This window comes from Equus caballus, chromosome 19, assembly GCF_041296265.1.
Source record: "Equus caballus isolate H_3958 breed thoroughbred chromosome 19, TB-T2T, whole genome shotgun sequence".
In the NCBI taxonomy this organism is placed as follows: domain Eukaryota; kingdom Metazoa; phylum Chordata; class Mammalia; order Perissodactyla; family Equidae; genus Equus; species Equus caballus.
In genome coordinates, this window is record NC_091702.1 from 6334375 (window position 1) to 6398254 (window position 63880).

Genomic DNA, 63880 nt, shown 5'->3' on the forward strand with positions numbered 1-63880 from the left:
ATCACTGTGGACTACTGGGAATTAAATAAAGTGACTCCTCCATTACATGCTGCTGTGCCCTCAATGCATGACCTCATGGATCAGCTGACAGTCCGATTGGGACAGTACCACTATGCTGTAGACCTTACTAATGCCTTCTTTTCCATTGATGTTGCCACTGAGAGTCAAAATCAGTTTGCCTTCACCTGGGATGGCAGGCAGTGGACTTTTCATGTTTTTCCACAAGGATACTTGCACAGCCCCACTATTTGTCATAGATTTATCACCCAGGACTTGGCTGCCTGAGTTCATAGTGATACAGTGCTTGTATTTCACTACATTGATGTTGTGTTAAACTCTGACTGTCTTACAGATCTCAAACAGGCTACCAACTCCCTGCAGAGACATCTGGCAACATGTGGTTGGGCTGTGAATGACGCCAAAGTCCAGAGACCAGGACTTGTTGGGATATTAGCAAGTGTTTATCTCTCTTTTAGTCCAGGTGGTGAGACCCCGGTATGCTATGGAGAAAAAGCGGGCCCCTTGAGACTGGACACGCACTGCGAACCAAGCATTTAAGGTCACCAAGCATGCAGTGCAGCAGGTACAGGCTCTGCAAGTGGCTGATCCAGGACGGCCATATAAAGTGGGTGTCTGTGTTACCCAAGAGGGTTTTGGCTGAGGCTTATGGTAGTGACAGGACAGGATATGAGCTCCTGCTGGGTTTTGGTCCCAACTTTAGAAAAGGGCAAAAATGTGATATTCTCTACTAAAGAAACAGTTGACAGCTGCCTATGCTGCCCTGGTAGCATGTGAGGCCATCACACGAATGGCCCCTGTAAAGCTCAGAACTACATACCCTGTACAGGGATGGCTCAAACAAAGGAGTTCAGTGAGCTCCAGCCCCCTGAATATAGAGTTATAACAAGTGTTGGGGCCAGCTGAGTTCCTCGCTGTGGAAGAAAAGGCCCCAAAGTCTCCTCTAGAAATAGAGCCCACACCCTATGCTAAAGAAAAGTCCCTGTCCTAGAGAATGCTTGGTATACTGAAGGTACTAGTAGAGGGCATGCGCCCTTGGTCCGATGGCAAGTGGACTACATCGGACCATTACCAAAGACCAAAGGCACTGTGTACGCCTTTATGGCTGTTGATACGGCCACTGCTTTACTCTTTACATGGCCCTGTACGGCCACAGATCAGAGACAGACAATTCAGGCCCTACAGGTACTCTTTATGGTCTTTTTGGTTGACCCTTGGTTGTAAAAAACGACAAGGGGACACATTTTACAGGACAAGAAGTCCAACAGTGGGCCGGCCCCAATGTGCCTCAACATGAGACAAGTACAAGAATAAAAATGGTCATAAAATATGAAAGCCCCCACTGTAGATGGTTGGTGCTTTTAGCTCCATGGGGACTTGAAAAGCAGCGAGACTTACATATCACCCCGTGGGTGACTAGCAGTTGGCCCCCTTGGGTAACTGTCAGGCTGCCACAGACCAGTGCTGGTTCTATCCTAAAGGAAATGCATGTGATTTCTTTGTGGCCGATAATGAGTTCCCCTCTACTCCTCCATGTGGAGCCCACGCTTGCGGCATCTCTATGGACACGAAAAGTGTAATATCAATGGCCGGGAAGGCCCCTGTTGGTCGCCACCCTCTTGCCCCAAGATAAGGGACTAGCATGCATTTCGCTTAAAGAACGTGATTTATCTTTGTTGGCTCCTATCACTACCTTGTCCTTTTGCCCATAGATAAAGTACAGCGAACAGTATTGTAGAAGGGGCATACACCTGTACTAAGCTTGCCAATGTGTCTAACTGTTGGGTGTACACGGAACTGCCCACCGGAGCAGTAGAAGGCTTGCCATGGCGCATCCACCCCGCTTCGGAAAGAAACGAGACCTGGCTGTATTCCTAGAGACCATCTCATGCTCAGAGGTGCCAGGTGGCTCAACAGATACGCTGACAATGTGGACATAAGCAGCCCTGGCCAACCCCAAGCCTCTGAGACGGCTATGGGTGCTTACCCGGGGAGGCTGTTGTGCTCCACACACCTGTGCCCTTGTACATAGGACAACAAAAGGGAGAATACGACAACAAGGTGGATACCCCAGGGGCTCTGTCAAAAGGTTACACGAATGACCTGGCCCAAATATTGGTGAAACGTCCCTCCCTGTGTGGGGGTGGCCCCCACAGATATAGTACCCTTGGGCAGCTTCTGGGTCTATGGTAGTCATGAATGGCCTTATCTCCTGACTAACTTGATAGGACAATATACTTGAGGGTGGCCCTAAGCTGTCCTCCCTGCGGCAGTGGGTTCTCGCCACGCTGGTGGGTGTAGCTTGTCTCTTGGTGGCTACTTACTGATCATTGTATTGTTGTTGTAAAATGTAGCTTTAAGACGTCGTGCTGTGTGCACGTGCACACACCTCCTACAAGCCCGCGACTGCTGCACTCTAATGGGTGTAGAGTGAAAGAAAAATATGGAGGCGCTGTGGACAATTAGATGGGAGCAGCTTCCGGGCAGATGTGACTCAGCATGTTACTGCAGGCAGCGTATGCGCCACCATGTATATGAACACCTTATGGAACCTTCATAATGTCAACATCTGCTGGCTGTATGCCACTTTTGTCTAGGGTCATATAAAAACGGCCACAAGGAAAACAGCTGCACTCCCACCGTATGTAGGCCAAAGTAAGTAAAGAGTATGTCTACCTTGCCATCGGCGGCTCACCTCGTTTTTTCAACTCCCTGAGCCCTGTAGTCCTGTCCTCGGCTGTTTCTCTCCTACTTACAATGGGGCAGGACAAATATTTCTGTAATTAACCTGAAGTAGAGGCTCCAGAACCTGCTGGTCTGGGAGGAACAATAAAACCAGAGTATAACCTTGAATTTAAATGTTGACTCCTTCATATTAAAAGACCCTAGCAGCCCTTTATTAACAGGTTCTAATCGTGTCTTCACATAAAGGAATCCACACTCTAGATTGTAACGCTGTCCCTTCCAGCATGCAGCTGATGAAAGAGATATTTCTAGAGTGTCAAGTATTCGTTGATTCTAGAAGTCTTGAAAACGGTAGGTTTTATGTAATGTCAAAGCCTGTGTTTACTCCAGTGACCACTCAGATTATAGCTACAGTGTGTTTAGGAAAATGAACAGAATCTTTAGACTATATTTGCATATGTAGATGCAGCATGCATAATGGTTTCAACAAATATTTTTAAACCACTCTTCAAATCAGGATGAAAAATTGATCTTAAAATGGTTGACATTTTAATGATACAACACTAATCAAATATATTTAGAATTTTATTTCAGATTACATAATTTCATGATGGCTTTTAAAACTTGGCTGAGAATCACTGCATGGAAATAAATGAAAACTGGTAAGTATAGCTATGTACTGTGGTGTAATCCCTGATTTTCATCACAGGAATTTAGTCGTTGGTATTTTCTTTGTAGCATTAAATTGTTTTGTTTAAAAAGCTTTGTATAATTTGTGTTTTTAATTTTGTAAACAGCATCTATGTTGTAATGAGAGGTACTTAGAAAAATCATTAAAAAATTGTTTATTAACTTGCCTTGCCTTTTTGAAAATGCCTCAATATTCTGCACGTTATGAGTGCTCAGAACTATTGGCCAGCTGCAAGCATTCTGTTGAAATATTAGAGGACTTGTCCTGAATATCTTAAAGGAGACCTACTAATTAATTTAATCGTGATTTTTATTTTCAAATTAAAACAGCTGTGCTTTACCAAAGCTTATAACTGAAAATTTTTGTTTCCCAATTTCGATATACATTTGTAATTACACAGTACCTGATACGTCCCGAAACTGATAGGAACAAAAACATGGTGCTCCCCATTCATTAACTCAACTGTTTGGATTCAGGTAGTTGTAGGGGTGAGTAACATGTGAGGACACAGATATTAATTAAAAAACCTCACAAGTAAATGCAAAATCTTAACTGGGACAAACACCCTGAAATATAAGCACACAATATCATGAAACCATGTTTTAGGAGATAGGACTTAGGGAATTTCTGAAAGGACTCCCTAAAGAAATAGAAATTGGTCATAGAAAAGTAAAATGAATAAAGCCGGGATTAAAAAGATCTCCAAACAGAGGATACAGGGTTGCAAAGCTCTCTGGCAGCACGAGCGTATGCAGCGCTGAAAGGAGGTCAGCATGTCTTGAGTTCATAGAGTGAGGGGGGAGATGGTACAAGACGAGACAGGAGGGCCAGGGAGCAGTCAGAACAGCAACATTTTGAAGGCCATGATTAATTTTTTAAAATTGTGTGAACAAGTATCTAAAACACAGAATTCTTTTTTAAAGCTGGGAGAAGATAATTCTTGCCTTATTACTCCAGAAAAACTATGGCATAGGAATTTACAAGTTCTGAAATATATGTAAGAAAAACAAATTTAAAAATGCTTCCTATTTCATCAATCTCAGCTATTACTGAAGAGCAGTTTTCTTACTAATTTTACCATCCCTAACATCTTTAGGAGACATTAAAATGTCAGAATAATTATTTTAACACTATTTTTGCATTGAAGCAAGATAAACCAAACAGATTATGCTTCTAGTCTAGGAAATTAGTCAAGAGCTAAAATTATATGCCTTATTATTTCACAGAAAGTCAAATGAGAGATGTGTTTCTGTTTCAATAAAATAGAGGTTGGCTTTGAGAGATTGGAATACCTAAATTTTCAAACAAAAATTATAGCATCGTTATAGATGTGACAATGTCCAATGAATAAACCATTTTTCAAGCAAGCTGGAGTGTGTGGGGACAGGGTGAAGAAAGATGTGATTTCTACAGTGATGTGTCCCTGGTAACCATGCCCGAACGGAAGAGGAAGATTGCATTCTTTGTGTACAGATTCCCCTAGTCAGGATGGCAACACTCACTGGGGAGAGGGAGAGACTCCTTCCAGACCACGAAGATAGAAACTATCTGGTGTCTATCTCTGATGTATTATATAAACATAAATACTCTTTTGTTTATAAGAGTGGTCTTTGTAGAGGGTAAATTTATCTAACTGGTCTAAAAAGGAGGAAGTACTCCTGTGGCAAACAGGTAACAGTATGGTGGAAAAAAAGCAGTGATATACCTAATAATTTTCTGTTGCATATTACAGATCATTTGCTTATACATTATTTTAGTTGACTCTCAAAACAAGCATGTAGAGAATGACTTGTCCTGCCTCTATCAATTAACTCATTGCCAGTTCTTACTTTTATAACGTGCATTCTGATAATAAATGCATGTCTTTATCAAGATAGCTCCCTAAAATAAGTGTTGTGCTATATAAGAAGAGATCACCAAGAAAGAATACTGGACTGCTCTTTTGGGGGGAAAGCACATTTTCCCTAGATAAGTTGTCAAATATAAGAATCTCCTTGATGTCTGGAAATGTGTTTCTTAATTAAGCATAAAGCTAGGTTTTAAAACCTGTTCTAATTATAATTTATCAAACAAATGTTTTAAAAGTTCTCAAATGTTTCTCCACTGGGAACCATTTAATAATTATATTGTAGATATAATTAATTAATTTAGGTCAATAAATGCATCTCATTTTCAAATTTTGGAGGTGTTATAAAATCCAGATTCTTTATCTGTGGTTTTCACCAGCAGCCGGAGTGATTTCTTTTCAACACTATTACTTCTTTTTCAGTGATGTTGTACCATCAATCATCTCTCCTCTTCCTATCGATGTCAATGTTTTCCTTTCCATGGCTTCTTCCCCTCAGCAGATGAGCAAAGTCAACATCAACTTATGCTAAAATAGCTTCCTCATTTTCTCATTTAATATTATATCCTTTAAAATCCTTTTCAAGTTATGTTTCTTCCACCTTCCCTCATATGTGCCACATTGGTCAACTGGCTAGTCTTTCAATGGATTCTGAAATCTTACTCTGTCCCTACAATCCTGTTGTTCTTTCCTTGGGGCACATGCTTCCTTTCCCTTTCTGCCTCCCTTGGTCCATTATAAATTCATTTATTCGTAAAATCCCAATTAAAATAAGACATCATCAATTAAAGATAACCACATATTCTCCACTAGAATCAGTATCTTGAACTCCCTAATCTCATCATATTTTGTTTCTCCACTGAGCAGCATGACCCTCATGGCCTGATTAGGGTTGCAGGCATGTACGTTTGATACACTAGAGGGCGGGGATTCTGTTTTGTTTATATTTCCTTGGGCATCACTCCAGCAGCAGTCTTGCTCAAAATTGCTACCAAGCAAGAATCTGACATGTGGAATATCAGTCTCATTCCAGCTTTGAGAGTGAACATTCAAGGAGGGTTCTTATATGCCTTTGTATTCGGTAGCCAACTGTTCTTGGGTTCTGGTCTGGAGTCAAATATTCTTAGATTCTAATGTTTAAATGATACCAAGAGTTTTCTTCTCAATCTGAGAAACCAAGAAACTGTGGCCTTCCAATGTCAAAGTGTTTTGCTGGGTCAAATACCTTAAAATCTGTACAAACCAGTTAATTGAGCACAGCTCAAGAATACTTATGATTTTCTATCTACAGAGGCATTGCTACTTTGATATATGTTCTCAAATAAAAATGCCTCATGTGGCAGCTCAGTGTGTTATTTTTATACTTGTGTTTCTAATGTTTTGAATTTTTTAAATGTCTCTATGTGTGGTGTCTAAAATAAAACTTTACTTGAATTGCTGTGTAAAAATCTAGATCGCACTTGTAAAAATGGTCAAGAAGTGTGTTCCTCGATTTAAAAAAAGCTCATACATTAAATTTATTTTTCAAGAACATTTCAAATCTCCACTTGATCATGCCTTATATGGACTTATGTTTTCTCCTCACTATTTTTCTTAAATTTTTGTACATTTGATTTATGTGGTTTTAAGATAATTTACTTTGAATTTTAATTTTTATTCAAATTCTAGAATATGGGTACCATAGGATCTCATATTTGTAAATCCAAGCAAACACCATGTGTCAAGATATCCTAATTTGAACAGAACACTTTGTTTTTAATTGTACAAGTTGTTTTTCATTAGTAATGAATACAGAAAACTTGACATGGCAGATGGTGGGTGGGTGGACCCCCTGTAGGCACAAACTATCTTGGAAAACTAGAAGCCCTGGAGAAGGATTCTGGATAAATTGGCATTTGAGAGGATGATCTGTAGACAAAGAGGTCGGTAGGGGCTGGGGGGCGCTCCAGGGCTGAGCAGCGGGCGGGCTGCCACTTTTTCCCACTCTCGCGGTGGGCCATCAGAGTGGGTGGGGAGGGCCCCCAGGGCTGAGCAGCGCGGCGGCTGCCACTTTGACCCACTCTGGCGGTCGGCCTCCTGAGTGGGTGGGGAGGGCCCCCAGGGCTCAGCAGTGCAGCGCGCTGCCAATTTGACCCACTCTGGCGGTCGGCCGCCTTAGTGGGGGGAGGGCCCCTGAGCTCAGCAGTGCGGCGCGCTGCCACTTGGACCCACTCTGGGGGTCGGCCGGCTGAGTGGGGGGAGGGCCCCCGGGCTGAGCAGCGTGGCGGGCTGCCACTTTGACCCACTCTGGCGGTCGGCCGGCTGAGTGGGGGGAGGGCCCCCAGGGCTGAGCAGCACTGCGGGCTGCCACTTTGACCCACACTGGCGGTCGGCCACCTGAGTGGGGGGAGGGCCCACAGGGCTAAGCAGGGCAGTGGTCTGACACTTTGACCCACTCTGGGGGTCGGCCGCCTGAGTGGGGAAAGGGCCCCCAGGGCTGAGCAGTGCAGCGTGTTGCCACTTTGACCCACTCTGGCGGTCGGCCGCCTGAGTGGGGAAAGGGCCCCCAGGGCTGAGCAGCGCCGCGGGCTGCCACTTTTTCCCACTCTGTCGGTGGGCCGCCTAAGTGTGGGTGGGGCCCCCAGGGCTGAGCACGGCGGCGGGCTGCCACGTTGACCCACTCTGTCGGTCGGCCCTGTGAGTGGTGGGAGGCCCCCAGGGCTGAGCAGCGCGGCGGGCTACGACTTTGAACCGGTGTGGCTGTCGGCCTCCTGAGTGGGGGGGTGGGGGGCCCGCCCATGCTCAGCACCTCGGAGGGCTGCCACTTTGACCCACTCTGGCGGTCGGCCGCCTGAGTGGGGGTGGGAGCGCCAGGACTGAGCAGCGCGGCGGGCTGCCACTTTGACCCACTCTGGCGGTGGGCCCCCTGAGTGTGGGGGTGGCCCCCGGGGCTGAGCTGCGCGGCGGGCTGCCACTTTGACCCACTCTGGCTGTCTGCCGCCTGAGTGGGCTGAGGGACCCCAGGGCTGAGCAGCGCGGCGGGCTGCCAGTTTGACCCACACAGGTTGTGGGCTGCCTGAGTGGGGGATGGCCGCCAGGGCTGACAAGCGTGGCGGACTCCCACTTTGACCTACTCTGGCGGTCGTCCGCCTGAGTAGAGGGGGGCCCGCCCGGGCTGAGCAGCGCGGCGGGCTGCCACTTTCAGCCAGTCTGGCTGTTGGCCTCCTGAGTGGAGCGGGGCCCGCCCATGCTCAGCACCTCGGAGGGCTGCCACGTTGACCCACTCAGGCGGTCTGCCGTCTGAGTCAGGGTGCGGCCCCCACGGCTGAGCTGCGCCGGGTTGCCACTTTGACACACTCTGGCTGTCGGCCGCCTGAGTGGGGCTGGGGCCCCCAGGACTGAGCAGCGTGGCGGGCTGCCACTTTGACCCACTCTGGCGGTCGGCCGCCTGAGTCGGGGTAGGGCCGCCCGGGCTGAGCAGCGCGGCGGACTTCCTCTTTGACCCACTCTGGCCGTCCGTTGCCTGAGTGGGTGGGGAGTTCTCCCAGGGCTGAGCAGCGTGGCGGGCTGCCACTTTGACCCAGCCTGATGGTCGGCCGCCTGAGTCGGGGGGGCGCCTCCAGGGCTGAGCAGCGCGGCGGGCTGCCACTTTGACCCACTCTGGTGGTCGGCCGCCTGAGTGGGGAAAGGGCCCCCAGGGCTGAGCAGCGCGGCGGGCTGCCACTTTGACCCACTCTGGCTGTCCGGCGCCTGAGTCGGCATGGGGCACACAGTGCAGAGCTGCGCCGCGGGCTGCCACTTTCACCCACTCTGGCGGTCGGCCGTCTGAGTGCTTGGGGAGGGCCCCCAGGGCTGAGCAGCGCGGCGGGCTGCCACTTTGACCCACTCTGGCCGTCCGTCGCCTGAGTGGGTGGCGAGACCCCCAGGGCTGAGCAGCGCGGCGGGCTGCCACTTTGACCCAGCCTGGTGGTCCCCCGCCTGAGTGGGCTGGGGCTGCCAGGGCTGAGCAGCGCGGCGTGCTGCCACTTTGACCCACACTGGCGGTCGGCCACCTGAGTGGGGTGTGGCCGCCAGGGCTGAGCAGCGTGGCGGGCTGCCACTTTGACCCACACTGGCGGTCAGCCGCCTGAGTGGAGGGAGGGCCCCCAGGGCTGAGCAGCGCGGCGGGCTGCCACTATGACCCACTCTGGCGGTCGCCCGCCTGAGTCGGGGGTGGCCGACAGGGCTGAGCAGCGCAGTGGGCTTCGACTTTTTCCCACTCTGGCGGTGGGCCGCCTGAGTTGGGGTGGGGCCCCCAGGGCTGAGCAGTGCAGCGTGTTGCCACTTTGACCCACTCTGGCGGTCGGCCGCCTGAGTGGGGAAAGGGCCCCCAGGGCTGAGCAGCGCCGCGGGCTGCCACTTTTTCCCACTCTGTCGGTGGGCCGCCTAAGTGTGGGTGGGGCCCCCAGGGCTGAGCACGGCGGCGGGCTGCCACGTTGACCCACTCTGTCGGTCGGCCCTGTGAGTGGTGGGAGGCCCCCAGGGCTGAGCAGCGCGGCGGGCTACGACTTTGAACCGGTGTGGCTGTCGGCCTCCTGAGTGGGGGGGTGGGGGGCCCGCCCATGCTCAGCACCTCGGAGGGCTGCCACTTTGACCCACTCTGGCGGTGGGCCGCCTGAGTTGGGGTGGGGCTCCCAGGGCTGAACTGCGCGGCGGGCTGCCACTTAGACCCACTCTGGCGGTCGGTCGCCTGAGTGGCGGGGGGGGGGGGGGGCCTCCAGGGCTGAGCAGCGCGGCGGGCTGCCACTTTTTCCCACTCTGGCGGTCTGTCGCCTGAGTAGGGGTGGGGCCCCCAGGGCTGAGCAGCGCGGCGGGCTGCCACTTTGACCCACTCTGGTGGTCGGCCGCCTGAGTGGGGAAAGGGCCCCCAGGGCTGAGCAGCGCGGCGGAATTCCACTTTGACCCACTCCGGTGGTCGGCCGCCTGAGTCGGCGTGGGGCACACAGTGCAGAGCTGCGCCGCGGGCTGCCACTCTTCACCCACTCTGGCGGTCGGCCGTCTGAGTGCTTGGGGAGGGCCCCCAGGGCTGAGCAGCGCGGCGGGCTGCCACTTTGAACCAATCTGGCGGTCGGTCGCCTGATTGGGGGCGTGGCCTGCAGGGCTGAGCAGCGAGGCGGGCTGCCACTTTGACCCACTCAGGCGGTCTGCCGCCTGAGTCAGGGTGGGGCCCCCAGGGCTGAGCTGCGCCAGGTTGCCACTTTGACACACTCTGGCTCTCGGCCGCCTGAGTGGGGCTGGGGCCTCCAGGAGTGAGCAGTGTGGGAGGCTGACACTTTGACCCACTCTGGCGGTCGGCCGCCTGAGTGGGGCTGGGGCCCCCAGGACTGAGCAGCGTGGCGTGCTGCCACTTGGACATTCTCTGGCGGTCGGGCAACTGAGTGGGGTGAGGGACCCCAGGGCTGAGCACGGCGGCGGGCTGCCACGTTGACCCACTCTGTCGGTCGGCCCGGTGAGTGGTGTGAGGCCCCCAGGGCTGAGCAGCGCGGTGGGCTACGACTTTGAACCGGTGTGGCTGTCGGCCTCCTGAGTCGGGGGGTGGGGGGCCCGCCCATGCTCAGCACCTCGGAGGGCTGCCACTTTGACCCACTCTGGCGGTCGGCCGCCTGAGTGGGGCTGAGGGACCCCAGGGCTGAGCAGCGCGGCGGGCTGCCAGTTTGACCCACACAGGTTGTGGGCTGCCTGAGTGGGGGATGGCCGCCAGGGCTGACAAGCGTGGCGGACTCCCACTTTGACCTACTCTGGCGGTCGTCCGCCTGAGTAGAGGGGGGCCCGCCCGGGCTGAGCAGCGCGGCGGGCTGCCACTTTCAGCCAGTCTGGCTGTTGGCCTCCTGAGTGGAGCGGGGCCCGCCCATGCTCAGCACCTCGGAGGGCTGCCACGTTGACCCACTCAGGCGGGCGGTCGCCTGAGTGGGGGTCGGGGGGGCTTCCAGGGCTGAGAAGCGCGGTGGGCTGCCACTTTTTCCCACTCTGGCGGTCTGTCGCCTGAGTGGGGTTGGGGCCCCCAGGTCTGAGCAGCGCGGCGGGCTGCCACTTTGACCCACTCTGGCGGTCGGCCGCCTGAGTGGGGAAAGGGCCCCCAGGGCTGAGCAGCGCGGCGGGCTGCCACTTTGAACCACTCTGGCCGTCCGTCGCCTGAGTGGGTGGCGAGGCCCCCCAGGTCTGAGCAGCGCGGCGGGCTGCCACTTTGACCCACACTGGCCGTCGGCCACCTGAGTGGGGTGTGGCCGCCAGGGCTGAGCAGGGTGGCGGGCTGCCACTTTGACCCACTCTGGCGGTTGCCAACCTGAGGGGCGAGTGGCCGCCAGGGCTAAGCAGCGCGGTGGGCTGCCACTTTGACCCACTCCGGCGATCGGCCGCCTGAGTGGAGGGTGGGCCCCCAGGGCTGAGCAGCACAGCGTGCTGCCACGTTGACCCACTCTGGCGGGCGGGCTCTGAGTGGTGGGAGGGCCCCCAGGGCTGAGCTTCGCGGCGGGCTGCCACTTTGACCTACTCTGGCCGTCGGCCGCCTGAGTGGGGCCGGGGCCCCAGGACTGAGCAGCGTGGCGAGCTGCCACTTTGACACACTCTGGCGGTCAGGCGCCTGAGGGGTGTGAGGGACCCCAGGGCTGAGCAGCACGGCAGGCTGCCACTTTGACCCACTCTGGCGGTCGGCCGCCTGATTGAGGGTGGCCGCCAGGGCTGAGCAGTGCCGCGGGCTGCCACTTTTTCCCACTCTGGCGGTGGGCAGCCTGAGTGGGGTTGGGGCCCCCAGGGCTGAGCAGCGCGGCGGGCTGCCACTTTGACCCAGTCTGGCTGTCAACAGCCTGAGTGGGGGTCGGCTCGCCCGGGCTGATCAGCGCGGAGGGCTGCCACTTTGACCCACTCTGGCAGTCTGCCGCCTGAGTCGTGGTGGGGCCCCCAAGGCTGAGCTGCAGTGCGAGTTGCCACTTTGACCCTGTCTGGGGGTCGGCCGCCTGAGTGGGTGGGGAGGGCCCCCAGGGCTGAGTAGCGCAGCGGACTCCCACTTTGACCCACTCTGGTGGTCGGCGGCCTGAGTCGGAGTGGGGCCCCCAGGGCTGAGCAGCGAGGCGGGCTGCCACTTTGACCCACTCAGGCGATCTGCCGTCAGAGTCAGGGTGCGGCCCCAAGGGCTGAGCTGCGCCGGGCTGCCACTTTGACCCACTCTGGCGGTCGGCCGCCTGAGTGGGGCTGGGGCCCCCAGGACTGAGCAGCGTGGCGTGCTGCCACTTTGACACACACTGGCGGTCGGGCGCCTGAGTGGGGTGAGGGACCCCAGGGCTGGACAGCAAGGCGGGCTGCCACTTTGACCCACTCTGGCGGTCGCCCGCCTGAGTCAGGGGTGGCCGACAGGGCTGAGCAGCGCAGTGGGCTTCGACTTTTTCCCACTCTGGGCGTCGGCCGCCTGAGTGGGGGTGGGGTCCCCAGGGCTGAGCAGCAGGGCGGGCTGACACTTTGACCCATCTGGCGGTCGGTCGCCTGAGTGGTGGCGGGGGGGGGGTCCTCCAGGGCTGAGAAGCGCAGCGGGCTGCCCCTTTTTCCCACTCTGGCGGTCTGTCGCCTGAGTGGGGGTGGGGCCCCCAGGGCTGAGCAGCGCGGCGGGCCGACACTTTGACCCACTCTGTCGGTCGGCCGCCTGAGTGGGGCTGGGGCCCCCAGGACTGAGCAGCGTGTCGTGCTGCCACTTTGACACACTCTGTCGGTCGGGCGCCTGAGTGGGGTGAGGGACCCCAGGGCTGAGCAGCAAGGCGGGCTGACACTTCGACCCACTCTGGCGGTCTGCCACCTGAGTCAGGTTGGGGCCCCCAGGGCTGAGCTGCACGGCGGGTTGCCACTTTGACCCACTCTGGCGGTCGGCCGTCTGAGTGGAGGAAGGGCCCCCAGGGCTGAGCAGCGCGGCGGGCTGCCACTCTTTCCCACTCTGGCGGAGTGGACTAAAAATAAAACGGATTCTTACAAAAAAGAAAGGTGTAATTCTTAAATTTCATTTAAAGCTGAATGTGAAAAGCATTGAGAATCAAGATGATTCCGTGATTAAGACTTTCAGGAGAATGTATGAGTCATTACCATCACTGTGTAGCTCAGTCATCTGAAAGAGCAGTATTTTTCAAGAAGAAGCAATATGAGAGTGTAGGATCCTAACAAATACACATTTAAATGATAGTCTAGATGGTGATGTATCGTCAAATCAAATCAAGGTGTGTTAAATAGCTACGTGTGGGTGTATTTAGGTTTGTCTTAATATGTAAATAGAAAAGACTTTGCATTGAAGGAATTTAAGCTTTATTAAGCAATAAGCTGTTATGTAGGCTCTTCCAGAGTTGGTTTTATATGATGAGATGCACAGTAGAAAATGATCCCGGTTTTTCGAAGAAGGAAAATTGAATTTATTAGGGGACATGGTATCATTTGACCTTGTAGTATAAAATGGGTTTTCATAGGTATAGAAAGTGTGGAAGTATGTATTCGAAGAAACAGCAATTCAAAAAACCACAAAGCTGAGGCCATGAAATAATGCACTTGGTGATCAATGTGCAGTTCAAGTGAACTGACGCTCTTTCTTCTTTTCCTCCCCTCCCCCTCCCCTACCCTCCCCCTCCCCCTCCCCTCCCCCTCCTCCCCCTCCTCCTCCTCCTCCTCCTTCTTATTATTAGACAGAAGGGGCAGAAAAAGCCAGAATGGACATTTAGGTTGAAAATACGAGAAGATATACAGATGGCCCACAGACACGTGAAACAATGTTCAACATCTCTAATTACTAGGGAAATGCAAATCAAAACTATGAGACATCACCTTACATCAGTCAGAATGCCTATAGTTACCAAGACAAAAAACAACAAATGTTGAAGAGGTTGTGGAGAAAAGGGAATTCTCCTACACTGCTGGTGGGAATGTAAACTGGTGCAGCCACTATGGAAAACTGTATGGAGATTTCTAAAAAAATTAAAAATAGAAATACAATACCATCCAGCTATCCCACTACGGGGTATTTATCCAAAGAATCTGAAGTCAGTGATCCAAAGAGATTTATGAACCCCTATGTTCATTGCAAGTTTGTTAACAGTAGCCAAGATGTGGAAGCAACCCAAGTGCCCTTCTACAGATGAATGGATGAAGAGGATGTAGTGTATATATATATATATATATATATATATATATATATATACACACACACACAATAGTATACTATGCAGCCATAAAAAAGGCAAAATTGTCCCATTTCCAACAACAGGGATGGACCTTGAGGGTATGATGTTAAGTGGAATAAGCCAGACAGAGAAAGACAAATACTGAATAATTTGACTCATATGTGGAAGATAACAAACACGTGGATAAAGAGAACAGATTAGTGGTTACCAGAGGGGAAGGAGGTTGCTGGGTGGGCGAAAGGGACAGAGGGGTACATATGTATGGCGATGGATAAAAATTAGACCGCTGAGAATGAGCACGATGAAGTGTATTCAGAAATTGATAAATAATATTGTACACCCTAAATTACACAATGTTATAAACCATTGTGATCTCAGTAAGATTACTGGGAAAACAAAACAAAATAAAAAACCAACAAACGCATAGAGACAGAGATTGGATTGGTGGTCAGCAGAGGGCAGGGGGACAGGGAGGAGGTGAAAGTAGTGATTTGCACATGTGTGTGGTGATGGATTGTAATTAGTCTTTGGGTGATGAGCATGATGCGATCTACACAGAAATCAGAAGACAGTGATGTACACCTGAAATGTATATAATTTTATAAAACAGTGTTACCACAATAAAAAAAGATACAAGTTGAAATTAAAAGAATGGAAAATGAAAAAAAAGAAGATATTTTCAGCCATAAAAAAAGAACTAATGGAAGGAGCTTCAATTTTAATCTTAAAACTATACTGAGCCTCTGAGAATTTTCAGCTGGAGCTGACATTAACAAAGGTATTCATAAATGAATCTAGTGCACTGGGCACAATAAATTGAAAATGTGGAAACTATTCTGCTAGCTGCTAAATTAGGATAGTCACGTTAAAAGTAGAAGCATTGGTAATTCAAACAAAACATGTTTTTTAGTGACCAAATGTAGAAAACATTGACAGCATCTGTCATTGAATCAAGATGGAGAAATCAAAAGTCACTTGAATAAATAGAATGTGACATTTTTACAGCACGTAATCTTAAAATGTAAAAAAAATCAATTAAATGTGAAAATATCAAATTTATAATATCACTGGATATTATTTGAATCATTAACAAAGGTATCACCTATATTTATGTTTTAATATAAAATACTTACAGAGCCATATTTTGTAAGCAATTTATATGGATGCTGATATTCTGCAAATAAGCATGTGCTTATTAAAAATGTTGAGATAAATTTAGCAAGCCTCTAATATAGGAAGTGGCCAAATAAATTTTAGAAATGTGACATATGTATAAAAAGGTACCCAACCTATTAGTGAGCAAATTACTATAGACAGTACATATGTTTTCAAGTAAACGCCAAATGTTGGAAATTTAAATTCTGAAACGTCTTAAACATGAATAACGTAAAAATAGATCACTGAAGACACTGAGTGTGTCTGAAAAATAAATCTAGTTTTCCTAATCCACGCCAATCTTTATTATACATTGAAAATATGGAATATAAAATCTCAAAACATTTTTATTTAACGTTTTAGCAGAATATTTCACATTCTTTATCTTTTTATTCTTCACAACAATCTTTCTGAAAAGGTACCATAGATAAATACCCCATGCCCTATTTATGGAATATTAATGAAAAGAGAAGCTAGAAAGAAGGTTGTCTCTTCATGGGATGAAGGAAAAAGAATGCCTCTTCATGGAGAAGAGGGTGTGATGAGCTTTGTATTGAACTGTTTTGATGAGAATGTGACTTCAGTACATTAGGTGGAAATGTCATCCAATGAAGGACATTATGACTGGAGAATGGAAGGAGGTGAAGGCGAGTGGGGAAGGTGTGTTCGTTACACACTCACAGATTACGGTTGAAGCTATGGGATTTGATGAGATGTTCAGAGTTTCTGGATATAGGATAAAAAGTGACAGACTAAAAGGAGAAAAGACAATGCGAAACCCAATATCTATTGTTAGATACAAATTTATGTCTGAAAAAATATCTAAAAGAATAGTCTGTTTTGTAAAAAGTACAAGGAATTTCCTTGAATAGCTTTCAGCAAAAAAAAAGTTAGATAATTTATCTATATTTGATCATTTTAGTATATGTTTACAAAATTTCACTTTTATTTGAAAAATAATGTTGTAGTATGCATCGTTACACACGATTTCCTAGTACTACAAAGGCTAGTGTGAATATATAATCCTGAAATAACAGGAGCTTCTTAGGAGCTACAAAAGATGGGATAACTAACATTAGGTGTTTCAGCTTTTTTTTTTTTTTTTTCAATAATATGGATTCTATTCCTTCAGTTCCTTATTGGAAATGCTATGGTTTTGCTGGATGGCCTCCATTTGCCCATCCAGATATATGTCCCCATTTTCTGCCTGGCTCTGTGCCCAGTGAGGCTGACCTGCTTGGACTGCACTGGTGGGAACTCTTGCTTCACAGTTTCTGGTTAAGTTTTGCAAGCGTCAGCCACCTGCAGGAAGAAGAGGGCCCTCAGGATATTTATTCCCTCTGGTCCCTGGGCTGGGCAGTGCAGATAGGGTGCTTCCCTGGACTGAGGGCCCCAGGCAGCCCTCACCAGATGACTTTCTCTCCAAGTCCGGAGACTGCTCCCTCCTTTGTTCTTTCAGGCCTAGAGGCAGTAATGGATCTCTTCATTGCTAAATCTTGTTTGACCTAAACCCTGCCCATCATTTTGGAAAGAACCTTAATGCTCCCTAGTTCCAGTTTGTCTATGACATGTTTTCTCATGGCAGGACACCACAGGTTACAATCGTATATATTACCTTTGCCTTCTCTTGACAACAGAAACTGGGGAGGAAGGTGCAAAGAAGACACACCAAGAAAGAAAATAGGCAGAAATGTGCATTATTCTTTGCTTGTAAAAAATTATCTGTAATTTACCTAAAGTGAAATTCACTCTCTTGAGAGGCACAGTCCTGTGAGAATTGACAAATGCATATGATTGTGTAAACTACCACCACACTCAAGATACAGAACAGTTTGTCGTCTTCCAGAATATCACTGAGCTGCTCTTTATAGTCAAATGCCTTCCCCATCTCTAACCCCGAAGTTAGTCTCTTCTCCATCCTGTAGTTTTGCCTTCTCTGTTTCCACATAAACGGATTCACATGGTGTGCAGCTTTCTGAGTCTGGCTTCTTTCACTTTGCTTATTACCTTTGAGATTCATCCAAGTATTTGTGAGCATTAACAGTTGGTTCCTTCTTAATGTTGCATGGTATCCAATGGTACGACTGCACCATCGTTTCTTTATCTACTTACTGGTTGAAGGACATTTGGGTTGTTTCCAGTTTGGGGCAACTGTGAGAAAACACTGGTATAAACATTTGCGAACAGATTTTGTGTGGACGTAGGTTTTCATTTCACTAGGTTAAATACCTAGAGTGGGATTGTGGGGTCATCTGGTGTTTGTTTAACATTATAAAAACTGCCAGATATTTGATATTAACAGTCATTTTCATTTTATCATACAAATCTTAGTATCTTTGTAGAATGCCAATTTATCACGTAAGAGGGGATGTATTTCCAGACTTTCTAGCTTGTTCAACTCCTTTATCCACGAATCCATATGCCAGCAGCACACTGTTTTGTTCCATATAGCTTAATAGTAAATATTAAACACGGGAAATATATGTCCTCAAGTATTTTCCTTTAATCAAATCATTTTGTATATTCTAGGACCTCTGACTTAGCAAATATGTTTTAGATTCAGTTTCTTATATATTTTAAAAATCCTGCTAGAATTTCCATTTCAATTAGGCTTACCTTTAATCTATAGATGAACTCAGGGAAGAATTGCCATCTTTATGTCAAGCATTCCAGTTGATAGAATTGTATATTTATTTCTTTACTCTATCTTTAATTTCTCTGAGTCTTTTACTTTTAACTTCCAGTGGACACATCTTATAAATTGCCAATTAAATTACTCCTAGAATTTTAATTTTATGCTTTTGTAAATGATGTTACTTTTTATTTTATTTTCTACCTGCCCATTGAGAGGTATAGCAGTAAATTTGACTTTTGTGTATTAACTTTGTGTCTTGCTACTTAATAAAATTACTTATTGTTTCTAGTATTCATTTTTTGGGGGTTCCTTTGAATTATCTACATAGATGATCACATCATCTCTAGAAAATAGAGTTCGACTTGTTCCTTTCGAATTTTATGTTCCGTTTCTTCTTTCTCATCTTTTTACACTGATATCTGGTCAAAGTTGAAAAGGAATGGTGACAAGTATATACTTGCATTGTTTAAGATTTTAGGTAGAAATCATTATTTTTATTTTTTCAACACTGAGCATTTGTCTTTCTATTCTTAGTTTGCTGAGAGGTTTTCCATGAATTTTTAAAAGTTTTTTCACATGGTTTCTTTGCCTCTATTAAAATGATCATGTCTTTTCTTATGTATTATTTTAATATAGTGAAGTGCATTAATTTTCATATATTAAACAAACCTTGCGTTCCTGTAATAACACACAATTTTTTCAAGCTGTACTACTCTGTTTTAACCAGGCTAAAACAAAGTTTATCAACGACTGATTTGACCTGATATTGCGTAAAGGAGGTCAAGACAGTTCTTTTCCTCCATATTAACTTGGTCAGTTACTTTTGTAAAGATTTAAAATGAGAGTGGATGGTGCAGAGAGTCCCTGTGTACTTCCTTCCCAAACTCACAGTTTCCCGTGTGATTAACATTTTCTTTCAGTATGGTGCATTTGTGACAAGTGAAGAACAACCAATATTGACACTTTATCAGCAACTAAAATTAATTTTGTTAGGATTCATGCTTTGTGCTGTACGGTTGTATGGATTTTGACAAATGCATAATATTGTGTATCCACGATTACAATAGTGTGCAGAGTAATTTTTCTGCCCTAAAAGTCCTTGTTTTCCACATATTCATCCCTCCTCCCCTCTCCCCAAAACCACTGGCAACCACGGATCTTTTTAATGTCTCTGTAGTTTTGCCTTTTCCAAAATGCCATTTAAGTGGAGTGATATAATATGTAGACTTTTCAGTCCGACTGCTTACCCTGGGAAATATAAATTTAAAGTTCCTCCATGGTTTTTTTTGTGGCTTGATAGCTCATTTATTTTTTTCTATGAAAATATCCCAGTGTGTGCATGTACCACAGTTTTTTCATCCGTTCGTCTATTGAAAGACCCATTTTCTGACTCACAGCATTTTCCTTCTTTCTGAAGAACTTCTTAACGTTTCTAACAAGGCAAGTTTATTTTCTGAGTCTGTTTAAGAATTATATTTGTCTTTCTTCAGACGTTAGAAGTTTCTTTGTGGGAAGTTGCTTACTCAACAAAAAATTTTTCATTATTTTTCATGCATATAGAGATATTCAGATTTTCTATTTCTTCATGGGTCATTTGTATCTTTCAAATAGTTTGCATATTTCATCCAAATAGTCAAATTTTCTGGCATAAAATTTAATACCGTCTCTTTATTATCTTTTTAATGTCTTAATAACTATGGAAGTTCCCCCCTCCATTCTCCATACTATTAATTTTTGCCTTTGCTGTTATTTGTATTAGCCTAATTAGAAGTTCATCCCTCTTATTGATATTTTTAAATAATCAGTTTTTCATTTTATTAATTTTCTTCATTGTTTTTCTATTTTCTATTCCATTGATTCCTGTTCTTTATTAGTTTCTTTTATTTGTTTACCTTTTGTATAATTTCCCCCCCTTTTTAAAGTATTTTAACCAGGAATGTCAGACCATTGATTTTATGACATTTGTCTTCTCCAATATTATCATATATGGCTTTATTTTACCTTGTAAACACTACTGTATCTGGATTTAAACCATTTTGAATGTTGTATTTTTACCATTACGCGTGTTGAAATATTAAGAAAATATTGTGAGAAACTTTCACAATATTTTCTTAATATTGTGCTCAAGCTGAGGGGACACTTCTCTACAAAATGAATATGTAAGCCCTCGGAACAAACCAATGTAGAGATGCCAGTGTGGAATGTCACTGAGAAGTTCAAACAAGGACCATGAGAAATGGAAAATCTCTTACAGGCTGCATGAGACCTGGAGACAGAACACAATGTGAGTTGACCTTGGAAGATATGACAAATATCTGCATGACTAAGCTCTGAGCTTGGCACAAGGAAAATGGATGACGCCAATAGAAAAGATCACAGGCCTTTCCTTAATATTTCTGACGTGGTAAGCATCAAGGCCTTGATCATCATCTGGGAGGGGAAGGGAAAGGAACATTACTGTAACTAAATGTTTTCCTATTCCAGGTTGGGTCAATTTGAGTGCAATTACTTCCACTTAGGACAGTAAACTTTGTGGCGTTGCCTGCTTCTGAGTCTTGAGGAGCAATTTTCACTGGTTAAATTTTGCAAACAAAACCAGCAATGTATAAAATAACCATACTGAAAATCTCTTAACAAAGCATTAATATCAATCTCTGCGTGTGGACTCAACTGATTTATGACAAACAAGTTCTAACTGTTTGAGCAAACTGACCTAGAGACAAGCAACTCCAGTCACTGTTGATTTGGGGCATGCTGCTGGTTCATGAAGAATGAGAAATGATCCTGCAGAATACTTTATAGTGCTGGGGCAGATAAAATGCAGGCAGTTTTTTGCGCGGAAAAAAAAGGGGCAATAAAAGAAGCTTTATTAGAGGTTGTCAATAAAATAATCATTTTTTTCTCTAATTCCAAGGATAATGCTGAGAAAAGGAAGTTCAAAGACAATGATATTAAGGCCCTGTATTTCAGATTCTAGATTCATTTTACAAAGTGGACAATTTTACGGAAAGAAGATTCACAAAGAATTAAAGTTTGGACAAAATCCAGCATTGCAATTTTCCACAAAATCTTGAGCAAAACAATAAGCACTGTGCTTTTTCTTAGACCCATGCGGCATGATGCAATCTGTACAATGCATTAGCTTTGTAATAAGAAGTTTCAGATCCACGAGTCAGTGGTTAGCACTCTTGACCTATGATGTGGTAGGTACCTAAACCCATCCCAGTATAGCGATTTAGACGGTGTTGTGGCACAGAGCTGGCTGTGGGCATGGCCTTCAGAAGAGAACATCGTGACAGTGCCTTTGGCACTTTATTCCTAAGTAATCTGTTAACCTATCAACACATTTCACTATATGACCTTTGGAATAATGAAACTTTAATTATTCAGATATGTTCAAAAATTGGAACCTCACACACTTCATGCATTTTAGATATGTGATGAATGTTTGCCAGACTGAGAATTAGTAGCCTTGAGTACTCGTAAACTGGGGATGCACTGGGGCATTTTCATTGGCCCACTAAGGCGAAAAGAGGAGAGGGCTGCTCTACTTCCTCACACATCGTACAGTGAACAAGAGAAAGCATGCTTCTCCACCTGAGTAAATTAACCTAAGCCTGATCTTGCTTAGTTTACAAGAGAAAATTTTCCAACAATTGTTAAGAGTAGAGGAGAATGTCGTGCCAGTTATAAAGTTTCCCCAAATCATATAGCCAACAATGCTTTACCACAGGTTTTCAAAAGATCTTTTCCCTTCTCAACACTTTGCCACTTGTTCATTTCCAAAAACAGTTCTGCTGCTGCTGGCAAATTCTCTGTGCTCCTGTAAAAGGCCTAGTCTCCTGAGCCACAGAAACACGCGCTGTAAAATGGGAGAACATTTGCTTTCACTTCTCTAAGAAACATCCATGTACTATAAGGATTAAATCCATATCCATTTGTTTAAAAGTTCTCTTATCTCCCAAAGCCAAATGGTTACAATCTAAGATGGGCACCTAAGTTAGTCAGGGTGGACCACTAAGACATCTCCCTAGGGACTGTCGTTTCAAGGAGAAATAAGACCCAAGGGTTAGAGACACCTCTAGTTGGTAAAAGCCAAAACCATGAGGCTGTCTGACTCCCAGAGAGATTATTTACATGCCAAAGGGTTCAGTTAGGATTCAGGCCCATTATATTTCAGGAGGGAACAACTGGCCCCTTCCCCTTTATAAGCAGAAGTGTGTCATTTTCCCCCATATCTTGCCTATGAAGTGTCCAGCCACTCATTAGGACAACTGACCTGGCTCTCATCAGGCTGCTCTAGGGGTAAGGACTAGGGCAACGGGCACCAACAGACATATTACTTACTGGGAGGCATTTCATGAGAAATCTGTCTCTTATCTAGAATACCCTATGTACACATTCAGGATTAAATTAATAAAAATGAATGTTAAAAGCCGGTGGGAGCTATCTTTCACCATTGCCTTTATTTCCTCCTCTTCTCCTTTTCTGGTTTAAATTGCCCCAGAAAAATATTTTCTATTTAGAGACAAATTGTACATTTTAATATGATATTTAAATTATGTAAGCCTATTTACATTTTTACATTTGATATAGTTTTTTTTAACAACAAAAGGAATATCATGGGAATATTTCTTCCATGGGATCGTGGAAACCTGTGCTTTAGTATCTCATCCACAACAATTAATCCTGGCTCTACATCTCAAGGATTGTGTGACACAAGAAAAGAGTTAGTTCCTCCTCTGAGGGAGTGATAGCAATTTTAATTGCCTTTAGATTGGTATAACGATAAAAATAAAAATTTAGCCATAAATTCACCAAAGAATTCATAGCACATATTCAGAATTTAATAAATGGAAGAACCCTTTGTTTGCTAATAGAAATTGTTAGTACTTTAAATTAAGTTAGAATTAAAACTTGGAAGTGAAGGAATACTTCACTTGCTGGTGAGTAGATACACATAAAGACACTTCTCTGAACATCAGCACTCTTGTTTCTTTTCAATTATTTTATTGAGGTCATAGTGGGGGTTATAACATTGTGTAATTTCATGGTACATTATTGCTTATCAGTTTCTGTATAGACTGCATCATGCTCACCACTAATAGTCTAGTTTTTATCTGTCACTATACATATGTGCCTGTTTACCCGTTTTTTCCAGCCCTCCAACCCTTCTCCTCTGGTAACCACTGATGTGTTCTCTTTGTCCATATGTTTGTTTGTCTTCCACATGCGAGTGAAATCATGCAGTATTGGTTTTTCTCTGTCTGGCTTGCTTCCATGTCTTGGCTATTGTGAATAATGCTGCAGTGAACATAGGGATTTATAAACCTCTTTGAATTGTTGACTTCAAGTTCTTTGGATAAACATCCTGTAGCGGGATAGGTAGGTTGTTTGGTATTCTATTTTTAACTTTTTGAGAATTCTTCATACTGTTTTCCATAGTGGCTACACCAGTTTGCATTCCGACCAGGAGTGTATGAGTATTCCTTTTGCTCCGCATCCTCTCCAAGATTTTTTACATTTTGTCCTGGTAATTATAGCCGTTCTGATCAGCGTAAGGTGATATCTCATAGTTTTGATTTTCATTTCCCCAATAATTAGTGATGTTCAACATTTTTTCATGTGTCTGTTGGTCATCTGGATATCTTCTTTGGAAAAATGTCTGTTCATATCCTTTGGAGCAGAAATAAAGAAATGGAAAGATATTCAATGTTATGGATTGGAAGAATACACATAGTTTCAATGCTCAGGGGCTGGCCAGGGGGTGCAGTGGTTAAGTGCACATGTTCTGCTTTGGCGGCCCAGGGTTTGCCGGTTGGGATCCCGGGTATGGACATGGCACTACTTGGCCATACTGTGTTAGGCATCTCACATATAAAGTCGAGGAAGGTGGGCACGGATCTTAGCTCAGGGCTGGTCTTCCTCAGCAAAAAGAGGAGGATTGGCAGCAGACATTAGCCCAGAGCTAATCTTACTCCAAAAAAAAAAGTCCATATTAGTGAAAGCAATCTACAGATTCAATGCAATCACAGTCAGAATCCCAATGACATTCTTCACAGAAATAGAACAAAGAATCCTAAAATTTATATGGAACAATAAAAGACCCCAAATAGCCAAAGCAATACTGAGAAAAAGGAACAAAAGTGGAGGCATCACAATCCCTGACTTCAAAGAATACTGCAAAGCTATAGTAATCAAAACAGCATGGTGCTGGCAAAAAAACAGACACATAGATCAATAGAATAGATGTGAAAGCCCAGAAATAAAACCACACATCTATGGGCAGCTAATCTTTGACAAAGGAGCTGAGAACATACAATAGAGAAAGGAAAGTCTCTTCAATAAATGGTGTGGGAAAACTGGACAGTCACATGCAAAAGAATGAAAGTAGACCATTATCTTACACCATACACAAAAATTAACTCAAAATGGATTAAAGACTTCAATGTAAGATCTGAAACCATAAAACTCCTAGAAGAAAATATAGGCAGTACACTGTTTGACATCAGTCTTAGCAGCATCGTTTTGAATACCGTGTCTACTCAGGCCTGGGAAATAAAAGAGAAAATAAACAAATGGGACTATGTCAGACTAAAAACCTTCTGCAAGCAAAAGAAACCATGAACAAAATGAAAAGACAGCCCACAAACCAGGAGAATATATTTGCAAATCAAGGGGTTGATTTCCAAAATATACAAAGAACTCATACCACTCAATGACAAATAAACAAACTGATCAAAAATGGGCAGAGGGTACACACAGACATTTTCCCAAAGAAGTAGTCTTGTTTCTTTACCATGCAAATCCAATATCTTCCACCATAGTATCATTTCTATTACTCTCAGAAAACAAGGATCTTTATGGAGGAACGTGGAGGGGACTCATACTACTCTTTTACATTACTATTATTTTTCTCTTCATGGATTGCTGCTGATGCTGCTGCTAATTGTCTCTTAACCAATGCTGTCTGATATTTCTCTTTGTCTATCTGAATTTCTTCCTCTTCTAATAATCTACTTGCACAGGCGGCCATGGGTCCTGAAGTAGCTCTGCTGCCCTCAGGAAAGTGGTTCTTGATTTCAAACACATTCTTGCTTCATCAGAGAACACAAACAATGATATGGAGTTCAAGGTTTGAGGCTGGAAAGGCAAAGTCCCACAGTAATGTTTAGGTTTTTCTTTTAGTGCACGCCTAACTCTTCAACACATCTTCACACGTGATAATTTCCAAAACTTCCTGAATAGCAATGTAAATCAGGTTCCTGTTCTTTCTATAGGAATCTATGATTTCATGCAAATTAAAGGATATGGTTTCTTATTAATGCTCAGTGTCCCTGAATATTAGCAAGCAATCAGAAGCTGAACTACCTGGTATAAATTAGAGAGATCAAAAAAGTATGATGAACTAATTTGTGAGTGTATTTAGCAAAATCTCATCTTTTACAGAAAACATATTCTATGGCACTTGCAATTAGAATAACTATTTTCCCTGAACTGAGATAAACCTTTGTTCTATTAGATATAGAAGGCCACTTTTATCTGGAAAAAATAGGAGGGAAAAATGAGAATTTTAAGTTGGAGTTGAAAAATAGTGGGTTAAAAGTCAAGAGAACAGAGTGGAAGTATTTGTGCTTGATCTGCTAAGGATACAAGCTTAACTGCATTTATAAAAAGGGCGTGGACTGTTGTGAAGTCACCATGGACACGGTGAAGATTACAAAATGAGTGTTAAGTTTCAAAATGATTTACTCAGATCAAAATTATTAAGTAAAATTTTAAAACTTATTTGTCAAACATGTAAGAAACTCTGTGTCTTTGGAAACATAATCATATTATTGATATGGGGATCATAAATTTTAACTACTATTATTAGAACGGTATTCACCATGAAATAATATACCACTGAGAAAAAAATATAGTGAAGGAGTCTTTAAAAAGTTTCTATAACATAAGAAATTATGGAATGAAGATCTTCCATAGAGTCATATTAGTTCTGAAATAACATGGGTGAAATGTTATTGATTTTTATCTGCTGTAAATATTCCATCATATTTATTTCATTTTAGGGAACAAACGCGTATTCCTAAGAGTTGCTGAATATTAACAGATATTTTCCCCATAAGGTATTAAACTCAGCAGCCACGAATCCATCTCCTCCAAGAGTTAACAGAAATCTTATCTTTATCGTTGTGGACAGATTATTTTACACATTTCCTCCTTATGAATAAGAATTAATCAATTTCATATTTTTTCCCCAAAGAACACATTGTCAGTCTAGGAACTAGAAGGCAAATACCTTGATTTTTGTTTAAGGCATTAATTTACCTAAAATTTATTTGAGTCTATTTTTAAGAAAATGAGGAAAATAGTTTTGTATGGAAACCAGTAGAAGATAATAAATACTAATGATGAATGCAAATGTTATAAAATGTTCTCACATCTACAATTAAAATAGTTGAGTTTGTATTTTCACTCTGCATTACAGTCCATCTATCTAGACTGTGGAAGTTACGTTGTGATTTTCACAATTTTGTGTCTCTGGGTAGTTGCAAACTTGATGTTTAAAACTGAGTGTGCAATGTAACAATCATACCATAGTAGCTCTATTTTATTGAGCGAGTACTAGGCTCCAGGCCCTGATATAAACGCTTTGTCTGAGCTATAAAACACCTCTTCCTTGGACAGCATAGTGTATTATGCACTCAGATCTTTATATGATGATAAGAACCTGGAGGCTGAAGGTGTTTCAGAGATTTATCTGAGGTCACACCCTAATAAGTGGCAGGACATGGATTAACAATCGCATCTATATGACTCACAACCTATTCTTCATACTCTACATTCTGCTTTTTCCATTAGTTAGAGAAATTGTAGATCTTAAGTAGTTTAAAAAGAAATGTGGAGTTACAAATTTTATTGAAGGCCAGAGGTCCACGATGCTTCTTCGAGAAATGGATGTTTATGTGTAATAACCTGCTCTAAGCAGGTGACCACGTCATTAATCAGAATTGCTCCCTAACTGCTGTGGCCAGGTGAGGGTTAGTGGCGTTTTTCAGGATCTTATGGCACTACTAGAGGAGAGATCCATTTTTCAACTGACATTGCCAGGAAAAATTTAAAATACACCTCCTACCCTGCCAACATGTTGAACTTTGACCCAGGTGTCTCTACATAGAGAATCCAAACAAACAAAAACCCATATAGGCTCAACCATAGAACTCGTTGCTTGATTAAACAGAACTAAATTTTACCCCGACTCTTCAATTCCAAGAACAGGCAGACTGGAATTGGCAAAGCCTTCTTCAGAAATCAATGGACAATTTGCCGCTTAAAGAACTATGCACTGAACAACGTAATAAACAATCACAATTTCAGTAATAAGTTTCCTGACACAACAGACTGGCACTTTGCACAGTCGTAATGAGAAAACAGCAGCTGAGGAACCACAGAAAAGGAGCTAGACTTTACTGGAATACAGATTATACTGAGCTAATTAATGATTTTCCCAAATGCCTTGTTGATTAGATATTAAAGTGAAAATCCCTTATATAATTTCTATATTTAGGGACACCATATAATTTTCATCCAAGCCAGGATTTTTCCGATAATGAAGAAAGCTCTATATTTATTTTTCTAAGACAACAGGAGGAAAGACGGGCTCACTTGAGCAAAGCAGGAGACACGATTCTTTTATTTATAGTTGTCACGTATTAGTGTGTAGAATCAAGAAGTCAAAAAATGCCTTGGAGTTGGAGAAATCATGACTTCTAATACTGGGTCAACCTTCAGTTGTGTGATTTTGGGTGAATTAATTACTTTCACTGAAAAATGAAGAGAAGAAAAATACCTAACTTGAAGGCTTGTGAGAATTAAAAATTATATCTATAACATAATTAACACAGTGCCTGGCTTGTTTAAAATACTCAATAAGTAGACATATTTAGAATCCTACTTCTCATTGTGTAGCTTAATTTATTATCATCAATCTATTTGTAATATTAATGTAGCTCTGAGTGTTGGGATCCTATGTTTTGAAACTTGAAAGGGATAGAAAGCTCTGACTCTAATGTACCAAACTTCTACGCTCAGATCGGTCAAAAGTAAATCATACTGGGCCAGCTCCGTCGCCGAGTGGTTAAGTTTGTGCGCTCCGCTGCAGCGGCCCAGGGTTCGGATCCTGGGTGCGGACATGGCTCCACTCGTCAGGCCACTTTGAGGCGGCGTCCCACATCCCACAACTAGAAGGACCTACAACTAAGATATACAACAATGTACGGGGGGGGGTTGGAGAGATAAAGCAGAAAAAAAAAGTAAATAGTACTCCTTAAAAATTCTGTCTTCATAAGATTAATTGTATATAGGTGTATTGAGTCTAAGGATCAAAGTAATGATATTCTACTTTGACTAGTGAAAAGCAATAGGATGTCCATATTAATATGATTAGAAGGAAACATCAGAATTAAATTGGTTTAATAAAGTCCAATTCATTCAATAATCTGGAGCAAAAATGTACTATTTTAGTATATAAATAAAATAAGAAAGTGATATTATGTATAGTTAAGAAATAAAATAAACACTGAACTTCAGTTAATTAATACATGTGAAATAGATTTTAGAAACATGGATTTAAGATATGAAAACTTCAGAAAAGTAAAGTGGAATTAGTTTCCAATTTTCAAGATTTACTTACTTCACCTCTTGTAAGCCAAAGCCAGTGATTTTTTTTTAATGGTTAGGGACCTATATCCACATTCAGGTATGTCTATAAGTGTTGTTTGCTTTTGTTTTTGCATATACTATATATTATTTACTTCTCAGCATTTAATATAATGACAATTGTGTAATTCCAAGACTAAGAAATTTAATGAGGCAAATTCTTAGTTAAAATATTCTCTCTTACTTTGTTTTTAATCAACTATAAGCTAAAGGATCAAAACTGTAACAGAAAACATAAAAAGAGTACATGTTATTTTCCTAGGATAGCGCTCTTACAACTTGTGTATTCTCATAGCTATAACACAGCATAGGAAAGTACAAATGAGGTGATCTATTTTTTTCAAGAAAGTTTTAAAGATATACAATTTAAGGGCATAGTTTCTTCCTTTTTCACAGTGCAATCCATTTGCCAACCCTTTTAGCCTTTCCCTTTTCAGAACCCTGAACAACCAAGCTACATCTTACTGTGAACAAATTAGTTTTGACACCTTGAGACATTTAATTATTTACAAAAGTGAGTCAGATGAAGGTGAAGTTGAGAGAAATGTTTTAAGCTCTAGGAAGATATATATGCTCAAAATTCCGTTAGTGAAAAGTCCATAAATAAACATAATGGAAATGTACAAATAAAGTTTCAAATTTTTAGGAAATGAACATATTACAAAATAGAAATGTAAGGTTTAGTAGGTCATCAGAGTTTTTACATCCTACTATTCAGAAGTCTTTTTCAGAGGTGCAGGAAATCTCAGAGAATGAAGTGAATGTGGTGTTCATTCAGCGCAGCCACTCATTTTACAGTGGCGGGAACTGAGGTGCAGAGAGGGTAAGGGATTTGCCAGGAGGTTAGGGTCACTTGCCAGTGTCTATTAAATTCAGTGAGAGAAACAACATCTAGGTTTCTTATTTGCCCTATATTATGTTATTAATTTCATTTGCCAATAACAATAGCAATTTAGGGGCATCTGAAGTCTGATGCTATGGATAACCTTTTTAATGAGCAAGTTGTGCTAATTAAATTTGTATAATCATAAAAACGGTATAGCTAATTTTTCCAAATACATCTATGGCTATGCTGATTTAAATGGCTATAATTCGAGAACTCTGAGAATTTTTAATCTGTTAACTATTCCATTCATTTATTAATTAATAATTAGTAAATGTTTATTAAATGAACTATTTTGTGAATATGTGTGTGTGTGTGTATGTGTATTCTAAAGTTTGTTTTCCCTTACAATTTTTACAATCTTAAAAAAGTGTTAGGGGCTGGCCCCACCGCCTGGAGGTTGAGTTAGGCACACTCCGCTTCAGTGGCCTGGGTTCTATTCCCGGGCACAGACCTACACCACTCATCAGCAGCCATGCTGTGGCAGCAAACCACACACAAAATACAGGAAGATTGGCACAGATGTTAACTCAGAGTGAATCTTCCTCAATAAAAAGAAAGCAAAAGAAAGATCACCTTCTTCTGAGAGTGATAATTAGTTGAATTTGGTACATAAAATTAATATTTCAATTGATGTTTATTCATATTCATCCATGTAAGTTAAAATGTTTTAAGATATGAGATGCAAAATATGTCATGAAAACACATTTTTTTTGTATTTTTGGCCTGTCAATATATTTAAGATATAATGTGAAATATAATTAAGCTTTTTGCACTAAAGTGTATGAGAAACATTATCACATCATTTTTATCATACTTATAAGTGTAGGTATATTCAGCTTGAAACTGTTAAAAGTAAGTCTAAATAAGTGTAGGCAGAAGTGCCAATAGAAAAATACAAGCAGAAATATATAAATATCATACAATAAAAGAGACTATAAGTCTAGGACAAAATGTCCTTTTTATATATGCTGATTTTTTTCTGTTCACAATTCACACATGAATATTCTGCATACATTATATTCCTTAATATTGAAATACTTGGAAATTTTCTTTAAACGTGCCCAAATTCAAAGTTACTAATTGTTTAAATGAAGACATTCCCTACTATTTTCTAAATGAAAAGGGGTAATGTTATTTTAGAAATAGTGCGGACTTTCCTCCTTTTGTGATAATTCGTCTGGCTTACTTTTCATAGTCATTTTCATTTTCCGTTTCATTACAGTATTATGAAATGTTTACAGAATCCCCCACTATAATCAAAAGATTGGTAGATTTCTAATCGCTTTAAATGATGCATACACGTATCTTTGTTTTGTAAAATATATTTAAAAAATACTCTTTTTTTAATGCTGAATGATGATGTTGCAGAACTACTCCCACATCCAGGAAGCTGTGGATTATCCACGTATCTAGCTGTGCATAGCTCTATAGATTTATTCTTTGTCTATTTATTGCATCGTTGAAATGTTTTTACAGAAAGAATTCTCTTAGCAGGATTATAATAAAAATTACTTCGACTTTTGAAGAACAGAGTCTTTCATGATTAATGACACACAAAGTTCTGCTCGAAGTTTCCTTAACATCTCAATAAAGTATTTTGATATTTTACAATTATTCTGATGCTATAGAATCACATGTGATTTGTTTTCTATTTAATTATTTTTATTAATTTCTATTAAGGTAATTTTCCATTTATTTGTTTGAAAAATTCTATGTTCACAGTTAATTTGAACAAAACTTTATTTACTTCTCTAGGAAGGAAAATAGGGGAAATTGTCAACATGTTATATAACTAAGGACAATATCCAACACATTAAACAAAGATGGGAGTAGTCATCTTTTTCAGACAATAACTAGCAGCAAATACTTCGATACTATAATTGACATCCATAAACTACTTTCCTTGAAGCATCTAAAAGTAATTTGTAGAAATTACTTAATTAGCCTCTCAGCAGTTCCCGGCAGTGGATTGCATTGTAATTACAGTGTACTTTGTATTCACAGTATTGATGGAGAGCATGAGCGCAGATATCTGTACAGCGCTACATGTGCAAAGGAAGCCGGGACCCGGTCAATAGGAAAGCCTGCACGGGCACATTCCTCACACTTGTTCGCTAAGGGGGACAGGTAACCAAGGTTGTTTTGTGTACTCTTCCTCCTCGTTAGTTTAGGTTACCCCCGAAATATCTCACCGACTTTCACATTTTTTCTGTTCTCTTTGCTCTCTGTCACAGACAAAAAAATTTAGATGTTTTGAAAAATAACTCACTGAGAATATACACTTCATGTTGTTTTCATAGGCTAAGAAAGAGGGAGAGACAGATACAGAGGGAGACACAGAGGGAAAGAGTACAAATTTAGGAAAAGTCATTGGCAAGTGAAATTAAATGCCCAAAGCATGAAAGCTTATAGAAAGTTCAGGAAATACTTCTTACATTTGATGAGTCCAGAGTGGACAATACATCGGAAGTGTACTAAATTGAGTAATTGGAACAAATGCTTCTTTCCTTTCTGTATCCAGGCAGTTGGTCACATAACCCTGCATTTTCTCCCTTTAGAGGCAGAGGTTATTTCTCTAACCTTTGTCTTTGGACTGGGGCATGTGGTTCCCTGATTCAAAGGATGCTAGCCGACATTGTGCAAATTGAGGCTTAAAATGGACTTGCACAGTTGGACTTTCCTTCATGTGGTTCTTGTATTGCCACAGTAAGATGTCTCTGGGGCCCATCCAGTGGCATAGCAGTTAACTTCGCATGCTCTGCTTCAGAGGCCCACGGTTTGCCTGTTCGGATCCTGGGTGTGGACCTACACACACTTCTCAAATCATGCTGTGGCAGGCATCCCACATATAAAGTAGAGGAAGATGGGCAAAGGTGTTAGTTCAGGGCCAATCTTCCTAGCAAAAAGAGGAGGTTTGGCGGTAGATGTTAGCTCAGGGCTAATCTTCCTCAAAAAAAAAAAAAGAAGAAGAAGAAGAAGATGCCTCTGCTAGCCTGCTGATACATAGAGGATGGGAGACAGATGAAAGAAACTGGCAATCTCCAGCTTGGAGCTAAGCCCAGATGAGCCCACCCTAAATAAACTTACGTACAAACGCACAGATGAAAATGAATGATTCCCATTTCAGGATCCAGAATTTTGGGGTAGTTTGTTTCACAATATTATTTTGGCAACATTTGACCGATATAGAATGACACAGTGGGAATTGTAAGTTAGATTCAAGATATAGAGAGACTTTTATTTTGGATTTCATTTTTCTATAAGAAACTGTTCATTTTTGCATTTGTATACGCATTCACATGTTAGGGATAAACTAAACAAGAGCTTTAATTTACAATTTGATTTCAGTGTCAGTATTTAGAAGGCTCTATTACATGGTGACTTCAACATTGTTTCTGGTCTTGACCTTAAAGAAACAGACAGCCAATTATTTCTCCAGCCAAAATGGCTTCACCTGGGATCAGCAAAGAACTGCAATTTGGAGTGTGCAACTATGGCAAGCCACATGCAAGTCCTGAGCAACAAGGGGAGGAGAAACCCTCTTATAGAGGGGCAAAGAAAGTTGGGAGAGCTATTGTAAGCAAAAAGCCCATTGGAGGAGACTGGGAGATCAAAGCGTGGCGGCTTTTCATTGGCTGTGTTGTGACAGTCTCTCCTTGGCTATTACTGGGCAGGAAGAGGAAGTCTTCTTCCTGTTGGGCTCTGCAATGGTTAATACATGTGAGAGCTCTCCTTTCTGGCCTCTCAACTCTATTTTCAGTGAGGTTTCTGTTTATTGATTTTCACACTGCTATTGCTGATCGAGCATATTCTTGACTAATAACTGTGAAATCTTTTAGGTTACCTTCATTTCAAATTAGAATAAAACACCAATACCATGAGCAAAGCTTGTTGATAAAATTATTGCTAATAGCTGTATATTGACTTTCAGATATTGGTGAAATATTTGAGTCACACAAATGTTAAAGCTCATGAAACAAGCATGATGAAGTCCATGAGTGAGGTAGGAATTGCAAAAATTTAATACTTTTTTAACCCTTTATTTGTGACTATCACATAGCCTAATGTTACAGAATTACTGAATGTGGGGAAGAAAGAAGCCCATTTTCATTATCGTTCCTCAAAGACAAGACACTAGTTAAAAATGATAGTAAAAGCACATTTTCATGTAGTTACAATTTTTTTTCTGGGGATGAGACCTTTTAAGATCTACCTTAGCAATTGTATCTCAATAAAGCTGAAAAAAATTTTTGCCTTGTCACAAACTTGTACATGATGTTGAAAGAAAATGAAAAAGCAGCTAGTTATGGTGTTTCTGATATGATACATCATGAGGTATATTTGCTAAAATATTTACTCTAAATATAATTAATTCCTTAAACCTTGTTTCTAAATTATAGGAAATAAATGGAATTAAGAAGAAATCATTAAGTAAATCCAGAAGCAGGACAAGCTATAAGACAACTGTCATTCGTTCATAAGAAATTGCTGTCACAAAATAAAAAAGTTGAAGCAAGTTGAGAGTCGAAAAGTGACTAAGAAGATATAACAACCAAATTCAACGAGTGAAATTAAATTGTATCATATATCTAAAAATATTTATGAAGTCATTGCTGGAAAAACTCAGAGCATAAATATACTATCCAGGCATGAAGTGTCATGGAATCTATACGTGAATTACAAGTGATTTAAAATAAATAAAAGAGATACAGAGAAAAAGAGAGAGAGGATTTCAACAATATCCAAATAGTAAGTTTGAATTTCTACTCACACACAAAAAAACAAATACTGTACTTTGTAAATAATAACACAAACTAGGGACAAATTTTATTTTACAACCAGTCATAATCGATATGTTGCTGGAACCACTCGTTGACAGTCAAGGGGATTCTAATTTGCTGCTTGCTCTAAAGAGCCCTTAACATTTTATATCAGGAAAGGTGCATTATTCCATGTGTGTAAAATAAAAGGCATGTCTTCGTAGTTAAAAATTCAGAGATTATCTGTCTATTTTGAAAACGAACCACATCCTTCTTTGGCCACATTTCTTGATTCATATTGTAAGGATGAGTTTTAATCAGGCAGCAGGCGTATGAGAAACACTAGAAGTAAAAGATCTAATGAGGATAACAATCCAAACTCAATTCAGGAAATGTTCGGAAAGCATCTTCCCTGAGCTATGAGCCCTTTTACTTTGTGAGATTATTTGAATCAATCTACTTGACCACAAACAATGAAATCTTTCAAGTCCAAGTGTGGAAAAAAAGAGAAATCTTTGTCAAGTTCATTTACTATTAGAGAATTAGGACAAACAACCTGGTGGCAGCCACTTCAGAGCTGACCAAAATCTAATGTGGTTCTCCACACCCCTCTGGAGAAAGTGGGTATTATGTAGAATGTTGCCATCTTGTGCGTGCTATGAGATCCGGCAATGCTGAGAAATAATTTTCCTTTAAAAAATCTGACTAAAAACAACTTTCGTAATTTATATTTGATAATAAAAATTTTCCGCTTTTAGATTTAATTCTTAATCTCAGAAGCTTATTCTTTTTAGCAATGTTTGCCATTGATCTAGGCTTGGACGCGGAATTAATTTTAATATACACCCATTTCATTTGGTAAAAACGTATACTTGCAGCATCTCTAAATCATACAAATATAAAATTAATTATAAATATTAAATACATTATATTTAAATGCATATAACCATTTTTCAAACACCTTATTTACTTTTAAAGTTGTTGACATTTTACTTTTTCAAGTAAATTTTATCTAACTTTATCTTCTTCAAATATTCAAGTACGTCAAATAATTTTCTTATGCTAGCTTAATTTTACCTTGTTTTCCATTTCATTTTTAACATACTCAGTTTACCTGTATAAGTGTTCTAGTATTAGAAAGTCAAAGAAATTGGCAAGTTAGGATGCTTTCAAAGGGAAATTTAGTATTACTATCATCGATGGCAGTGATACTGTGAAGTATTAGAAATAACATACTAAATATTTGCAGATAGGGTGGCTATATACAATGAGTCTTGAGTGAAGTGTGATGCTTTAGTCATACACTTTATTGTACTTGCTCATCTCTCAGAGGTATTCACTAAAACTGGGGCGCTAACCATGTGAAGAAATGCGCATTCTCCGTGCTTTAGAATTTCATTCCCTGTGTACCAAGTACAAAAACCTGTAGTTTTCTCAAGAAACTTTACCTTCAAACTCTCTACATAAAAGAGCATTATGAATATTTTTATCAGCTGTATTTTAACATTAAGTAAATAACTCAAATAAAGATTGGCTTGGCGTGTAACCGGTTTTAAGTGTGTCTAGTGGAAATTAGAAAGGTCTTTTTCTTTAAATGATAGATTTGTGATCACTGACTTAGCCTCCGTATCTGTCACTGGTCTGTTCCGTCGTCTGTTTCCTCCTGAGTGAGACTGGGTAGGTTGTTGCTAGGAACTTAGTCTGCTGGGTCACCCAGTGTGTTAGTGAGCAAGAGGATGGAGGGTCTCTATGATCTTATTTCTGAAGCATCGATTGTGAGGCCTCCTCTTTCACTTCTCATTTACTTTACTTGATTGTTCTCTCTTTTCTTCTGTCAGGCGTTCTGTCTTCTAAGGGTTGGTCAATTTTATTTTTTCAAAAAATTGACTCCTCCTTTTGATCTTTTGTCTTTCTCCTCTATTTCCTTTCTTCTGTTCTCACCTTTGTGACTTCCATCCTTCTGTTAGCTTTGGATTCAGTTTTCCCTTTTCCTAGTTCTGTGTGTTCTCACTTAGGTTGTCAATTTGAGGTCCTTCTTCTTTAAGACATTACAAGTTGATCACTGCAAACTTCCCTCAGTATTATTTTTGCTGCATCCCATAATTTTGGTGTGTTTTTAATTCTTTTTGTTTGTCTTGAGCTATTTTTTAATTTCTCTCTTGATTTCCTCTTTGACCTAATGTCTGTGTAAGAGGCTGCTGTTTAATTTCCATCTCTCAGGAATGATGCAGGTTTCTTCCCGATATTGATTTCTAGTCTCACGCCATTGTGTTCAGGACAGATGCTTGGTATGATTTCAATCGTCTTAATTTTGTTAAGATTTGTTTTGTGACCTCAAACGTGATCCCTTCTGGAAAATACTCTGTGTGCTCTTGAGAAGAAGGTGTATTCTGCTGCTCTTCAATAAAATGTTCTTAGTATTTAATGTCATTTATTTCTACCATGTCCTTATTTTCCGTCTGGATGTTCTATCCATTGTTGAAAGTTGGGTCTTGAATTCTCCGACTTTCAACTTGTATAATCTAGTGTTCAGAATACATAAATATCTCTTAGAACTCAATAACAAAAGACAAATAAAACAATTAAAATAGGCAAATGGTTCAAATAGACATTTCTCCAGAAGATATGCAGATGGCCCATAAGCACAAGAGAGATGCTAGATGTCATTCATGATTAGGGAAACGGAAATTCAAACCACAATGTGCTACTGTTTCGAACTCAATGTGTAGGCTGTATTCAACATAAAGGAAAATCACAAGTGTTGGTAAAGATGAGGAAGAAGGGGAGCCCTCATACATCACTGGTGGGAACGTAAAATGATGCAGCCACTGTAGAGCACAGCTTTGCATTTCTTAACATCTTCAAGCAATCATTGCCTTTGAGTTGGACAGTCCATTGTGAGGCATCTCCAAAAGAACATGGAAAACATATGTTTGCAGGAAAACCTGTCCATGGACATTCAAAGCAGCATTATTCACAGTAGCCCAAAAATGAAATAAACCCAATTTTCCACCAAATTATGAACACATAAAGCAAATGTGGCATATTGATACTATGGGATATAACACAGCCCTAAAAAGGAAGAAAGCACTGCGACGTGCTAGGCCCTGGATGATCCTTAAAAAAGTGTGCTAATTGAAGTGGTACACAAAGCCACAGATTCTATGATTCCATTTGAATGAAATGCCCAGAATAGCAAATCTGCAGGGAGAGGAAACAGATAAGGTCTTTCTGTGGACTTGGGTTAGGGCAAAGCACAGAGACAGCGAGGCTGGGTTTCTTTGCAAGGTATTAAAACTGTTCTGGAATTAGATAGTAGTGATAGCCACACAACATTCTCATTGTCCTAAACCTCACTGACTTGTGTACTTTCAAGTACTTAAAATGGTGTATTTTATGTTGAGCAGATTTTCTTCAGTGAAAATTTGAAATTAGGGTAATTCATGCAGCTATTAGGGGTAAGGCACGGTGTAGCCCTGAGAGTAAACAGCTGATTAGGGTCTAGAGGCGAGTACGAAAATCACACAAGCAACAATCTGAGATCCAGTCCATAGTCATGGTCTCCACCTTGAAAAGACCAGCCATGAAAAGAGCTCAGTGGTCTTGGGGGCCCTGGGAATCTGTTCAGAGATCTCAGTAATACTGGGCAGTATTCTCACCTCTTGGACCCTCTGGTGTAGGTAGGTTTGAACTTGTCAGTTGTTGATGTACATGCAGGTGGTAGACCATGGGAGGGCCCCGACCCCTCCTTCCTTGGCCAGTAGAGATAGTCTGAGGCCAGGTGGTTTCCTAAAATCATTTGGCAGAGACTTAGGTGACTGTCCTACAAGGAGTAGAATAGAGTCTCATGGAGCTGCTGTCCGTGTTGGGTTGTTTGTCCACACTTGTGGGTGGCCTCAATTACCTGCTTTTCTGTGGCTACGGCCACTAACCTATGCCAGTCCAGTCATCCTAGTAGAACAGACATATCTCTTTGGGTCGGTGGTAGCCTGGCAGGGCAGGAAACTCAGGGACTTGTGGCCTGTGGGGTGCACCTCTAGGGGCAGGTCGGTGGAGACAATGATGTACTGCAGAACATCGCCTGGGGAAAGCTGGTCAGAGGATGTGGGGGAGAGCGGGGTACCAGGGAGCGCCTCGTGACGTGCGCCCACAGGAAGACCCGAAAGTAGATGTTCCTGCTATGAAATATTCACCGGCTCTTGGGGGTCAAACAAGTGATTGGTGCCCATCCACTGGCTCCCTGTGCTCTACGATTCCAGGTGATACAATCAAAGCGTGTGTGGGCCAAGAGCTGCTTGTGCCCGGGCACAGAATCACCAAGGTGGCCTCAAAGGCTCCCCCAAAATGACTCCTCAAAAAACAGCTGGGGCAGAAAATGTGTGGAGTATTTTGAAGGGAAGCTTGGGGCAAAGATGCTGTTCAATGGAGCTGGCTAAAATTGAGTTTCTCATCAGGGCAGGCACTTCAGCTGGGGTACCAGTGATTGGAGGCCGTGTGACAGGCCCACCAGTTTCTGAGTCCCGATGCTGGGCAGCCCGCTCAGCCCACTGGACTGATGAAGTGGTGCTTACGAAGCCTCTTGCTGGCCTTGTGGAAAGCAGGGCAGTGTGGTGGGAGAAGTCGTGACAGTGTCAGAGGGAGTCATGGCGGGGATTGCGGTGTGGAAGGGGGAGAACTGGAGGCAGGGGCAGTGGATGTGTGACCAACAATGGTCAGGAAGGGAAACCCGGGTGTACCTGGGGCCAGCAGGGGGCCAGCAGAGTCATGTGTCAAAACCAGACGGCGGGCCCCAAGAGGAGCCTCTTACGCTAAGCCCCACCTCACCAAACTGAGTCTTGACTTCATTAGATTTTCGACTCTCCCGGAAACAGAATCTTAAACCAGTGGATCAGGAATCCCCCAATCAGCACTAGGTAGGTATTCCACGTCATAGACTGCTGCTGTCCCCTGAGGAAAGTAACCTTGCAATAACCGAGCGATCTTCCCGCCTGCTGTGACTTCTTTTTCTTCTCCCTTTTGCCTTTCAAAGTCTTTCATTCTGTACAGCTCCTTGGAGCTGCTTTCTATCTGCTAGATTGGATGCCTCCGGATGCAGGAATTGGTGAATAAAGCAATGAAGTTCTTTAGACTTACACAGTTGTATTTTCTTTCTTAACAGCTTGGTGGCAGCAGCGGGATTCGAAGGAGACTTCTCATGGCTTCGGGGATGAGAAACCACAAGCATTGGTACCCATGAAGCCTTTGGATTCTCCGTCTTTTTTGCTGTCTCTGAGGGCTGTGGGTAAGTGTCTCGTGCATCTCAGCTCCACTCTCCCTGCATTGAGCTCCTGAGCTAAGTGACTTTCCAGGCGCAGGTTAACGGGCCAGTGTAGTCTGACAGGATGCTCTAGCAGAGCATCTGTCTCAGCCCTGGGTTCGTCCACAGTGCCAGTCAAAGTGGTAGCAGGCAGCTGGAGCTGGCAGATGGTTCCCTGAGACACTGAGTCTCTAGCCCTTGGTTAGTCCACAGTCCCAAATTTGGTGGGGTCCGCTGGTTCTGCCTGCAGTGCCGACTGTTAGGGTCTGCTGGTTCCGTGCGTAGTTCTGGCCAGGGGAGAGGGTGGCACAGACGTGTGCTACATCCACACCCAGTCCTTGAAAACTTCCCACATGCATTTGACACGCCTTTTTCTCTCCCTTGACTGGATGCAGATGTCGATGAGTTCTGAGGAAACGCTGAAGGCACAGTGTGGAGGAATTCTGGGACCCTGCGTGACTACTTGGAAGAGTGCTGTCCCCTCCACCTGAACAACCACCCGGCACTACCAGAAATGAGAGGCGTCCTGTGATCGTGGATTGGAAGCCTCCTTGTTGTTAAGATGTCAGCTTCCTCCAAAGAGATGAACCAATTAAATGCAGTCCTTATCAAAATCCCAAGGACATTTTGTGCTGAAAGACACCCATCCTAAAATTCATATGGAATCTCAAGTATGCCCAGATGTCTAAAATAGTCTTGAAAGGAAGTACTAAGTTGGAGGACTCTCTTTTTACTGATGTAAAACTTGCTGCAAACCTACAGTATCAAAACAGCATTGTAACGGCATAAAGACAGACACATAGAGCATCGGAACAGAATAGAGAGCCCAGAAATAAGGTGGCCAAGGTTGTTCAACGGGGAAAAGACAGTCTTTTCAACCAGTGGTTCCTGAAAAAGTGGATATTTTCATGCAAAATCTAAACTTGGATTCTGACCTCACACCAGATATAAAACTTAATTCTCAATGGATCAAGACCCAAATGTAAGAACTGAAACACTTTGAGGAAAACATGGGACAAAACGTTTCACAATAGGACTTGGCAATGATTTCATGGATATGACACTCAAGGCATGGGCAATAAAAAACAGAGTACACACACCAAAATTCATGAATATTAAAACCTTTTCTGCCTCTGAAGACAACCTCAACAGAGTAAAAACACAACCCATGCAGCATGGGAGCCCATATTTGCAAATGATCTATCTGACAAGGGCTGAATATCCAGAATAGACATAGAACTTCTCAACTCAACAACAAAAAAACAAACAACCCAAATCAAAAATGAGCAAAGTACTTGAATAGACTTTTCCTCCAAGAAGATACGCAAATGGTCAACAAGGATCTAAAAAGATGCTTAATGTGGCTAATCACTGGGGAAATGTAAGTCAAAATCTCAATGAGACACCACCTCACATCCATGTGACGGCACCCCCAAAAATCAGACAGTGAAGAAAGGCATGCTGGCAAAGATGTGGAGTTATTGGACCCACGTACACTGTGGCTGGAATGTAAAATGGTATAGCTGCTGTGGAAATCAGCATGGCATTTCATTAAAACAATTAAAAATAGAATCACTAAATGACCCAACAATTCTACTACAGGATATATACACCTCAGAGCTGAAAAGTTGGTCTGAAAGACATATTTGAACACCCATGTTCACGGCATCATTGTTCATGATCGCTGAAACGTGGAACAACCCAAGGATCCATCCAGGGATGAATGGAGAAGCAACATGGGCATGTATATATATACAATTGCATGTTATTCATCCTTAAAAACTAAGGATATTCTGAGATATGAGACAACATGGATGAACCTTTAGGAAATTATGCTAAATGAAAACCAGTCCCAAAAATACTGGCCTTGTGTGACCCCACTTATATGGCATTCCTGAAATGGTCAGATTCAGAGAGGCGGACAGCGGATGCTGTTGGCCAGGGGTGGGAGCAGGGGAAGGGGAGTGACTGATGAGTGGGGACAGAGCTTCAGTTCTGTGGGGTGACAAGAGTTCTGAAGATGGATTGTGGTGATGGCTGCACCACCGTACGACTGTGGCCAACACACTGAAGATGCGCGTAAGGAAGTTAATGTGCCTGATGGCGTGCACACAGAAAAATGGTCAGGACGGTAAGTTTTACATTATGTGCGTTTTAAGCCAATAAAAATAGATTTTCTGTTAAAAGTGCAAATACAAAGAAGTGAGCAGAGGATGATTTAGTGTTTCCATTCGTGCCCTTCCATTCTGACCGTGGTGTTTGTCTCAGCCCTTGTACCTGAGGCAACTTTGATCAGACAAATGTTTTCATTCTGGGCCTAAGAGAACCTTGAAATCAGAATTATACAGAACTCTGCAAAATTTTTGTGACCATGTATTTTTCAGAGAAAACATAGTAAGACATTTTTAATATTAAATTTAAGTTTGTTTTATATCAGTTTCAGGTCTACATCAGAATGATTCAATATGTGTGTATATTGTGAAATGATCACTATAAGAAGTCTGGTTGACGTCTATCATCAAGAGTTACAAATGTGTTTCTTGTGATGAGAACTTCTAAGATTTACGCTATTAGTGACTTTCAAAATGCAATATAGTAGTATTAATTCCTTGACTGCTATAAAATAAGCACCATAAAACAATTCCAGTGTATCCATTTTGTTATTAATTCACTGAATCTATTTTTTCTCAGAATCAATTAATTGTTATGCAAATGACTGAATTTCTTTTAATCTACCTCATAATGTACTGACTACAGGTTCTGACATTTTAAGTTTTGTTTAGGTGTTATTCTTTCTAGCAAGTAAACTTTCCTGAATCTTATCAGTCATATCAAAATATATTCGGATGTATTTCTTCTTCCATCGATATTTAGTCACTGATAAAGTTCACCGTGTGCCATTTTAACCATTATCAGTTTTGTGTGCTGAGGGTGATTTTACCCAGTAATAGACACCGTGTAGGTTCGAAGTCTCCTTGGAGGATAAGCAGTGGGGGGAGGTCAAAGCATGGAACTTGTTTCATTTGCAGAGGGTCCATTTTGACTTTGCTCTTACAAAACGTGTTCTTTGTCCATTTGGGAATCTGAGGCCCAGAAAGTTGGAGGGACTGACCCAGACCTCAGGAGGGGGTCAGAATCCAGAGAATCCGGCAGGGCTCTGGCTTCCTCGGCCAAGGCTCAACCCCTTCCCTTCGGGTTTTCTTTGGAAACAGGGACCTCATGGTCCTAGGGGAGCCCTGCCCACCCCGTCCATGGGGGGGCCATCTTCCTGTTCGCATCCAATCATGCACAGGCACACTCACACCGATTTCTCCTGTGTGGACCATGCAGGGACCCCAGGAAAGAGCAGACACCAGGGAAGTGACAAGAGGCCGAGGAGAAGGCAGTTGGAGGCAGCTCTGCCAAGAACAGTAGCATCCGTCCTCCTGGCTACATGACCAGAAGGCCTGAGACGGACCGAAGAATCCCTGAGGTTTCTAGGTGTGTACCTGTTCCAAGGGCATCCCTGACCCAGCCTGGAGGGCACAGGACTGGGGAGCTGGAGTCCACTTCTGTGGGCACCTGCTACTCTGAGGAGCCGTTCTCCTCTTGTGTAGACATTGGGTAGAGGAGAGAAGACCTTGGTGTCCTCCTGTGTAAAGTGGAGTGCGTCCAGCGGGTGACTCCCTGGGTTCCGTATGATGCTCACGAAGGGTCTGTGGCCCTTGGTTCTCCATCGATGACGCCCTGTGCTCTGAGCACCTGAGAAAATGCTTTCCCACCTGCAGGAGATCCTTTAGAACTGAGAGAGGTTTGGGGGTTCGGGTGGATGAGAACTTGGGATAAGGAAGAACATGCCAGAGCACTGTGAACTAAGGCCAGAGTCCAGGGACAAGACCAGTCCTTGTTGGACTCCCGAGGTCCTCAATTGGCTGGAGAGGAGAATCATTGCCTTGGTTGAGGTCAGGATGCCTCCTGAGAAAAAAGGACACCCAAGTGGAGGGACAGAAAGATGAGGGAGAGGGAGGCTCCTGAGGTTCCTCCCACGGCCTGGAAGCCTGCAGGTCCTGCTCCTTTACCCCTGGGACAGTGGGGAGCCTCTGCCTTGAGGACACCCAAAGAGACTTCCTGTGTGGTGGCTTCTGCCAGGGCTGCAGTGCTGGTGCTGGCCACCAGGGGGCAGGCAGCCTCCAGCGTCAGTGGTGCCCAATGAGGTTGGGTTTTCACTGTTGTCACTTCTATTGGGATGTAATTGCCACACAGCACTGCCTAAGTTAACACTGCTGTGTGGTACATTTCAAAATTGCTAAGAACCAAGAAGCTAAACTTCTCATCACAAGCAAACACTTACTTTTCTGTTTTCGGTGACGGATGTTAAGTGAACTGGTGGTGTCATTGCGCAGGCTGTGTGCATCCAGTCCCTGTGCTGACTTCTTAAACTTACACGGTGCCCACTCAGCCTGCCTCAGCTGCTGGAGCAGCGAATAGCCGTGCAGAGGCCTTTCCGGCTGTGCCCCGCCTCAGAGAGAACTCACTCCTCCTGGTACTAGCGCTCCTCTACACAGTCTGACTTGGTGAAGAGCAGGAGGAGGGGACACGGGTTTCACAATTCTTCACTCAGCGACTGTGCACCGAGCGCTCACCCTGTGCCAGGTGCTCAGGTGGGTGTAAGTGCAGGGCTGACAGTGACTGAGTGGTCCCTGCCAGTCAGGAGCTCACACTCTGGAGGGGACAAGGACAAAAGCATGAAAGCAAAGACATGAGAGGGGAAAGAGCCAGCGCTGAGGGGACATTCAGGGGCCTGTGAGGGAGGGCCGGGGGTAACCGGGTAGGGGTCTGAAAGGCCTCACTGGGGCGACATTTCCTGGGACCAGAATGACAAGAGGGAGCCAGCCCTGCACAAGTCTGGGAGCGGCGTGTCAGGGAGAAGGCACCCCTGCTGTAGACACTCATGGGCAGAAGGGGGTTTGGCCAGAGGATGTGAGAAAGGTGGCCAGTGTGGCTGGAGGGAGCCTGGGGGGAGAGAGGAGGCGGCGGAGGGCAGGGCCAGATCCTGGGGCCTGAAATCACGGTTCCAGTGCCTTGCATCTGTAAACGGCAAATGCCTCATATATCACAATTTTTGTGGTGGAGGAATCAGACATAGATTAGCTTGGTTCTTCTGCTCAAGATGCCTCAAGGCCGCGGCCGCGGCCTCAAGTGATGCTCGACTGGCAGAGAATTTCCTCTCAGGTTCACTCAAAGGAGTCGAGGTGCACTTTAGACTCAGAGCATGGGTTCCTTTCTGTCTGTTGGCCTGGGCGCTGCCTCGGTTCTCTCCCATGTGGGCCTCTGTGTATGGCAGCTCAAAACGTGTGTGCTTGATTCCACAGCTCAGGGACAGGAGAGCGAGAGAGACACGGGAAAGAGAGAGAGACGGAACTTAAGAGAGGGAATAAGAAAGAAGTGAGAGACTTTCTGTGTTTAAAATTTAGACATGACACTCGTCCACATTGGCTGTGTTCTATTGGCGAGAGCCAGTCACTAAGCACTCAGTGGTCACACAGGAATCTGTGAGGGATGTGTGTACCACGGGTGGGGATCTCTGGGAGCCACGGTGAAGGCTGCCCACCTCACAGATCAAGATGAGGCTCTTGGGTCTCTTTCTAAACAGAAGAGGAAACAATGGAGAGGTTTGAATCCAGAGGATGACAGTGTCTGGATTTCATTCATCAACCCTCTCCTTGTGCTGACATTGAAATGAGGCCAAGAGAGGAAGTGCCTGTTGCAATAGCGCATTGCTGAACCCAGGCCTGGTTTGAGTGGTGTTCATGCTGCATCCCTTCTCGTAATTCTTCCATCTCTTTGTTTGTGCATTACTTGCACTTGACACCACCTCACAGGTGGTATGGATATTATTTCATATACACCTGATGATGTCCCTAGCAAGTAGATTCTAGGCGGATTCCCCTTGGGCAGGTTTGGAGACTGGGGAGGCCCTGAGAGGCACAATGAGTTTTCCAGGACAGAGAACTGGTAAGATAAAGGAGGTCTGAATTCTGCTCTGCCTCCTCAAAGCTGGGACCCTCATCACATTCCCAGGGAGCTGTGGCGGGGGCTGTGGAAGCTCCTCATGTAGAGTTAAGAAGAAGACATGGGGGTGGTTTGGGTAGGTCCGAGTACAGGAAGCAGCCCAGGTAATGGAATCTTGAAAAAGTGACCTCACTTCCTTGGCGATAGACCCCAACAGATTTAGAACTCTGGTAACCAGGCAGTTAATTCTAGAGACAGACCCCTAGCCAGTTCATCTGACTGGAGACACTTCGGAGTACAACATGTTTACTTGTTGTGTACCAGTTTTCAGAGGCTCTAGGCTCAGGAAAGCCCAGAGTGTGAGACTGTTGTGTTGTTGTGGACATCGGATCAAGCCTCATGGCCAATTTGGCAGGAGGTACCCAAAGGTAATGTGGGGCAGCCCAGGGCAGCCCACTGTAGGGCAGGACACAACTCGGATCCCACCTGAGCAGCCCCATAGCCCTTGCACCTTGTGTGAGGGTTTGTGTGTGAGTGTCGGTGTGTGTGTGTACGCGTGGGCGCTGTGCGGGAAGGCAGCAGGTGAGGAGTGGGTCCCTCCTGGGCAGGAGGAGAGTGTTATGTGCTGTCAGCCAGGTGAGTCTGTCATATTGATACCCCGGGGCTTGGCTGGCAGCCTGAGCAGCTGGGTGCTGGGATCAAGCTGCTCTGCCCTTGTGTTAATCCTGAGCCTTAGAAGTTTCATCTAGTTCCCTCCCTGGTCAGATGTCTGTGCAGACGTCCCTCTGTGCCTGAATTAGGGAACAGAATTCCTCATGGGGGTGTCCCCCTGTGGCGATGTGCAGGCAGGCCCCTGATGCCTCCTGGCCCATCTGCCGGGCACTGTCTTTCCAGAACTCCACGCAGGAGATCTTTGAAGAGCTACATGATGGGTTCGACTTCTCTCCCTCCCTAGTCAAGGGGCAGGAGCAGCAGGCCACCAGCAGCATCCTGTGCCGGTCTGAGGTGAGAGCAGGAGCAGAAGGTCTTTACCCCCACCCCCCCCAAGATGTTCAGCGTGGGCCTGGAACCCAGGTCCGAATCTGAGCACACCCCTGGTGCCCTCACAGGGCTTTCCCACTGAGTGTCCTACGGCCTTACTCCCAAAGGAGTCTGGGCCTCCTCTCCTCCCCAGCCAGCTGAGGGCTCGGGTGGAAAGACACTCTCCACATGTTTCTTGGAATCGTAGAGGAAAGGTTTACTGTTGTTGTCACTTCTCACGAGGCCATGAGGACCTTAGCATTTTGCTCCTGTTTTGATTGATGTAACTTCCCGGCTGGGAAGCTGTATCACTCAGCGCCACTGTCCTTGCAGACCTGCTCCAAGCCTCACAAATCATCACACTTGCTAGGCTGATTACACACAAAGAGCATGGGCGTGGGTTACAGGATTCTATACATTTCTCTGCACTTGTCATCTCACAAAACACTTCGAATCAGAGCAGTTTGTTACGTGCTGTAAAACTGGTGAGTCTGTGATATTCATACCCCAGGCTGGCAAGCTGAGCAGGTGGGTGCTGGGGATCAAGCTCCTCTGCCCTTGTGTTAATCCCGAGCCTTAGAAGTTTCATCTAGTTCCCTCCCTGGTCAGATGTCTGTGAGGATGTCCATCTGTGCCTGAACTAGGGAACAGAAATTCTCATGGGGGTGTCCCCATATGGCGATGTCCAGCAGGCTCCTGATGCCTCCTGGCCCATCTGCTGGGCATTGTCTTTCCAGAACTCCACTCAGGAGATGTTTGAAGAGTTATGTGTTGGGTTCGACTTCTCTCCCTCCCTAGTCAAGGGGCAGGAGCAGCAGGCCGCCAGCAGCATCCTGTGCCGGTCTGAGGTGAGAGCAGGAGCAGAAGGTCTTTACCCCCACCCCCCCCAAGATGTTCAGCGTGGGCCTGGAACCCAGCTCTGAATCTGAGCACACCCCTGGGGCCCTCACAGGGCTTTCCCAACGGAGTGTCCTACGGCCTTGCTCCTGAAGGAGTCTGGGCCTCCTCTCCTCCCAAGCCAGCTGTGGGGTAGGGTGGAAAGACACTTTTCACATGTTTCTTGGAATCATAGAGGAAATGCTTAATGTTGTTATCACTTTTCACGAGGCCATGAGGACCTTAGCATTTTGCTCCTGTTTTGACTGATGTAACTACCCGGCTGTGAAGCTGTGTAGCACTCAGGCCACTGTCCTTGCAGACCTGCTCCAAGCCTCACGAATCATCACACTTGCTGGGCTGATTTACACATAAAGAGGATGGCGGTGGGATTACAGGATCCTATACATTTCTCTGCTACTTGTCATTGCATAGAACACGGCAACTCATTGTAGGCCGCTCAGGTCAGGAGCTGAGGCCTTAAGTGACTTCATCATATTCCACAGAGGAGGACATTTTGCACAGTGATTCAGCCTTTCGATGCTGTTGGACCTTGACATGACCCAATTCTGTTGCCATTTGAGCCAACACTGCAGGGCACATTTTAAGCGTGTCCGAATAGACTCTAAGTTTTCCAGGTCTGCCATGACATAGAACCGCAGATTGGCGGAAGGTCACTAATCATCTCTTTGCTCCTGTCTGTGGTGGGGATGTTCATTGATGACTCCCTGGGATAATGCTCTTACCTCAGGCTCTTAATGCACAGAGGTACAATTGTTCCTCAGGTCACAGAATGCCTTGAAGGTACTGAGTGTTTGTCATTCCCCTAAAAATCAAATTGTACTTTTAAGTCCAAAACCATTTTCAAGGCGGGCTCTCGTCCCTCTTGCACAACTTCCTGAGGTGCTGGGAGGTTCTGGTCTGAGCTCCAGACCCTGATGCCCCTGGTGGTTCATGGTGACTCCACTGACTCTGTGTCCCTCCTTCTCCACGTGGTATGCCAAGGAACCCACCCTGTCCGTGGCTGAGGCCCACACGATGCTGACCCTCAAGGCAGGCGCAGTGCAGAAGGTGGTAGGCTGCCTGCAACCATCTTTCCACGGCAGATCCATCTCCGTCACCACCTTCCCGTGTGTGTACCAGGCCTTCTACCCGACCCCACAGGTCCTGGACCAGCTGCTCCAGAGGTGAGTGCCCACCCCTCCACAGCACAGCAGGGAGTCTCCTACCTAATAAACGTGTGCCTTGGGAACGTCCCCACAACTCTCTGAGCGTCACCTTGCTCATCCGAATAGTGGGGTGGTAAGAGGATGAACCTCACAGGGTCACTGAAGGAAATCACGGGAGAAAGCACGGCAGACGCTTGCCTGGTGCCGGACTCCACAGAAGGGGCTGCTGCTCATGCTGCGTGTCCTCACGCTTACAGCTTCCGTCCCCAGTGAGGAGACTCCCTGCCTCTCCCCTCGCTGGCCTGTGGCCTTCCTGAGTGTGGAAAAGTACATGAAAGCAAACTGTTTTCCTATTGGCAAGACAATTTAGCGAGTCCATCTAGCTGATCCTGGTCCTTGTCTTCGGTGCGGCCAGAGCAGTGGTCTCTGTGGGCAGCAGAGGAGGCGCAGGCCCACTCAGAATTCTGGGAAGGCTCTGGATGGGGTTCATTCATTCAATACTATATGTTAAGCTCCTACTACATTCATACCCTTTCCTACACACTAAGGATGTCCAATGAAGGAAGCAGACACTATCCCTGGGGCTCAATTCTAGCCTGAGAGCTAGAAGCTCACTTCTGGGCATCGTGAGTATTGATGCCCAGAGGACGTTAGATGTCACACCCTCTTGGCCTCCTCTAGATATGGACGCATCCTCTCATAGTCAGACCACGATGACAGACTTCAAGGACCAACTAAGACCATGAGTGGTGTTGGGTCCAGAGGGAGGGCCTCATGTGTCCACAGAAGGGGCTAGGAGACCATGGGGACTGTGGCTATGGATGGACTGGCAGACCCTGGATCTCACACCTCTTGGGGTTTCTGTGGGAGGCCTGAGGTCTGCGGTCTTCCCTACAGGAGGAAATGAATCAAAGAGACCTGTTCACGGGGTGCCAGTCCCGCCATGGGAAGCAGAGGAGAGGCTGGGCTGAGACGGCCACTGAGAGACTCCTCGCTTCCACAGTTCCCTCTCCCTCTCCCTGCCCTCTGCACATGCACCTCTCCTAAGCACCGCCACTGGGGCCCAGAACAGTAGGTGGTGAGCAGCCTGGTCACAAATCTGCCTCCAACCTCAGTCCTGATGCTCGAGCGTGGAGGATGGGGCAGGCTATGTCCAGGCCCTTTGGGAAAAGAGTGTCAGGTGGAAGACCAGACTCACACAGTCTCTCTGTTAGATTGGCTGATGACCAGGCCTTCCAGTGCAAGGACAGCCACCCAGGGATTGGAGTGGCTGGTCCACCCTCTGGGGCTCAGGCACAGAGAAGGTGCTGTGGGAACACAGTGTGGAACAGCAGGCCAGGCCTGTGACTCTCTTCACACATGCCTCTCCCCAGTGCCCTCTCTCCCATCTGGGGCCCCCGGCCTCAGGAGAACTCCCAGGATATGTGGCAGATGCTGCGCCACTCCAGGATCAACCTGACGTTGGCGTATCTCCAGGACCTCTTGCCTGGCTCAGTCCTGAAGCACCAGGCCACCCCTCTTCTCATCCAGGTGGACCTTTTCCAGGCCACTGAGTTGGAGACAGAGGGTAAGGGAGACCGTAGGCTTGGAAGACTACCCCAGTGGGTGGGTCACGACTGGGGATTCATTTAAAGACAGTGGGATCTTTCCTGTTTGGGGAAAGGCACATGGAAAGCAACTTATGTAGCTGACCCTTTCTCTTTCTCCAGCTCCTGCCCCAGCTCCAGCACTTCTGCCAGGTGCAGAGGCAGAAAAGGGGCCACATCTGGAGCTGGACGGAACTCCAGTTCTATTTCTGCCATCACTTCTAGCGCTGGAACCGGCAGCAGCGCCCTCAGCTGCTCCAGACCCCGAGCGAGTGCCATCAGCAGCCCCAGCCCAAGTGCCAGGTCCTGAACTGGACTCAACGGGACCAAGGGGTCTGCTGGGATGTCCACCTCAGGCTCCAGTAACAGCCGCAGACTCAGCTCCGGTTCCAGAGGCTTCCCACCCCTGTCGAGTGACCGGGAAGAAGCAGCCCGATGGGAAGCCTAGCCTCATGGCCTTCTCCCCAAGGGACGTGGCAGAACAGCTGACGGCCATTGACGCGGTGAGCACCCGGGCTCTCAGGGCGGGGTGGGGCAGGCCACCCCTATGCCATCAGCTGGCCCAGACCTGCTTTTCCCTGTGGCTGCTCCTGTGACCTGGGTCCCAATCCCAGCTCCACCACTTCTCAACCATGGGATCTGGGCAACTCCCCAGCCTTCGTGTTCCACCCTCACACTGTAGAGATGGGGACCAAGAGGACCTGCTGGACAGAGGGGCTGAGCACATGGAGTGAAGTAGAACACAGAGGAAGCCTGGTGGGGCCTGGGCCGAGAGGTCGGGGAGGAGAACTCACTGTGTGCAGCCAGGAATTCAGGCGGCCCAGCCATCTGCTCGGGATGCTCAGCAGCCTCAGCATTTGTGATGCACCAGACGTGTACTTCACTAAAAGGGAGACAACCTGACAAAGCCCGTGGGTGTAGCTGGCACAGGGGAATGTGCAGCGGAATGGGGCCTGGGACCAAGGATGCTCAGGATGCAGGGAGATGCCCCCTTGGGAGGAGCCAAGCGGAGCAGCCCTCTGGAGCTTGCAGTTTGTGGGGGAGGGCTGTGTGTAAATGCTCCTGTCCTTTCCCCACCAGTCTGGAGTCCCGGGTCCTCCTGTGCTGGGTGCTCTCAGTGGAAGAACAATGAAAGCGAGGGGCTCCCACCACGCTGAGAACACATCCTCAGCTTCCTGAGCCCCTCCTTAGACTGGTGACTCCTGCTTGGACACTCAGCTGGGCCGTGGCAGGGCTGAGTGACACTCCCCCTCCTCCCCAGGAAGTGTTCAAGAACGTCGAGCCCTCTGAGTGTCTGGGCTCCACCTGGGGCAAAAGAAACCGGCCCGGACATGAGAACGTGGCACCCACCGTCTGGGCCACAGTGGTGCAGTTCAACAGAGTAGTAAAGTGTGTCATGACGTCCTGCCTTGGGGACCCAAACGTGACGGCCCGGGGCAGGGCCAAGGTTCTGGAGCGGTGGATCGAGGTGGCCAGGGTATGCGGGGGGAGACCCTCTCCAGAGCCGTGGAACTGCCCCTTCTCCTTGCTCAGCTCTCAGGACTGAAGGCTGCACTCTAAGCCCCTGCACAGTCGCTAGGTCCTTCCTGTCAAGGGCACACTGACCTTGACTCGCATGTCCCAGTGGTGGGATGCTCACTTCCTCCCTGGCTCCTTCCTACTTTGAGCGAAATTCCTCCTCCTGGAAGTGTTACTCTTTGGTCCACCTGTGCCCACCCTGGCGCCCTGGCCATCTGTCCCACTCAGGAGGGGAGAGTGGAAGGGAGGGGGACTGAAGCCAGAGCAGACAGGGCTCCTGCTCCCCCTCCCAGCTCCTCCTCTCCCTCCTCAGGAGTGCCGAGCCTTGAGGAACATCTCCTCCCTGCACGCAGTCCTCTCGGCTCTGCAGAGCGTGCCCATACACAGACTGAAGAAGACCTGGGGGAAGGTGTCCAGGTGGGGAGGCCTCTCCGCAGGAGGACCAGGGGGAGGAGGGAGCTCCCACGTGTCTGCCATTGCCCTCTCGTCGGCTGGAGCTTCCTGGGTGGCAGTAAGCCCTGGGCACAGGGCCTGGCTGGGTGTGCAGTGTCCCTGATCCTCACTGGCAACTTAGGCCCCCAGTTCTGCTTCAGGAATCAGGTTCCCTCGCTGTCACATAGTAGGTTGAACCAAAGTGGAGATTTTCAAGTGTTTGCCATACAGCAGCAGAAATCTGTGCCCAGTGGAAAACCAAATTGGTCAAAATACAGCTGCTGCATAGAAAAGGGAGTGGCAGCCCCAGGTGACCAACATGAGAGCCCCCTCTGCAGTCCCATGGTGACGTCAGTGCTCAGAGGACCCCCACGAAAATCCTCATTCGGGCAGTCTGGATTTTCCAGATTCTCATAGAGAAGGGACTTGCACTTATGCCCCCTGCCCCATTGTTCCTGAGTTTCTCCTTCCTCCTTTCCCCCCTCAGGAAGAGCTGCCGAAAATTTAAAAAGCTCTGTGATGAGGACAACTCCCTTAGCTGGGAGCTGCTCATCAAGGTAGAGTGGAGGCTGGCATGTGGAGGGAGAGGCGGGGTGTGGGGAAGGGGGACGGGGCAGGATGTGGACGGTCATTTCTCACTTGGAGTTTCTGTGTACAATTCCAGTCTTCCCTGGATGAACAGGAAGATGGGGTATGTTTGTTCCATGGGCAGGTGGGGGAGGTGTTTGTGGGGTGGGAAGCCCCGGTCATGGCAGGAAGTGGGGGTGTCTGGGCTGATCCCGGAGGGGATGCTGAGCTGGCCGGTTGAGCAGGGGCTGCCTTCCATTTTGGTCCACGCTGTCAGCACTTAGATTCTTCCAGGCTGTTGCGTGCATGGGGTGGACGGGCGTATGTTCCTTCCGTGAACCAGCTCAGTGTGTCTTTAGGAAGCCAGGCCCCCACTGCTCCTTCTGTGTTCACCACTTCTCCACGAGGAGGGCACCCTGCCTGCCCTCGGGATGGGCACTGCCAGGCATTCCCCCAGGCCAGGTGGACAAATGGGCTGCCCAGCCTTGAGTCTGAATGACTGGAGCATGACAGATGTTTGTGCATGTGTGACTCCCCACTGGCCCTACCACGGTCCCTGCTAGTCTGTCCCTGTCAGGAACACTCACCTGGGTCCTAGTCAGCAGTAACTGGTGCCCAGGTGGCTTATGGGAAGTGTCCAGGAATCTGGTGGTGCTCGGTGGATCTTTCCTGAGTGGACCTCATAGGCTTCACATGAAAGAGAAACCGAAGTGTCCTCTCAGCCCCGCCCCACCCTTTCACGCCGGGTGGGGTGAGAGCCAGAACCATGTAGACCGTCACTGACGCTGAGTCCTCAGGAGACCCTGCGAGGTAGGGGGAGTTGTCACACTTTCCAGATGAGGAGGCTGACTCAAGGAGGACAGGCCTTCGGCCCAAGGTCACACAGCGAGAGTGTTGGAGCTAGGATTGTTCTAGAATCAGAGTGTGCTGGAGGATGGAGTAGCATGGGTACCAGCTGACTTGGGTCAGACGTTCAGGGCTGAGGTCAGAGGGGCTGAGGAGAAGTGGGGTGAGGGGAGGATGGCCTCCTTGACCCTGTCCTCAGTCCTGGCAGAAGCAGCCCTCCAAGTTTGCCACCCTGCTGAGGACCCTGCAGAGAGGCCGGAAGAGGCAGCAGCAGAAGGTGAGTGCGCCTGTGGGGAGGGGCTCCAAGGTCAGAGGAGGGGACTCTGCCCTCCCAGCTGGGGGCTCCAATCCAGAGAGGGGGGCCTTCCTCCTGCAGCCCTCCTCCTGTTGCCGCAGAGCCTGACACCCGCCCTTAGAAGTGACCAGGAGGAGGGCCTGGGGAGCTGCAGCAGGGTGGGTCGGGAGAGTGGAGGGGCCAAGGATTAAAGGCCCTGTGACCAGCCAAAAGCAGGCCCTGGGAGGTGACCAGGAGGAGTCTGGTGTTCTTGGAGGGTGAGGGGTGGGGATTGAGGTCCGGCTATAAAGGGTTTGAGGCTGCTCCGTGTGGGGACCCTGGGCTGGGCCAGGAGGCTGAGCATGAGGAGTTTTCAGGGGAGGGTCATGGGGACACCTGAGACCAGGGCCTCATCCCATCTAATCCCAATGGCACAGGGCATCGTCCCCTTCCTGGGCAGCATGCTAACTGACCTGATCATGCTGGACACTGCCATGGAGGATTACGTAAATGTGAGTGAGGCCGGGGGCCAGAAGGGGATGACCAGGTTGGGACTTGGGAAGACACAGTCCCAGTACCAAGACCTGAGTGGTCAGAATGTGGTAACTTCCTGTCGTGACAGCCTCCCAGGCTCCCCTGTGGGCTGGGACAGTGTGCCCCTCTTAGGGATGAGGGAACGAAGGCTCCACGTGGAGCCCGTCCCGGGTCCCCAGGCTGGCGAAGCAGCAGAGCTGCCCGCCTGCAGAGCCGCATGGGCTTTGTTGGAGGCGAGAGAGAAGTCAGCCTCCAAGACAGGCAGCACACTGATGGAGCTGTCCCTTCCTGCCTGAGGACTCAGCCTCCCTGTCCGTCATCAGAGGGGCTTGGGCTACAGGGTCTTTGAGTGTCGGCCCCCATGTCCTCCCTTCTCTGGAGCCCAGAGCCTGGCCTGGGTCCAAGTCCTGTTTTCTGTCAGGCCCAGCCCCCTCCTAGACCTGGAGCTGGTCACCATGAGAAGGGGTGTTCACGGGGGCTGGTCATAGCTAGGGGGCTCGTTCTGATGGACTTTTGCTGTCTGCCTTCCAGGGCAATGAGATCAACCACGAGAAAAAGAAAAAGGTGAGCAGCTGTGGCTTTCCATGTCAGGGAGGAGAGGGGCGTGGAAACCAGAGACGCCCCTGGGCGGAACTCTCCTGGGCACCACCCGCTGCATCTTACATTTACTGAGAGTGTTGGATGACAGAGAATCAGGAGACCCATCCAGTGAGGGGGTGGGGGCAGCGGTGGGCATCAAGCAAAACTTCCTGCGGGAGGGGCTTCTACCCACCTCTGAGAACAGGTAGGTCCTGCGTGGAATTGGAGGGAAGGAGGGTCCCATGTGAGCAAGGACCCAGGACCAGCCCCTTGCCCCACTCCTCACCCCCTGAAGACCCTGCAGCATCCCCAGCAGGCTCTGTCTGCATCCTCTCCTCCCTCTGGTGCCAGGAGCACAAAGTGATGATGGAGATCGTGCAGCTCCAGGAGGCTGCAGAGAATTACAACCTAGAGCCCCAGGAGCGATTCAGGGCCTGGTTCTGGGACATGGAGCAGCTCAGTGAGGACGAGAGGTGAGGCTGGACAGGACATGGGGAGGAACAGGTGCACTCCCCCTGCTGGCCAGTCCGGAGAGCCTGAGTCCATGACTCCCTTGTCAGCCCTGACCTGTCGCATGGCGATGGCTGGGGAAGCTGGGCTCCAGCTGCTGGGCAGATGCCGGGAAGGACACCAGGGCTGTGGATTGTGGGAGGCTCACAGGTGCCACTCTATCCTGTAGCTACAGCCTGTCCTGCCAGCTGGAGCCCCGGTGCTAGTTGGCCAGCAAATCTCTCCAGGCCCAGAGAGCATGGCCATCATGAAGCTGAGGAGAGAGTGAGCGTCCCGTTGTCGTATGACCTCTTGCTTAGCAGCAGGGGCCCAGCTGGGGCACTCAGGGTGCAAGGGCCCCACCGCCTGCCACCCCTTCCTGAGGCCACTTCCATCTCTGTAGGGGTGAGAATCACTGCTTGTAAATAGTTCATGCCAGATTTGCATACCGTTGTATTAAAGTCCTGTTTCTCTTAGAGCCTGGGAGTGGTGGTTCTTTCACATTCTTTGCTAATTTAAACGCTGTCCAGACTCTCAGATTCCTCACTGGAGTAAGACATTTTGCAGTCATCCGATTATTGTGTGTGGGAGAGGGGGGAAGGTGCAGCCCCTCCCTGGCTGCTGAAGAGACCCCCAAGTGCCCCTCCTCAGAGGACAGGTCCGTGTCAGCATCGTGAAGCTGGGCCAGGAGCAGAGACAGCCCCTCAGACCCCTGAGATGGGAGGTCGAGGTGTTTTCTCAGGCTGAGCATCCACCACGGAAATGTGGGGGGCCCTAAAGCCACCACTTGCCAGGCCCACTCTGTGCCCCAGGAGAGGGGCTGCCCGTCCACACTCTGGAGGGAGAGGAAACATTTCCTGCGTCTCTTGTGGACGTGTCTCTGGACCCCATGTTGGGAACTTGTAGTTTTCTAGTTCAGCCACTGAAAACGCATCGGCTCTAAGTGGGGAAAACACGTAAGGAGATCAAACCGTGCGTGTGGAGAGGACAAGGCCAGGGGAAGGTCATTTGTGCAGGGACTTTGAGCAGGCAGGACCTCCCATCCTCAGTGTCCCCCTGGGGCTCCATGCTCACCCTTTCCCTGGGCTGGAATCCTGCTGGGAACTTGTCCCCGGCTCCGAAGTCCTCTCCCTGCTCGTCTCCTCTCCAGGGGAACATTTGTGGTGCAGCCGTCCAGGCTCCAGCTGGGCCCCGTTCCCGACACCCTCCTGCTCCCTGTGACCCAGGACCCCAGCCCCTGCACTTCCTTCTTCACTCTTGTCAAGTCAGAAGTCCCCTCAAGGCCCCACCCTCCCTCAGGTGCCTCACAGCCACTCCTCCCTGGCTGGCCTGATGGACCAGGATGGGTTCTGACAGGCGGGATAAGGGTCCATGTACCTGGCCAGACGAAACCCCCACTCGGTCCCTTGCTGACCAAGGTGACTTCCGGGTCTGTGTGGTGCTGACGTCCTTGGTCTACGAGATCCGTCCGTCACACCCTGAGTCATGTTATTCCTGACTTGTCCTACGTTCTGGCTGGGCCCGAGCCCATAGACCTTTGCCCCTGGGATGGCTGTGCTCTTCTCCGCAGTCTTGTGCTGTGGTTACCTCCTGGGCTGTGTGAGCCATTTCTGTTGGGGGCTTTGAAAGCTGAGGCTGAGTGGGGCTGGTGTAGGGAGGTCCTCCAGGAGAATGCCGCCCAACTATGATCTCTGGGCATCCATGGACACGGCCTTGCCTGTTTAAATCCTGAAGGGCTGGCAGTATGGGTGGACAAGAGCCACTGCGCTGAGTTCACACAGAGTCCCCACCCGGTGATCAGCAGCTCAGGGGTCACCGCCGAGTATTGTGAACGTGCTCCCACGGAAACACCCAGTCACAGCAAGACCCAGATGACTTGTTTAGCGGTTCAGAGCTCTCCCCTCTGGATGGAGGCTGCCAGTGGCCCTCAGACACACAGGGGCCCTGGCCTCTGCCAGCGTGGCCTTCAGGCTGCGGCAGGGACGGAGCACACATCCTGGTTGCCCACGGCCTCCCTGACAGGGCACAGCCATCCAAGAACGTGACTGGCTACACGGCAGACCATCCTTTACCTCCAAGAGCAAGAGAAGCGCCAGGACCCAGGGCTGAGCAGGGCCGGGGAAGGCAAGAGGTCTAGGTTAAGAGTCTTTGTGCGTATCCACTCATTTTGCCCTCAGAATAATTTGGAGTGTTGTGGGTAATATCCCAGGTTTTTAATAACGTAGAGGAAGCACAGAAAGGAGGAGTAATTGGCCGTTGTCACCCACACCATCTGGCCTGTCCTCCTCAAACATGCCTGGGCTCTCTTGCTCCCTCACCTCCGCTCTTCTTGCCCGCACCTAGAATGCCTGCCCAACGCATCTCTGCCCCCTCAGACAGATGGCTTAGCCAGGGACTCCATCTTGACGCAGGGAACCTGTTCTCGATGTGACCAGGGCCCAGGTCAGTTCTGAGTTGGTCCCCCTCCCTTGGCCGTGAGAGACAGAGAGAGCTCAGTGTGTGCCTGATTGTCCTATCAGATTAGAGGCTGAAGTCATGAATTTCCTTCTATCCCACCCACCATCAGGCCCAGAAACGAAGGAGCAACTGGAATCTTGTTGGATTGGGGGCACATTTTGTGCCAGAGAAGAATAGCGTCACACAGTTAAAGGGTCCTGGTGGGAGACTTTACGACGTTCTTCAGTGACACAAAGTTCTGCCGTGTAGTCTCACTAGCTGTTTCTTAACAAGCATCCCCCCAAGGCTGCTCCTGACCACAGAGAGTGGGAGTCAGAACTGGGCAAAGTTTCATCATCAGAACTCTTCACTGGTCTGTGGTCTTTTTGCCAAGAGAGTGAAACAGACCAAGGGAGACGTCCCTGCTCCCCGCAGTTCTCATGCCATGAGTGCCATCCCACCCCATTGCAGGGGACAACTGCTGGGTAGTCGGGCCTTCTCTCGGGCAGACATTTTGGAATGGCCTGGGAGCAGATTTGGGAAGTCAGCGTCAGCTCTCCGACCATGTCTCCAGAATCTTCACGGGCTCACAGGAAGCAGGACCTGGTTTTGAGTTTCTGAGCATGACTACACTAAGGTGGTCACTCAGGGCCTTGCCCAGGAGGCACCTCCTCCTGGAAGCTGCCGAGATGCAGGGACCTAGGCTAGCATCAGAGCAGGTGGCCTGGGGGAGTGGCAGCTTGTCTGTGGTACTCAGAGGCTGTTTAAAAGCATCCTGGATGGTAGGAGGTGTGAAAGAAGGAGCTGGACCAGGACTCCTGGGAGCTGAGGATGGCTGGAAGGATGTGAGGTTGTCACACAGAGCTGGGTGTCCACCGTGATGGAAACAGAGGTGAACAGAGGCCAGGGCAGTGCTGAGTGTCCACAGACCAGTCAAAGCCAACTGGTGGGCTTCCCAGCAGAAGGTAGAGCCCAGTAACAGGGGTGTGAGGGGTGGGAGCAGACAGTACACAGCCTGGAGCGGGCAGGAGTTGGAGGCCCAGAGAGCTTGTGGTGAACAACAGGGCACGTTAAGGAAAACGGGGCCCCGTCTCAGAGAGCAGCAGGCATGCAGCCTGGGCGACGGATGGAGCCTCAGACAAACAGGGCTGGAGCCCTCAGCCAGCACGACTGGAGTTCGTTTCCAGAAAATAGAGAGGCTCCCTGCCAGGAGGACACGACCACGAGGCTTCGGGGGTCCCATAGCCAGGCTGGAGGGGCTAAGCCTCCTGATGTCCTGGCTGGAAGGGCTCCCAGGGCATGGGGTATGGAGCAAGGGGGCAGGGAAGGGGCACCCGAAACACCTCAGGAGCCCAGGGGAGCCTAGGGTGCTTGTTCCCTGGTGTCCACCCCAAGCGTGGATTCAAACGGGAGTGCTGACCTGCTGAGTGGTTCAGGCCCCAGGCCCTGCTGGCCTGCTGCCCCTTCCTCGCCCTGTGGCCTGGGACCGGGATGTGAGAAAAGCCTCTGAGCACGGGCTTGGTGTGACCACGGCCCACAGAGGGCATGCCAACCACACTGAACCCTGCATCCAGGAGGCATGTGAGGCCCAGCAGCACCTCTCAGGAGGGCCCAGGATGCGTTTTTCGTGTCCTAACGACGGCAACAATAGTTCCCTAGTGGAATGTGTCCTTATGTGAATGTAGCAATGAGGCAGACGGAGCTGGAAGGAGGCACAGAGATCCCATGCTAACCTGTGCATTGTATGGGAACCTGAAGTGCAAAGGGCCCAGGAGCCGCTGCGGCTCATGTGGAGAAGCTCAGTCACTCAGCGAATGGATGGGGGCGTGAGCGCACACGGGCCAGAAACCAACACCAACTACCTTTGCTCCATGCACATCGCTCTGATTTTGAAGTGTTTGAGCTGAACAGACCATTTTCTTAACTAAACAAATGTCCAACTGATGCCCCCACTGATTCTGAAGGGGCCTCTTTCTCAAACTCTCAGAGCCACGCTGGCGGGCATGAGACCGCTCCTTGTCCCGACGGAGCTCCGCTGCCTCTTTCTGCCTCCAGCGTCCCTCACATGTGTGGCAATCTTCCTCCTCTCTTGTCTGTGGGACACCTACCACAGCATGGCTTGATGAACAGGGCATAAGTCTGCGCCTAGGATTTGAACCTGTGAATCCTGGGCAGCCGAAATGAAGCATTTGACTCAGCCACTACACCGCCGGGTAGGTTTTAATGCTTAAATATTCTTACGACATAAATGTGATGGAAAACTATGGCGCCTGTGTATTTTAGTTGGGGATATAACGCCTCCTTACTTTTCTACAGGATTCTGCAGCATTGTCTTGCGCCTTCTCAGCCTCAGCCTGGAATCAGCCTTTTCCTCAAGGAGCACTGGCTCCTTGTATGAGACAATTGCATTAAAAACGTGCATCTGTGAGCTCAGTGTGCTGGTTGCTCCGGGGTGTCCTTGCTTCTTGGCCCTCTCGGTGGCAGGATGCTTAAGTTAGGCTGGTGTGCTGACCTTACCGTGTGTACACTGTCTGCTGTATATGTGTCTATATGGAAACAGCCATGTTTAGATTAAGGTCAACGTCAGTTCAGAGCACGGCTTCCCAGTCGAACGCATGGCCACATGGAGCCCTCCAGCCCGCGCCCTGCCCTCCCCGAAACCTGCCCCTGCAGTAGTGGAACCCTGGCTCCTGCTGTCTGACGACCACTCAGTCCTTTCTCCAATCCCGGTCTAGATGCATAGGGGCCTCACAGTTATTAACCAGTAACTGTTGAGAAAGAACTTTATCAAGCAGGGCTCTCTGCTTGCTCGGTGTCTTTTCCTGTAGTTGTACAGATTCCAGTTATTTCCAAAGGTCCTTAGGTCAGCACCACTTCCCCCACCACTTGCAGTGAGTTTGTTTCTTCCATTCTCAATACGGTTAGACTCTCTAGTCTCATCTGCATTCCATCCAAGGATCCACCCACCTAAATCATTTTACTAATTTGTGTAAGTCAAGATTTGCTCTTTCCACTGTAAAAATCTGGGGATTTCGTCAAAGGCAGAGAGGCAAGTATCCGCCATTAAAGCATCCCACGGATTTCCTGACCTCTTCATCCCTCTCCCCCGACCCCAGCCCTGCACAGCTCTGGGAAGCTGATCTGTGGATCAAATTGATAGCTTTGTGTTTGCAGAATGCCATATCAATGAGACCGTACTCTACCCAGCCTTCGCAGATGCTTATTGTTGTTAGAAAGGTGAGTTTGAGATTCCTCCATGTGTTTTCATCTTGATAGCTCTTTCAGTGTTGGCACCTGATAGCATTACATTGCATGGATGTACCTCATTTGGGTGTCCTTTCATTTATGGAAGGTTATCTTTGTTCATTCAAGTTCCCTGCCTGTATAAATGAGGTGCAGTCTATATACGTGTGCTGGCTTTTTTGTTGACGTTCTATTTGAAAACATTGTGTAAATGCCTAGGAAGATGGTTGAGGGATCACGTGTTAAGATGATGTTTAGCTCTGTAAGAAAGTGCCCAAGTGTCTTCCACAGTGGCTGCACCACTCGGCATGGGCAGCAGTGACGACAGAGAGTCTGTGCTGTCCTACACCCCAGCCATGAATTGATCTCGTCTATTTGTGTGTCAAGGCGTCTCACTTTGTTTCAACTTGCTTCTCTCTAATGATAAGTGATTTTGAGCATCTTCTTGCATGCTTATTGTATGCTTATACCTTCATTAGCGAGGTGTCTGTTCAGATCTTGACCCATTTTTCATTGGAATGTTTGTTTTCTTATTGTTGAATTTATGATGCTTTGTACATTTTAATACGAGCCCTTTCTTAGATAGGCTTCTTCCAAAGATTTCGCACAGTCTAGGGTTGTCTTTTTCTTCTCTTAACAGTGATTGTCACAGAGTAGAAAATTTTAATTCTAGCAAAGTCCACCTTAACTGGATTTTTCTTTGAAGACTCGTTCTTTCAATGTTGAAGATAAAAGGTCATTATGAAAACTGAGGTCATATCTTCTCCTTTGCTAGTTCTAGAATTTTGATAGTTTCACAGTTTATGTTTACATCCATGAGCAATTTTTGTGAATATTTGTGTCATGTGAAAAGTTGGTGTCTTTGTTAAGTTTTTTCCATATGGCCACCCGATTGTGCCATCACCATTTGTTTAAAAGACTAACTTTTCTCCATCAAATTGCCTCTGATCTTTTGACAAAGATCAGTTGCCCATGTTTGTGAGTCTATCTGTGGAGTCTGTATTCTTTTCCATTTATCTCCTGGCACATTCTTACCCCAGCATCACACTCCCTGTACCTTTCTAAATCCTGGGAATGTTCATCACCATTCTACTCACCATAGTGGAGAACTGGAAACAACCTCAACTTTCCATCAAATAGGATAGATAAGTAACTTGAGTATATTTACACAATGGAATACTACACAGCAACAAAAAGCAATAAGCTCCTGCCACCTGCAGCAACAGTGTGACTCTCCCAGACATCATGATGAGTGAAAGAGCAGGACAGAAAAGACCACCCACTAGGATCCTACTTCTATCTCTGGTGGTAGACCTCAGCATAGCCATTTCCCAGGAGGAGGGTTGTGACAAGGAAGGGGCACAAGGGGTGGAGGCATGGGAAATATTCTACATCCTGCTCTGGGCGGTGGTACACAGGTTGTATGCTGCTGACTGAGTGAAAGGTCCTGGTGACATTAGTGATGGAGTTCATTCAATACTCGGGGTGAGGAGTGGGACCCCGAGAACCAGTTCCACAGGGTGCTCTGAGGGGACTGCTCCGAGGGTGTGAGCAGTCAGTGTACTGTGCAGGGAAGAGGAGAAGAGGGAAAAAATTTGTGACCAAGTTTCATCTATGTCAAAAAAGGATACGGTGCATCTGGGTGACATAAACAAGCATCTTCAGTCACACATCAAACAAGTTCAGAGACGCTGACGTTATCTACGTGTGGAGGGAGACGAGGACCAGGGTCGTTAACTATTCCCACAATCTCTAAGCAATGCAGCGGGGGAGGGTGAGAGCGAGCTGCCCTTCACCTCTTCCTGCTCTGCAGAGGTCCAATTGGCTTCTTCAGTCATGAGACGTGGGGACGCAAGGTCGTGTGACACAGGCTGAAGACGGCCTGCACGGCTCCTGCGCAGCACAGCGTGGGTGTTATCGGACTGACTTAACGCCTATGCAGTTTGCGGGCGAGATTCACCCATCGGGCCAGGGAGAGGGGGTCCAGAAACCTGTCCACAAGACATAAGTGACACTCGTGCAGCTGCATACTTCATATTCACGCAATTCTCTGAATGTATGTTATAACCCAATGACACATTTTAAAGTCAAAAATCAAGTAACAAACACACAGCACAGAATGTTATCACTTGATATCCTAGAACACAGAAAGCATCCCCAAGTCATAGGAATGATCAATAAACCGGAAAAATGATGTGATTCTGAAATATAAATGTTCCAGAACCAGGAAGATCACAGGACAGGTAGAGATCGGCTTGGGACTGACCGCAGGCACAGCCTGTGACTCTGGGCGACAGCTCCCTGGACCTCACTTCCTGCTGATTAACACTGGGGTTAACAACAAGGTAATTACATCCGAATTTGTCTAATATGATGTCTGCACATACACTTTCATCAATAATTGTTACAGCAAGTACGTCAGTCTTTTCTACAGTGACTCCCATGTTTTGAAGCGTGAGCACCTA

At 46.6% G+C, this 63880-nt stretch overlaps 1 protein-coding gene across 1 annotated transcript; it reads left to right on the forward strand.

Moving 5' to 3' along the window:
• The first annotated feature begins 10396 nt into the window (after positions 1-10396).
• On the forward strand, positions 10397-56214 carry LOC111772182 (ral guanine nucleotide dissociation stimulator-like). The gene is made up of 21 exons (XM_070243066.1): positions 10397-10707; positions 20449-20598; positions 31804-31926; positions 33731-33802; positions 34200-39472; positions 39718-39840; positions 40251-41986; positions 43186-46274; positions 46741-46851; positions 47604-47714; positions 48748-48929; positions 50285-50478; positions 50621-51000; positions 51759-51974; positions 52329-52432; positions 52935-53004; positions 53112-53138; positions 54060-54137; positions 54572-54646; positions 55200-55720; positions 55927-56214. The coding sequence occupies exons 8-20, from the start codon at positions 46149-46151 to the stop codon at positions 55338-55340; spliced, it is 1815 nt and encodes a 604-aa protein (XP_070099167.1). The 5' UTR covers positions 10397-10707; positions 20449-20598; positions 31804-31926; positions 33731-33802; positions 34200-39472; positions 39718-39840; positions 40251-41986; positions 43186-46148; the 3' UTR covers positions 55341-55720; positions 55927-56214.
• Positions 56215-63880: the final 7666 nt, after the last annotated feature.

Bases quoted from the DNA above. Each gene is read 5' to 3' on its own strand.
- LOC111772182 (XM_070243066.1), top strand. From the start codon at position 46,149: ATGTTTACTTGTTGTGTACCAGTTTTCAGAGGCTCTAGGCTCAGGAAA. The intron at 47,715-48,747 runs GTGAGAGCAGGA...TGGTATGCCAAG, and splicing joins GCATCCTGTGCCGGTCTGAG to GAACCCACCCTGTCCGTGGC. The intron at 48,930-50,284 runs GTGAGTGCCCAC...GCCTCTCCCCAG, and splicing joins CTGGACCAGCTGCTCCAGAG to TGCCCTCTCTCCCATCTGGG.